Here is a 72,089-nt window from a genome sequence, read left to right as displayed (position 1 = left end):
GGAAAACAAAGTGCTTAGGGCCACGGCCAAGACTCATAAAGTAGCTGTGTTCAAGAATCAACATACTGAACTAGGAGAATCAATAACACTATCTAAATTTTGAGTTCTTATAGATGCCAATCAGTCTGAACTTCAATGGATTAAGTGAGATGCCAAAACTGTTCAGAGGCAAAAAGCTACTAGTCCCGCTCATTTAATTGGAGCTAAGCTTCATTGATATTTTAGAATTTATAGTATATTCTCTTCTTTTTATCCAATTTAATTTTCAGTTGCTTGGGGACAAGCAACAATTTAAGTTTGGTGTTGTGATGAGCGGATAATTTATACGCTTTTTGGCATTGTTTTTACATAGTTTTTAGTATGATTTGATTGGTTTTTAGTATATTTTTATTAGTTTTTAAATAAAAATTACATTTCTGAACTTTACTATGAGTTTGTTTGTTTTTCTGTGATTTCAAGTATTTTCTGGCTAAAATGAGGGACCTGAGCAAAAATTTGATTCAGAGGCTGAAAAAGGACTGCAGATGCTGTTGGATTCTGACCTTTCTGCACTCAAAGTGGATTTTCTCGAGCTATAGGAGTCCAAATGGTGCGCTCTCAATTACGTTGGAAAGTAGACATCCAGGTCTTTCCAGCAAAATATATAATAGTCCATACTTTGCTCGAGTTTAGATGACGCAAACTGGCGTTCAACGTCAGTTCTCTACCCTATTCTGGCGTTAAACGCCAGAAACAGGTTACAACCTGGCGTTTAACTCCAGAAACAGTCTAGGCACGTGTAAAGCTCAAGTCTCAGCCCTAGCACACACCAAGTGGACCCCGGAAGTGGATTTCTACATTATCTATCATAGTTTACTCATTTTCTGTAAACCTAGGTTACTAGTTTAGTATAAAAACAACTTTTAGATTGTATTTCTGACGGCATGAGTCTCTAAACCCCATGGTTAGGGGTGAGGAGCTCTGCTGTGTTTCGATGAATTAATGCAATCACTACAGTTTTCCATTCAATCACGCTTGTCTCTATTCTAAGATATTCACTCGCATTTCATCCTGATGAATGTGATGATCCATGACACTCATCACCATTCTCAACCTATGAACGCGTGCCTGCCAACCACTTCCGTTCTACCTTAGATTGAGTGTATATCTCTTAGCCTCTTGGTTCATGATCAGAGTCTTCGTAGTATAGGCTAGGATTATTGGTGGCCATTCTTGAGATCCGGAAAGTCTAAACCTTGTCTGTGGTATTCCGAGTAGGTTCTGGGAGGGGATGACTGTGACGAGCTTCAAACTCACGAGTGCTGGGCGTAGTGACAGACGCAAAAGGATCAATGGATCCTATTCCAACATGAGTGAGAACCGACAGATGATTAGCCGTGCGGTAACAGCGCATTTGGACCATTTTCACTAAGAGGACGGATGGTAGCCATTGACAACGGTGATCCACCAACATACAGTTTGCCATGGAAGGAGCCTTGCGTGCGTGAAGAAGAAGACAGTAGGAAAGCAGAGATTCGGAAGACAGATCATCTCCAAATCCTCAATCTGTTCTCCATTACTGCATAACAAGTATTATTTAATTTATGCTATTTACCCTTCATAAATATAATCACTCTTATCATTGATTTCCTGACTAAGAATTATAAAATAACCATAGCTTGCTTCAAGCCGACAATCTCTGTGGGATCGACCCTTACTCACGTAAGGTATTACTTGGACGACCCAGTGCACTTGCTGGTTTGTGGTACGAGTTGTGAAAAGTGTGATTTATAATTTGTGCACCATCACACGTACGCGTCGCTTGAGAAAAATCCTTGTCACGCGTACGCGTCAGTCACGCGTACGCGTCGCTTGTCTTCTGTGCTAGTCACGTGTACACATCATCCACGCGTACGCGTCACTGCCAGCTTCTCAAAACTTTATTTTCTTGCGTTCCTTCCACGTTTGCATGTTTTCTTTCCATCCTCTAAGTCATTCCTACCCTATAAAGCCTGAAAACACTTAACATACAGACCACGTCATCGAATGGTTAAAAAAGGGTAAATAAAATTGACAGTTTAAAGGCCCAGGAAACATGTTTTCAACTATATCACAGAATTAGGAAGGATTTGTAAAACCATGCAAATTATATGAATAAGTGTGCAAAGAATTGATAAAAACCACTCAATTTAGCACAAGATAAACCATAAAATAGGGGTTTATCAGAGGTTGTACACCCTCCTCAACATCAATATCAAGCTTCTTGGAAGAGAGCTCTATAATTATACACTCCCATGGACTTCCAACATCTCTTAGGTCTTCAACCACTTCTTCCAGCTCAATTGTCTCAACTTCCTCCCCTTGTTGCACTCTTTGCTTCAAGTCCTCTTCTCCACCTTGAAGCTCCAAATTCACTCCCTCATTATACTCCTTGATTGCTTCTCCACATTCAACAATGGGAGTGCCTTGATCGTGTAAACTTAGGCAGGAGGAGACTATGTTGCTAACGGTTTCCGCTATGGTAGCAATCACATCTTCCTGCTTCTTGAACTCCTTTTGTGTCTCTTCTTGCCTTTGGATGTAAGAGCTAATGTCTCTTTGTTGTTCTAGCATGAAGGCATGGAGAGATTCATTTATTGGAGGTGGTGTGAGAAGAGAGGGTTCATTGTTTGGGAGAAAGGTCTCATAATTGGAAGGTGGTTTATCTTGGTAAGGGTATCGATATGGTGTATATGGAGGTGGTTCTTGGGAGTAGTTGTGTTGGAATTACGGTGGCTCCATGTATAGTTCATATGGCTCATAAGGTGGTTAGTATGGTGGATAAGGATTAGGGTTATATGGAGGTGTTTGGTGGTATGGAGGTTGTGAGTATAGTGGTTCAAAATTATGGTGAGGAGGTGGTTCATAGGCATATGGTAGTGGTTGTTGACAACCACAATAAGGATCACCACATCCATTAGATTGATATGTATTAGGAGTGGAATTATACCTATAAGAGACCGGAGGAGGTTGTTGCCAAGAAGGTTGATCAATCCTTTGAGGCTCCTCCCATCTTTGATTGTTCCATCCTTGATGCATGTTGTCATTGTAGTTCCTATTTCCTACAACATAATTTGAGCCAAACTCATAGCCAAAGTGATGAGAATTCATAGTGACAAGAGAAAATAAAAACAAATACTAATAAGAACTAATAAAAACTAACTCCTAAAACAAGCAAAAACTAGCAAAGAAGCATATTCACAATATCAACATATATACAATAGCCAATAATATAACACCATTGCAATTCTCGGGCAACGGCACCAAAAATTTGATGAAGATTTTTGTCGGTAAAGAATTTCTCAATGAAATCTCGTTACAAGTATAGTTCTAAACCAACAAACAATCCTCAATCAAAATTTAATTTGTTTGTCACAAGTACAAACCCCAATGAAAATTAGCCAAAGTATTCAAACCTCGGGTCGTCTCATAAGGAATTGCAATGAAGTGATCAATCATTGGCTATGAAGAACAAGGGGGTTTGATTTGTAATTGGCAAGGAAATATAAAAGCAAGAAAGTAAATTACAAGAATTAATAAAAGAAAGGTAAAGAACTCTTGGCTAGGCACGGAAATTTGAGATCACCATCCTTGTCTCCAAATCATATATTGACAATTGTGAGGGACCAACCCATTTAGTCTAACTCTATTCTTGAAGTACGTAAAATGTCTACTTCAAGATTGAAGTACGTCAAATAGGCATGATCAACATCAATCCATAAGTCCTAACCTAGCTACTAATTGACTTAGTAGTAGGCTAGAGTCAATGGTTATCAAATTGACCACATCGGCTTCTCAAATTACTAATTCAATGAGACCCAATGACTCAAGGTCACCCAATTCCTTTAGCCTAGACCAAGAGTAAAGAAAACTACTCAATAACGGGAAAACATTTTATCAAACACCTAGAGTGCAAGAAAAGTAAACATCACCAAATGCAAGAATTAAAGAAACCCATAAGTAACATAAGTAAGAAATCAACAATAACAATGAAGATAAACATAAAAAGACATGGAAACATAAAATTGCATTAAAAGGAAATTAAAATCCAACAAGGGTTCATCAACATAGAAGAGAGAAAAATAAGAAAAATGAAAAATAAAACTAGAATAGTAGAGATATAACCACAAGAAATTAAAAGGGAAAACTAAATCAAAAAAAGAATTGAAAGTTGGATCGAAGGAAATTAAACCTAAACTACCCTAAATTCTAGAGAGAATGGAGAACTTCTCTCTCTAGATTTCTAACCTACAACATGATAAAAACTACACTATGAGTCTCCCTCCCTCCCCCCCCCCCCCAATTCCCTTGCCATCCTTGGGTTCAAAAGCATCAAAAATGAGTTGGATTTGGGTCTCCTTGAGCTTATAAATCACCCCTAGCGTATTGCCCTTAAGTTGGTCACGTGCTGCTTGTCACGCGTACGCATGGGTCACGCGTACGCGTCACTAGCAACTTTCCTGAGCACGCGTGTGCGTGGGGTGACGCGTGCGCGTCTTTGGCGAATTTTCATCTCATGCGTACGCGTGCGCGTGGCCTTCAGTTCAGCAAATCCTCATTTCTTCATGAATTCTCCATTTTTGCATGTTTTTTCTTCATTCCTTCAACAAACATATCAAGACATCGAATGGAATTAAAGTGAATTAAAATTAGCGATTTTTGGGCTTAAAAAGCATGTTTTTACTCTTAAACACAAATTAGGAGCAATTCACAAAATCATACTATTTCATTGAATAAATGTGAGAAAAGTTGATAAAATCACCTAAATTCAACACAAGATAAACCACAAAATTGGAATTTATCATGAGTCCACAATCATTCAATGAATTTTTTTATTCCATTAATATCATCGTACGTATAATAATCTTCATAAATCATAGTAGTTTCTTCATTTATATGTACATATATATTAATTGTGTAATTAATAGTTTCTTTATTCTTAGAACATATTTATTTTATTTAAATAAATCAAAATATTTTATTATTTATGTATACGTATCATATTAATTGTAGGTAAATATATTTAAGTACATATATTAATTATTTTTATTATAATTATTTTCTATAATTAATAATTTTCTTATTCTCAAAAAATATTTATTTTTTATTACAATTATTTCTTTATATATATATAAAATTAATTTTGAGTCTACAATCATTCAAGGATTTTTTAATTCCTTATTATTAATTTTAGTAATATTACGGTCATCTTCATTAATCATGGTAATCTTCATAAATTATGATTAAAGACATAAATTTATATGAAAATAGTGGTATAATAGAAATAATTAAATTATGAATAGCATTATGAATATGTAAAATAATGTTAATTATAATTGTGTATTTATTTATTAGTGATGATAATAGAATTGATCTGCTTTAAAATAAAAAAATAATTTTTAATTAATGCTAAATTAATTTGATATATATTAATTATAGTCATAAATTTTAGCTTTTAACACATTTTTTATACCCATAATTATTTCTTTATAAATCTTTATATACCATAATATACTATTGATTATAGGTTATCATAAGAGTATACGTGTAATTAATTATTCGTTAATATATATATATATATATATATATATATATGTTAATAAAATTTTAACTCAATGATTCTATTAATTATATATTAATAAAATTTTAATCCAACTAAATATATTATTGGACATCTAAAATTTTCAATAAATACTATTGTTAATAAAATTTTAATCCAACTATTAATTATTTTATTATTTGTTTACAATAATTTCACATAATTGATTAAAATAATTGTCATAGCTTTGATATTATTTATTATTAGTAGATTTTTTAACTTAATTATTTTATATTTTTTTAAGTTATACTGAGAGTGAATAAAAATTAAAATAAATTTCATATAATAAAATTTAAAAACACCATATCCAAAAAGAATAATAATAATATATAAATTGAGGGAATAATTTAATTTTTTATAAAATTAATTTAATCAAATGCTAATATTAGAACTAAATTATTTAAGTAATATTTAAACTAATCTAGTCATTAGACACATATAAATTAGAGTTATTCTTGTAATGATACCCAACTAAAAAAATGTCATCAGTTCGAACATTTAAAATTCGTGCAAATGTAGACCATTCTCTTGTTAAACAAGCTTCATCATCCGCTATGCATGTAATGCGGTAAGTTATAAAATAGTCGCACCGAAAAACTAAATTGACATTCATTCCCATCAATGGCATTGCGTTGATGCACCAAAGGGCCGGTAGTTTCTAAAAAAAATCATAATGTTATAAAATTATTTTTATTACGAAAAGTGCTAAAAAAGAAGAAAATTTAAATACACTACCAACCTTTGAAATTGTATCTCCAAACTTGATACAATTCTAGCAAAATTAAACCTAAATTGAGAAAATTCAATCTCACTATATGCTCCACTTCAAAGATTTCAGGTAGTCGTAGAAAGATAAAGGTGATCGAATTTGAACTTGGCCTATAAGACTCCCTGGAAGCAATTTCTCGATAGACGAAAAGAATAAGTTTAAATAAGAACAATTATCAAATTATCAAAAGAAGAATAATAGAATGAATACATAAGGGGGAAGGGTATCACGGGGGTATTTTGTTTGGGGAAGTGGTCCACGAATCACCACACTTTCATACAGCTGTATTAGCAAGTGCACTGGGTCGTCCAAGTAATACGTGAGCGAGTCAGGGTCGATCCCATGAGGATTGTGGTTTGAAGCAAGCTATGGTAATCTTGTAAGTCTTAGTCAGGCGGAATCAGAAGGTTGTTGTATTAAGTATATGGAGTTGGATGAAGTATCATGAAACTGTGAAAGGAATAAGTGATAGCATTAGAGTTGAGAGTCGGAGTTGCTTTGTCTTTCTGAATTAACTCTGATATTACTACTCTCTTTGCTTGTGAGTGATTTTTTCAGTGGCAGGCTGTATGTGATTGACACTGGCTTGAGCAGCTGCCAATACTCCTCCAGATCTGAACCCCAGGTTTAGTGCGGATCCATTCTGATTGAGGGTGAAGCTTCTGTAGTTCATTCTCCTTGATGATCCTACTCAAAACGTGATAAACCACTATTTTATGGTTTATCTTGTGCTAAATTGAGTGGCTTTTATCAAGTCTTTTCACACTTATTCATATAATTTGCATGATTTTAAAATTCCTTTCCAACTTTTTTCTATAATTGAAAACTTGCTTCCTAAGCCTTTAAATTGTATATTTTTAATTCTCCTTTTTACCATTTGATGCCATGATCTGTGTGTTAAGTGTTTTCAGGCTGTATAGGGCAGGAATGGCTTAAAGGATGAAAAGGAAGCTTGCAAAAATAGAAGGAACATAAGAAACAAAGGAGATGACCAGCGAGCAACGACGCGTACGCATACCTCACGCGTGCACGTGATTTGGAGATTTTCACAGTGACGCGTGCGTATACCTGACGCGTACGCGTGATAAGCGAGAGTGCACAGCGACGCGTGCGCGCACCTTACGTGTAAGCATGACATACGAAAAGGACCATCGACGCGTACACGTGAGTGACGCGTTCACGTGACATGCGCCACGTGCAGAAATCGCAGAAAACGCTGGGGGCGATTTTGGGCTGAGTTTGGACCTAGTTTTCGGCCCAGAAACACAGACTAGAGCCAGGGGACAAGCAGAGACTCAACACACATTGACACATTCACTTTTAAACAGTTTTTAGTTTTTAGTTTTGAATCTTAGAGAAAAAATACTACTTCCTCGAGGGTTCTTCATATTCATAGTTTTAGAGTTTTATGCTTTTGATTTGGATATTGAGAAGAGTTACTACATCCGTTGAAGTTTCCATTATTCTAGTTTGTTCCCTTATTCTCTTACTCTTTTAATCACCCATTAACCTTGTTCAGATATGGATGTTTATGGTTTTGGAATTTATTAATGCAAAGAATTATTTTTATCTTTAATTAATTTTCTGTTATTATTTTATTTGAATTTCCATGTCTTCTTTTCTTTCCCTTTCATCGTTTATGAAAATGGCATTCATGTTAATGGAGTAGACTCCCAACTTGACTAGGGAGTTGATTAAAGGGAGACCCTTGAGTTGGAATACTCAAGTGTTAATTGGAAATTGGAAGTTGTTGGCTGGCTCTCTAGTCACTAATGCTAATCCTTCCATAAGGAGAGGATTAGGACTTGTGAATTGGAGCTGGTTCAGTTACTTGACTTTCCTTTATTCGATAAGGGATAACTAAGTAGAAACAATAACCTCTTACCATTACACTTGGGAAAGTTCAACAAGGATAGAACTTCCAATTAATCTTCTCCCAGTCAAGGCTTTTTATTTTTAAATATATAAAACCTCTCATTAATTTTCATTGCTTTAATTAATAATTATTTTAAATTTCCCGTTCTCCAACTCTAAAAATTCTCAGAAAATTCCTAACCAATAAATTGCACCCTTTTGTCAACTCGTTGGGAGACGACCTGGGATTTCTACTCCCAGTATTTTATTCTCAATTTGTGACAATCCTTTCTAAATTGATAAGTAGAATTTTTGTCGGTTAAGAACTATACTTGCAATGCTGTTTTTATTATAAATTCTTAATCGGCAATTTTCTGCCACGTCAATTTTTGGCGCCGTTGCTGGGGAGTTGCAATAGTGTGCTAAACTATTGGTTGGTATAAATATTTTTAATTTTACATATTTGCATATTTTATTTTATTTTATTACCATGAGCTGTATGTTTCTTTCATTGAATGACGTGTTCACTACCTGATCCGAGCTTAGCCGTGTTTGATCCTAAAATTGAAAGAACTCTTTCACGTATTAGGTGAGCTCGGCGTCGGTTAGGCTCTGAGGGTGGTGAAGTGGTTACTACCAATTCACCGGTCTTATCTGAGAGCGAATCTGAAGCGCCATTTGAGGAAGAAACAAGCTCCTCTTCTACTAATTATGTTGATTTACGTGCAGGTAATATGGCAAAGCCCAGAAGGATTACTCTCCAAGAAGCAGGAGCTCCGGACTTTACACTGCAACCGTATCAAGCGTGTCACCCAAATCTGGCTGCAGATTTTGAACTGAAGCTGCATTAATCAACTTACTACCCAAGTTTCATGGTTTACCTACTCAAGAGCCTATCAAGCACCTCAGGGATTTTCAGACAGCCTGCTCAACTACTAGGCGTCATGGTGCAGATGAAACCATTATTTGGTTATATGCCTTCCCATTTTCTCTTGAGGGAAAGACAAAGGAGTGGTTTTACACTCAACCTGAAGCAGTTGTTACTAATTAGGATCTGCTCAGAAGGGAATTCCTAGACAAATACTTTCCAGCTGAAGTTATAGATAGACTGAGAAAAGAAATTTTCTGCATTATTCAAGGTGAATCAAAGACTCTTTATGAGTATTGGAACGCTTCAGGAATCTCCTAGACTTATGTCCCCACCACAAGATTGACTAGTTGATGTTGATTAGCTATTTCACACAAGGCATGAAGCCTCAAGACAAGACTACATTAGATGCTGCGAGTAATGGCTCTCTGAAGAAGTACAAGACGGTGACAGAAGCATGGTAGCTGATCGCTGATCTAGCTGAATCTACCCAGATTTCCAAGCATAGGAACAACCATCCCAAGGCCATTGCGGAGGTTTCCTCTAGTAGTGAGACTGCTGCTCTCACACAGACCTTGAGAGAAATGACCAACATACTGAAGCAGCTACAGCTAAATCAACAACAACCTCAGCCTCCCCCACAACAACAGTGTCAACAGTTGGTTCCTCAGAGAGTGTGCGAAATCTGTGCCTGCTATACTCATTACACTGATGAATGTCCGTAGCTACAACAAGAGGACAACACCTTGGCAGCTACCTATAATTTCTATGACCGCCCGAATCAAGGATACCATGAATAAGGCGGTAATTATAACCAAGGTGAGAACTACAATCAAGGTTGGCAAGATAACTCCAACCAAGGCTGGAGAGACAATTCCAACCAAGGGTGGAGAGATAATTCTAACCAAGGATGGAGGAACAACTATAACCGAGGAGGCAGAGATAATGGTGGAAATCAGAGGTGGAACAACAACAACAATCAGGGGAACCGGTACCAGCAGAATCTTCCTTACCAACAGCAGAACCAAAACCAGCCTTACCGAGCACCTCACCAAAGGCAATCCCAAGCGCCTCAAAACAACCAACAGCAGGACCCTCAAATCACTTACCCCCCCCCCCCTTCTTCCTCTAATGATGAGATGCTTCGCTCTATTGCGCAAGGACAACAAGACATTCAGAATACAATTAACTCTTACATAAATGGTCTTAGCTCCACTATACAAGCTCTCATCTCCCGGATGGAATTATTAACTACCCCCACAATTAACCTTCAAGCTCTAGTGCACTTCCTTCTCAACCCTTACCTAACCCAAAGGGTGGAATCAATGCCATTTCTTTGAGGTCTGAAACCACACTGCAAGAGAGGAGTCATGAGGAGCCAAGCTCAAAGGAAGACATTCAAGTTGAAGACATTATTGAGGTGGAGGATGTTGAAGAGGAAGATGAAGTACAAGACATGGTTGAAGAAGAAGCAGCTCAACTAGGGAATGGAGCACCAAAGGAAGATGAAGTTATAAGAGAAGCGATTCCCATTCCCTTCCCACACCTTGCTAGGAAACCCAGGAAGCAGATGGAGCTCGACTCCAAGATGGTGGAGATCTTCAAAAAGGTTGAGGTAAACATTTCCCTTTTTGATGCCATTCATCAGGTACCTAAGTATGCTAAGTTTCTAAAAGATTTATACATGAATAAAGATAAAATACATGATTTAGAAACTATTCCACTAGGTAGCTCTATTTCTGCTTTAATGGGTGTTGTACCGGAAAAATGTAGTGATCCGGGTCCATGCATGGTTACTATTACTATAGATAGTGTACAATTTTGTGACTGCATGTGTGATTTAAGTGCATGTGTGAGTATTATGCCATTATCTGTATATGATGCCTTGAGGCTCCCTCCCTTAAAAAGGTCGGCAGCACATTTTGTTTTGGCAGATAAAAGTATAATCTCTGTGGTTGGAGTTGCTGAGGACGTGCTGGTGAGCATTAAGGGGCTCACATTTCCGATTGACTTCTATATTTTGGAAATGCCCCCTAATGACTTAGGAAGACCATCATCCATTCTGCTTGGAAGGCCATTTCTGAAGACTTCAAGGTTCAAATTGGATGCCTTCTCAGGAACTTACTCTTTTGAGATAGATGGCAGAGCAGTGAGCTTCAACCTGGATGAAGCTATGAAGCACCCCCGGAAGATCATTCCATCTTCTAGTGCAACATCATTGATGAAACTGTAGCTGCAGTTCACCAAGAAGTAGAAGAGATGCACATGGAGCAAGGTGCAAGTGTGGGGAAAACCCTCTGAGCTTACTGAAGATACCTTGTCACCACCAATGGCTCCAGAAGATCAAGTGCCTAGCCATGAGCAGAAAATGGAGTTGAAACCCCTTCCACCCCACCTCAAGTATGCTTACCTTGAGGATAATCAGCAGCTCTCAGTTATTATTGCAAGGGAACTCACTTCCCAACAGGAGGAGCAGTTGCTTAGTGTGTTGAGAAGACACAAGAAGGCTATTGGGTGGAGCTTGGCGGATATAGTAGGCATCAGCCCTCAAGTTTGTGAGCACCGGATATTTTTAGAAGAGGAAGCAAGGCCTGTCCGTCAACCTCATAGGCGGCTGAACCCCACCATTCTAGAGGTTGTCAAGAAGGAAGTGACCAGACTGCTTGAAGCTGACATCATCTACCCCATCTCAGATAGCGAATGGGTCAGCCCAGTACAAGTGGTGCCCAAAAAGTCCGGAGTCACAACAGTGAAAAATGAGCATAGAGAGCTCCTGGAAACTAGAGTGCAGAATTTCTGGAGGGTATGCATTGATTATAGGCGTCTCAACCAGGCTACTTGCAAGGATCACTACCCCCTGCCCTTCATCGATCAGATGCTTGATCGTTTGTCAGGTAAACCACACTACTGCTTTCTAGATGGTTACACTGGCTATTTTCAAATTCATATAGCTCCTGAATATTAGGAGAAAACTACTTTTAGATGTCCCTTTGGAACGTATTCATACAAAAGGATGCCTTTTGGCTTATGTAATGCACCGGTTACGTTTCAAAGCTGCATGATGAGTATTTTCTCAGATTTTCTTGAGAACTGTATGGAAGTTTTCATTGATGACTTTAGTGTGTATGGTGATTCTTTCAACCTTTGCTTGGATAGTTTAGCTAGAGTATTAGAAAGGTGTGTTAGTTCAAACCTTGTATTAAATTTTGAAAAATGTCACTTTATGGTAAAACAAGGTATTGTTCTAGGACATGTTGTTTCTAATACTGGTATTTCTGTAGATCAGCAAAGGTTGATGTCATTTCTAGTTTACCTTACCCCTTCTCCGTGAGGGAAGTCCGTTCGTTCCTTGGTCATGCAGGTTTCTACCGGAGATTTATCAAGGACTTCAGTAAGGTAGCATTGCCTTTATACAGACTGCTGTAGAAGGATGTTGAGTTCGGGCTAAGTGAGGACTGCATGGAAGCGTTTGATAAGCTGAAGATTACCTTGACTCAAGCTCCGATTGTGAGAGGACTAGATTAGAGCCAGCCTTTTGAGATTATGTGTGACGCCTCCAATCATGCAGTCGGAGCGGCGCTGGCCCAGCGCGAAGGTAAGGACCCTTTTATAATTGCTTATGCTTCTAAGACCTTAGATGTTGCTCAATCTAATTATACTACCACTGAAAAAGAAATTCTGGCTATTGTTTTTGCTCTGGATAAATTCCGAGCCTACTTACTTGGTACTAAGGTGGTAGTATACTCAGACCATGCAGCTCTAAAATATTTATTAGCTAAAAAAGAGTCCAAACCAAGGTTAATACGTTGGATATTATTGCTGCAAGAATTTGATTTAGAAATCAAAGATAGGAGTGGTTTCCAGAATTTAGTGGCGGACCACTTGAGTCACCTAGAGCACATTAACAGTGACTCCACTCCTATCAATGATGCTTTTCCATTTGATAGCTTGCATGCAATATCTGAGGTAGTTCCATGGTACGCACCTATAGCTAATTATCTAGTTAGTCATACCTTCCCTCCTAATTTTACTAAGCATCAAAAGGACAAGCTGAAAAGCGAGTCCAAATATTATATATGGGATGACCCATATTTATGGAGGTATGGTGCTGACCAGATAATTAGAAGCTGTGTGCCTCAATCAGAATTCCAGTCAATTTTATAGGCCTGCCACTCCTCTAAGAGTGGTGGACATTTTGGTCCTCAAAGAATAGCTAAAAAAATTTTAGACTATGGATTCTAGTGGCCCACTCTTTTTAAGGATGCCACTGCCTTCTGTAAATCTTGCCCCCATGCCAAAGGTTTGGAAATATATCCAAGAGGGATGAGATGTCCCCCAACAACTTATGTTGTTCTGTGAAGTTTTTTATATTTGGGGCATTGACTTCATGGGTCCATTTCCAAACTCTAGTGGTTTCTTATACATATTGTTAGCTGTTGATTATGTTTCTAAATGGGTGAAAGCAATTCCTACCCGTACTGATGATGCTAACGTTGTTGTCTTTTTTGTTAGAAATCATATTATCTGTCGCTTTGGATCACCATGAGCAATCGTGAGTGATCAAGGTACTCATTTCTGTAACAGGAGATTGACAGGTCTACTAAAGAAACATGGCATTGTGCACAAGGTAGCAACAACTTACCATCCCCAGACCAATGGGCAAGCAGAGGTGTCTAACAGAGAGATAGAGTGCATTCTGGAGAAGATTGTCAAGCCTCATAGGAAGGACTGGAGCACCAGGCTTGTAGACACGCTTTGGGCTTATTGGACAGCGTACAAGACACCCATCGGGATGAGTCCCTTCTGCCTAGTATACGGAAAGGCTTGTCACCTTCCAATGGAGGTAGAACACAAGGCTTTCTGGGCTGTAAGAGAATGCAACATGGGATTTGAGAAAGCTGGTGCTGAAAGGAAGCTGCAACTAGCAGAACTGCAGAACCTTCGACTCGAAGAATATGATAACTCCAGGCTATACAAAGAGAAGGTGAAGGTTGTGCATGACAAGCATATCAAGAGAAGAGAGTTCAAACCTGGGGAGCTGGTTCTCCTTTACAACTCAAGATTGAGGCTCATGCCAGGCAAGCTGAGATTAAGGTGGGAAGGCCCCTATGAAGTAGAGAAGGCAGAGCCATACGGAGTCTTTCACCTGAGTCATCCTTCAAGTTCCAAATTTATCAAGGTTAATGGACATCGCTTAAAGCTGTATCATGGTGAGAAGATGAAGCACAACAAGGAGCTGGTGATCTTCCTCTTGGAAGATCCACCAACAGAAGAAGACTGAGCTTGTGGACCGTCCAACTTAAGAACGTAAAAGCAAAGTGCTAGGTGAGAGACAACCCACCATGGTATGATCGTTCCTTTTCATTCCTAGTTTTATTTTATTTTGTTTTTCACAAGTATTCATTCATAATTTCTGCATAATCATCTGCATTCTGTATTCTGCATTCTGCATAAAAAAAGGGGTGTTCGACGCGCAATCGTCCTTGACGCGTGCGCGTCATGCATGAATTCGCAACACAAAGGAATTCACCCTAGAGTTGCGTGGGAGTGGTGAAGGAAGCGTGCTTTGCGCACAAGCAAGCCCACGCGTACGCGTACCTCACGCGTGTGCGTCGTTGCGCTTTGAGCAACCCACGCGTAAGCGTCCCTGACGCGTATGCGTGACCCTGGAGATCGGCGTATAGCGTGCTGAGCAGAGAGTTGTGATGGCTTGGGGCTGGAACTGTGCTAGAAGCACAAACCCCATCACGCGCACGCATCCCTGACGCGTGCGCGTCATTTTCACTTAATGGCCATCCACGCGTGCGCGTGCCTGACGCGCACACGTCATGTGCAATTTTGGCCCCCAGGCCATACTGAACAGAGAGTTGTGCGTGCGCAGGCTACCTTCGCGCGACTGGCACAACCCGTGTCACGCGTACGCATCCCAAACGCTTACGCGTCGCTTCAATTTTACACGACCCACGCGTACGCATGCTGTACGGGAATGCGTCGCATGCGACGCACAATTAAACCAGTACGCCGCCAGATTTCAATTATCACCTCCCCCAATCCTAATTCTTTTTCAATCCTTATTCTTCCTTCTTTCTTCTTTCTTCTTTCTTCTTTATTCCTTCTTACTATCTACTACTTTCTTCTTCCCTTTTTCATCTTCTACCTTAGGTTCTTTTCTTCCTCCCTTCTACTCTTTTCTTCTTCTTTTATTTATTGCATTTAATTACTTTGTTCCTTTCTTCTTAATTTTCTTTTTCCTTAGTTATTTATGATTTCTTTTTCATACATTTTTATGTTGGTGTTGGAGCTTTATTTGGGTACTACTTTATTATTTTGAATTTGTGGATATTATGAGGAGTGATTTGACAATTGACATTTAATTTTGGATCTCATATACACTTGGATTGATTATTTTTAATTCCTATTTTCACATTGCATACCAAGTGTTTGTGAAAACGCTCTTATGGCATTTTGAATCCTATTTTATTTTACTCTCACACTTTAACGCCTCTTTTTCACAACACTGGTTATCCACATATATTTGGGATTATCATTCACAATTGTCATCATACAAGTGCTATTTGATTTGACACATTTACTAATTGATGCTTGAGTTATGCTTCTCATGCCTATTACTTGCATGCCATAAACCCTCTCGCATCTAATTATTATGAATTGCCTTTTTGCTCTTAATTGAGGTCTTACCTGCATGTTATAGCTACCATGTATTTAAGCTATTATCTTTTCTTTGGCATTCATTATCACTTGAAATTTCTTCCTTCCGGTTCTTTAGTTATCTATCTTTAACATTCTTCCTCTTTCCTTCTTCCTTAGGCATGGGTACCAAGAAAGGAAAAGAGAAGGCCACTGACAGGACACCAGCAAGGAGAGGAACCAAGAGAGCACCGGCTAAGGCGCCACCATCTACCAGCGTCAAGCCGCAAACAAAGCGGGTAAAGAGGATCATTAAAGTTGATAAAGCAGAGAAAGCCTTTCCCGCACGGGACTCCACCCGGTTCACTAACCGTTACTATGAGCAGATATTCCCCATCTTAGCTGAGAGGAACTACAATAATGAGCATCTATTCATTGTCCCAACACACTTTGTTGATTTTGTGGAGCCCCGCATCGAGAGACGATAGTGGGGATTTTTGAAGAGGCAGCCGCGGGAGGCCAACTTATCATGGGTAGTTGAATTCTACTCTAACTTCCACTCGCCTACTCTGCAGTCTATCTATGTTCATTAGAAGCAAGTCCCTGTCTCCGAGAGTGCCATACAGCGAGCCCTAGATCTTCCACCTAGCCCAGAGGGATTGGATGCTTATCAAGAAGCCTCTCTTAAGTGCCAGATGTATCAGTTCGACTGGGCTAGTGTCCTTGGAGTTATAGCCCGACCTGGCAGCACCTGGATCTAGGGGCAGCATCGGTCAAAACCCAAGAGCATCTCAGCCCAATCACTTACCTTGGAGGCTCGCGTGTGGGCACAGATTATGTCTCACTATATCTTTCCGAGCACTCACGAGTCCACCTTCACTGCGAACATGGCTATTCTCATCTGGTGCATCCTGACAGAGCATCCTCTTAACCTGCCCCGACACATCCGGCAGGCCATGGGACACGTGAAGATAGTGAGTAACCTACCTTTTCCTGCATTAGTTTCAGATTTAGTCTCTGTAGCAGGTGTTTCCTATCGGGCAGGAGACACGAAGGTCATGATCCCTAGGGCCGACCAGTATGTCACAAAGGGGAAGTACATCAGGCCACCAGTTCCCTCTATGAGCTGGCCTGCAGGCCCATTTTTGGATACTCCTCCTTTTTCTAATCCACCAGCATCCACACCACAAGCACCATCCACCCATCAGATGTTTCTTCAGATCCTTGAGCGGTTCGACCGACAAGACCGGCAGATGGAGCAAATGGAGTGCCGTAACAAGCGCCGATACAACTATCTGAAAGACCTCATAGTTGGTACCCACCCACCTCCAAAACAGAAGGACACCTCGGACTCTCCCTCATCTAGTAGCGCAAGGAGCCATGGCGAGCCAGACAGCGGAAGCGATGCTTCCAGCCCTACCTTGCTCCTTACTGATGGCACGGAGGACTGTGCCAAGCCTTAAGTGTGGGGAGGTCAGTCCTTGACTTCCGGAGGTAACCTCTCTCTTAACACCAATATTATATTTTATTTTATTTTATTTTGTTAGATAGGATATATTGCATGATAATAATTGTTTGTATGTATGTTTTGCTTGGTTAAAGTAATGAGTTTCTTTTCAAGACCCTAGTTTATAGTATTTCACTAATTTAAATTGAAAATTTGTGTTAAACTTGTTTGAAAATTTTAATTTGGAACATGAATTATAGCTAAGAACACACAACCTGTGAGATTTTGAGCTTAATTATATGGTTACATTATTTAACCATAATATTTTATTCTTATGTGTTTTCTTCCCTATGATTGCAATCTATAGTTTGTTCCATTCTATATGTCCATTGTTTAGTGTATTTGCATGCATACATATGATTGAGGCCATTATTTGTTATTAGCTCACTTATCCCAAATAGCCCACCACTTTAATTACCTTTGTCTGCCACTTTGAGCCTTTTAATCCCCATTTGTTCTATATTTTACCACATCACTAGCTTTAAGAGGAAAAACAATTAATTACCTGAATTGAATCTTTGGTTAGCTTAAGATAGAGATTGTGTATCAATTAAGTGTGGGGAATTGTGGGAACTTGGGTTGATGAGAAAATGTTGAGTTTTATTGACAAGATATTGGAAATTTGGGTGCTTACTCATGTGAAATCAGAAAAATCATATGCATTGAAATGTTATGTTTGCTTTCATGTTCAAAAAAAAATAAAAATAAAAAAATAAAAAATGATTTTAATAAATAAATAGGGGACAAAATTACCCCAATGCTAAGTTTAATAAAAGATCAATGCATATATGGTGAAATTAAAGAAAATTTGATACATGAGTATGTGAAATACACAAAAGTGAGATTATGGGTAGCTAGGAATAATTTCATATATATAGAGTGTGTACATGTTAGGTGAGAGCTTAGGTTAGTCAAAGATTCATATTATAGCTCACTTGGCCATACATATATCCTCGCCCTTACCTTATCCCCATTACAACCTTGAAAAGGCCTCATGATGTTTGCATGTGTACACTAAATATTTATTGATTGGTTAGATGAAGAACAAAGTTTTAGAAAGCATGACTAGAGAAGAGTAGAGTGATTGACCCTAGACACCTGAGAGATTATAGTGCATATACACTTCCAGTGAGGGTTCAATGCTTGATTTTATGTTCTCTGCTTTCATTAGCTATCTTCTTACAAGTTTACTTGTCTTTTATTGTGTAATTTGAATTAGTTGAATTTGATTTATGTTTGTCTTGGAGAACTTGTTCACTTTTAACCAAGTAGATAGAAACATCTTAGCATATAGTTGCAATCATATATAGATTGCATTTCATGAGTCTTGCTTTCCCCCATTCATTTTTCTATCTCTTTGAGCTTAGCATGAGTACATGCTAACGTTTAAGTGTGGGGAGATTGATAAATCACTATTTTATGGTTTATCTTGTGCTAAATTGAGTGGCTTTTATCAAGTCTTTACACACTTATTCATATAATTTGCATGATTTTACAATTCCTTCCCAACTTTGTTCTATAATTGAAAACTTGCTTCCTAAGCCTTTAAATTGTATATTTTTAATTCCCCTTTTTACCATTCGATGCCGTGATCCATGCGTTAAGTGTTTTCAGGATGTATAGGGCAGGAATGGCTTAAAGGATGAAGAGGAAGCTTGCAAAAATGGAAGGAACACAAGAAACAAAGGAGATGACCAGCGAGCATCGATGCGTACGCATACCTCACGCATGCGCGTGATTTGGAGTTTTTCACAGCGATGCGTGCGTGTACCTGACGCGTACGTGTGATAAGCGAGATTGCACAGTGATGCGTGCGCGTACCTGACGCGTACGCGTGACATACAAAAAGGACCATCAACGCGTACGCGTGAGTGACGCGTACGCGTGACATGCGCCACGTGCAAAAATCGTAGAAAATGTTGGGGGCAATTTTAGGCTGAGTTTGGACCCAGTTTTCGTCCCAGAAACACAGACTAGAGCCAGGGGACAAGCAGAAACTCAACAAACATTGACACATTCACTTTTACACAGTTTTTAGTTTTTAGTTTTGAATCTTAGAGAGAAAATACTACTTTCTCGAGGGTTCTTCATATTCATAGTTTTAGAATTTTATGCTTTTGATTTGGATATTGAGAAGAGTTACTACCTTCGTTGAAGTTTCCATTATTCTATTTTGTTCCCTTATTCTCTTACTCTTTTAATCACCCATTAACCCTGTTCAGATATGGATGTTTATGGTTTTGGAATTTATTAATGCAAAGAATTATTTTTATCTTTAATTAATTTTCTGTTATTATTTTTTTTGAATTTCCATGTCTTCTTTTCTTCCCCTTTTATCGTTTATGAAAATGACATTCATGTTAATGAAGTAGACTCCCAACTTGACTTGGGAGTTGATTAAAAAGAGACCCTTGAGTTGGAATACTCAAGTGTTAATTGGAAATTGGAAGTTGTTTGCTGGCTCTCTAGTCACTAACGCTAATCCTTCCATAAGGAGAGGATTAGGACTTGTGAATTGGAGCTGGTTCAGTTACTTGACTTTCCTTTATTCGATAAGGGATAACTAAGTAGAAACAATAAACTCTTACCATTACACTTGGAAAAGTTCAACAAGGATAAAACTTCCAAATAATGTTCTCCCAGTCAAGGCTTTTTATTTTTAAATATATAAAATCTCTCATTAATTTTCATTGCTTTAATTAATAATTATTTTAAATTTCCCATTCTCCAACTCTAAAAATTCTCAGAAAATTCCTGACCAATAAATTGCACCCTTTTGTCAACTCGTTGGGAGACGACCTGGGATTTCTACTTCCAGTATTTTATTCTCAATTTGTGACAATCCTTTCTAAATTGATAAGCAGAATTTTCGTCGGTTAAGAACTGTACTTGCAACGCTGTTCTTATTATAAATTCTTAATCGACAATTTTCCGCCACGTCAAAACGCCACAAACAAGGTTGAATCTTCCAGATCGGAGGAGTGCTGCGCCTTTGGTTCTAGCCTCTACCACATAGACCCTAATCTCCCCGGAAATCGGTTGAACTGATGTCTCGAGAAGTCTCCAACGAAATCGTGGATTAGCCGTCTGAGAGACGTATATTCAAGCTGGTGGTTCATCATTCTCCGATGAAAGACGCACTCTAAACCCATGTAGAATGTGATAACCTTATGCCAGTTCAACGCATTCATATTGATGAAGAACGAATAGACATCTTTGAATTAATCAAACACGGATCGAAGAGAATCAGTAGTACTTTTATTAATTCATAGGACTCAGCAAGGCTCCTCCCCTTAACCTAAGAGGTTTAGAAACTCATACTGAAAGTAAAACAAAGTGTAAAACGTGTGTGGTGTATGATATGTTCTGAAAATCATGTAAAATACACTTTAAATACTAAATAGATGACTAGTAAGGGTAAAATAGTCTATTTAGTGCTAAAATCCACTTTTGGAGCTCACTTGGTGAGTGTTTGGGCTGAACTTTGATGAGATCTACTTGCTATGAGGCTCCTTGGGTGTGGAACGCCAGCTAGGGGGTCCTCTTTGGGTGTTGGACGCTGGGCTCTACTCTTTGGGCGTTGGACGCCTGGAAGGAGGCAGGAAGCTGGTGTTGGACGCCAGTTTTGGGCCTTCTAATCCGAAGCAAAGTATGGACTATTATATATTGCTAGAAAGCTCTGAAAGTCAGCTTTCCATACCCGTTAAGAACGCTCGATTTGGAGTTCTGTAGATCCATAAAATCTCTTCTGAATGCAAGCAGGTCAGATCTGGATAGCTTGCAGTGCTTTCTCTGTCTTTGAATCAGACTTCTTCTCCAACTCCTCAATTTCAGCCAGAAAATACCTGAAATTATCCAAAAACATAAAAACTCATAGTAGCCAAAAATGTGAATTTAACACTAAAACCTACAAAAACTAAATAAAAACTACTAAAAACTATATGAAAATGATGTCAAAAAGCGTATAAAATATCCGCTCATCAAGAAGAAAAGGGAGAAGGGGGAAGAGGGAAGATGAAGGGCTACCGCTACTGCTCCACACCGCCGCCGTTCCTGCTCTTCGTCATTCGCCATTTCTGCTCCTCCTCCTCACCCTCGACGTCGTCGTCGCCTCACCGTCGCCCTCGTCTCGTCGCACCTCAACCTGGCAGTGCTGCGCCCTCGTCTGGCCCTCGCCCTCGTCAGCGCCTGCACCCTCGTGTTCGTCGTTGTCGAAGAGGTGGTGGTGGTGGTGGTGGTTGTGTGCGAAATCTGAGTTTTGAGTTATGAGTTCTGTATCTGGGTTCTCGTTTTTCTGGGTTCTTGACGATGATGATGATGATTTTCTAATGTTTCTTCTTAATATTTCCATTATTCATTATTGTTGTTGTTCTTCTGCTTGTAGTTGCTTTTGTTGTTGTTGTTGTTCTGATGTCATTATTCATTATTGTTGTTGTTGTGCTTCTGGTTGTTGTTGGTTCATTGGTGTTTCTTCTGTTTCTACTTCTGCTTCAACTTCTGGGTTCGCTTCAGCTTCTGGTTCTACTTCTGTTGATTTTGGGGAAGAAGGGGAGGGTATTTTCGTTCGAAGGACGATTTTGAAACTAAGTTGAACTTTAGGGACTATTTTGTAGGCAAAAAAAGGCCGGAGACGAAAAAAATTTTCAACCCCTTCCTTAAAGACCAAAATCGTACTTAACCCTAATTAGTTCAATTATGCATTAAATGCTAATTTTTATATATAATTATAAAAAAAGATACTTTCTTAAAAAAAATTGAGAAAACCGAGGTATATATACTGACACCAAAATGCGTCGCGTTAATATTTTTGGCGTTAAAATACTTTCTGTTGTATAATAATATAATGATAATTACTTTGTTATTAATAATTATTATAGAATATTTAACAAAACAATATTAAACTTTCAAATATATAGGGACTATATTTCCAATTCACCATACTTCTTGGGAAAATTTTTTAAGGATTTAGATCTTCTAAATTTTGAATTTCACTTTAGAGAGTAAAGTGTGATCTCTCACAATTTATTTCATAGGTGAGACTAAGAAAAAATATGAGAAAAAAACTATTCAAAGATAAGAGATCATACTTTACCTTTTAAAATAAAAATTCAACAAATTCAACTTTCAAATACTATAAATAATGATATGGCGTCATTCTCCACCACTAACATGAAATCTCAGAGCTTGCTTCTTAAAGGTCCGGTCTTTGATCCAACTAATTTACTCATTGACTCAACGCAGTTTTATTTAAGCTTAGAGATTATGACATCGTTGAGGAGAAAAATCATAAGTCACCAAATAGAATAGACTTGTCTCAAAGATCCCTAACAAAACCACAATGTGACATCAAAAAGCATTTTTGCTGAAAAGCTTCCTCAGGATTCTTGGCATCAATGTCGGAGTGATTAGGGAAGTCGAATGGCATGTTATCAGCAGAAAGCCCTGCTTCATTGAAAACCTTTATCACTTCTTGGTACACTATAGCGTTCCCTTCCATTGTCAGGTGCAACCCATCACTGTAAAAGTAAAACATCAATGTTAGATAAAACATGATTATTAATAGGTAGCCATAAATTTCAGAAACTCATGCATAATCGAATAGTGCCAGTGATGCCTATAATCGTATAATGTGGTGTATAACTACGAGGTTCAGGCTGTAACAAACATCAAAAATTTGTTTTGCCAGTCATCTGTTTCTTGCATCTTGGACCATAGATCAACAGACATCACGCCCATTTCCTTGGCTGTCTCAATACAAGCCCTTGCATATTGACCAGTAACTTCGTTTGTTCTTTCTGACAACTTCGGTGCATTCTCACCAAGTAAAGATCTGCAGAATCCAACAAAATAATATCTCAAAAAATGAAACTAACAACTGTTTTGCTTGAAATGGAAGGAAGCGAAATGAAGGGTTTGAAGGTTCAAAACTTGCAAAACAGTGTCTCAACGGACTCAAAGTTAGAACTCTAAAAACAACCAGAGAATACAGTAGCAATGATGTTATACCATATAATGTGGAGTGGGACAAGGTTTAAATACTGCTGAAGTGCTTATTTAATCACTGGTAATAATCACACATCAATAGAGGATTAATCGCAGAAGATTTTGTCTTTGACTATATACTTACAATAACAGAAGATTAATCGTATGGTGTGTTGTCTGATCTATCTGAATCCACACAGTGGGACAAGGCCTAATTGTTGTTGTAGATACTTGCAGATGCAGTAACGACTAAGTGAACTAACAACAACTCAATATGATGGCATGAAGTGTAGCAACTAGCAAGAGAGAACAAGATAGACTTGTAGATGGACATGGCTGGAGGAGAACAGTCAAATTGAGGTTTGGAAAAGATGGATACTAGTGGTGATAATAACTGCAATTATACTGGTTGTACCAATAGTTGAATGAATGCACATTATGAATGTTGACTGTAAAAATAAGGAAGGAAAGGATTTATTATCGTACTTTAGATATTCATGGCGCCGTTCCCCATAAAATGGAGGTGGAGTAATGAGCACAATAAGCATGGTTGGAGAACATTCCTGGAACCAAACTATGACCTATAGTTAATAAACATAATATAACTGGTACTTAATGGCATAAGGGTTTGTTCTTGGCTTGTTGCCATGCCCAAGTATTGCTAATTAATTCAATGCAGCAGCTACATAGAAGAGACAGCAAAGGTTCAAAGAAAAACAGTGTGACTTTAAAAACTTTTTAACATTCCAGAAAATCAAGACAATGTCATACAGAAGAATATAGTGTCTCCAGAGTTACATTATAGTTACCAGAATGAAAGTGCACCCTTAAATTTAAGGAGAAAAAAAGATTTAACCTTTAAGTGCAGAACAATTTTTCTGAGATTTTGTTTGTAGTCTTCAATGGGTACATGGAACCTTTCATTGGTTCTTCCTGACAAGGCTGCATCATTAGCACCAAAGAAAATTGTGGTAGCAATTCGAGCTTTAGATGAGTCCTGAAAAAGGAAACCAGCCACACAAATAAACACACTTGGAGCTCAACATTAACTAAGCAATTTACCAAAATTAAGTAAAGAACCTCTATTTAGTTAATGAAGAAAAGATGGGGGTAACAGAGGCTCGGAGCTGTTGATAAACTATGATGTAAGAGTGTCAAAATATTTTAGTTTAATCACAAAAATATATAAGCTTCATATTCAAAATTTTCCGACTAAATACATTTCAAATTCCTATCCATACCAGTTTTCTCTTCCTATCATTCTATTTTAAGGCAAGTTGGCAACACCAGGTTGACACAAACAAAATTAAGGACCTAGATTTAAGGACTTAGCAAACAGATTTTGTAGATCGGAAGCAACACCATATTAAGAAACTTGTCTTGTGAGGATTTTAATGCACCTCAAACGGGTGTGAATGCTTGAAAATCCTGAAACGATAGATTAGAAGATAACTATCGTGGAGAAGAACATTGTGTGTTTTGTGTTATCTTTTACTTTACTTATTAAAATATTTTTATTAGATATTAATTGTGTCTAGAAAATATAACAAGTTTTTTATTTAAAAGGAATTTTAATTTAATAAGATCTCGTTAAAATTCTTAAAATTCTTATAAGAGATCGAAACATGACATATATATATATATAATATAAAATAATTTTTAGATAAATTATAATGATATTTTGGTATTTTATTAATATTAAAATATAAATTAATTTTTTAATTATTTTTAATATTTTTTTTTTATTTATATAAAATATTTAAAATATATTTTGTTTTAATAATTAATAATATATACTATTTCTAAACTCATTTTAAAGAATACATGTTAAGAATAAAATTGATATACTGATATATAATAGTATTTAAGTGTGTCTAAATATACTTAAAAGAAATTTTATATTTTATTAAAATGCGCTTGGACACAAAAGATACGTATTGGACGAGTGTCAATAAGTGAGTGTGTCTAAAATTGACAAATTAAAGAAGTGTTCCTGCTGGATAAGGTTGTTTAAAACATTCAACATGTTTAAAATAAAAGAATCATCTCTATTTTTTTTCTTAATGTTCATACCTGGGCCAACTAATAAAGCCCAGCCCACGTCCTTGTTAGCAGATAAGCTACCTTTGAAATTAGGCCACCGAAACTGGCTCAACAATAGCAAAACCAATCCATGTGCCAACTTGACTTCAGAAGTAAGCTAGATATTTTTTCTATTACTTCTATTATGAATTTATGACTATTAGGGAGATAACCAACTTAAACATGGGGTAACTCCTCATTGTGAGGGAATAACCATCCATCTTCAAAAACCATCTCCAGTAAATAACTATATTCTACCTTATTACTTTATAAATATCCCAACACGTAACACTTCAGAGTACTTAACAATTTTTTTCTAAAGTTATATCTTAATACCGTTAAACTTATATAAGAAAATATTTTTCCCCCCTAAAAATGCCAATCCATACTAAATCTTGTGACCGAGAAAGAGACGAAAAACACTAACAAAAACGCTAATCCTTTCAAATTCTATACCCAAAAGCCAATAAAATACAGACATGTAAGAGAGAATTGGAGTATAATTCACTTTAATATTATTTATATTTTACTTAATTAATTAATTTTATTTGCCCCTGTAATGATTGTTCCCGGATCTACAAATTGGGGAATGAAGAACATGATGAGTTGCATTGAGTAGTGCATAGTAGCGTACCAGCGGGAAGATGTGATTGAGCAAGAACAAAGCCCACTTAGTGTTGTAACCCGCATAACCACGAAGGACTACATCCGCCTGAACAATATAGATTTTCACTTGGTTTGAGAAAAAAGAAAGAAAGAAAGAGTGATATAAAATTAATTTACTAATTTATTTTCTCTTATTCATCAAGTCAGGAGTATAATACTTTATTTTTCTAAAAAAAAACACATTTACTTAATAGACACTTATTTGTGAATTTTCTTTTAACAATTAACATAGATACTTATCTGACTATCTGAGAGTAGAGAAAATTAGTGTAACTGAAAGTTAATTGAAAATAAAGTGTGACCTGGCGACAATAGGCGTTGGCAAGAGCAGCTCCCCAACCACCTGGCCGGAAGGATTGTTCAGTTATGGAATCACCAAACAGCATGATTTGCCCCCTCATTTTTTTACCCGACGATTCTTTCAAAAGAATAACGTGGATGTGTTTTCAGTTGATGGATGATTATTAACGGGATAAATGGACTGAAAGGAAATGAAATTTAATTCAGCATTAATGTGATTCGAACCAAAATTACGATAGCATTTATTAACGAGATTGAGAAAAATCCAATTTCTTACATTTTACTTAGTTGCCCGTTATATCATTTTCTTTTTTAGTTTGCTTCAAAATATCTATTATTCTCCTTTTTGTAGTTAATATATTAAATTATAATTTATTTTTTAGTAAGTGTACACTGAATAATAGTACCACCGAAGGCAAAAGAGAATGGAGGAAGGCCAATTCTATGGTGCCTTTTGTTTAGTGTCTAACTTTTGTCTAAATTACTTTTTATAGTAACTTTAAAATATTTTAAATTTTTTAACTTTTATACTTTTAAATTTAGAATTAATTATTTTACCCATTTTAATAATTAGGCAATACTTTTTAGACATCATAGACTATGGAGGAAAATAATGCAAAAGTATAAAGAATTTATCTGTCTTGTCATATATGATCTTATACATCTATTTCAGAGTTGAGGAGAAAAATAATAGGTCGCCAAATAGAATAGATTTAGATCGAAGATCCCTACCAAAACCACAATGTGACATCAAAAACATTTCTGCTGAAAAGCTCCCTCGGGATTTTTGGCATCAATTTCTGAGTGATGAGGAAAATCAAGTGGCATATTATCAGCAGAAAGCCCTGCTTCATTGAAAATCTTTATCACTTCTTGGTACACTATTGCATTCCCATCCGGTGTCAGGTGCAACCCATCACTGTAATAGTAACACATCACTGTTAGCATAATATAACTCTTAAATAGGTGGCCATATATTTCAGAAAAGACAATAGTTCTTATCTTACTATACACTAAACCAATGCATAAAAAACCTACAAACACATAAGCATGACGGTTTTACCAATAGAACTATATCATCTACCGTATATAAAGGGAATAATTGATAGGAATTTGGTTATTTGGTATCAAGCTTTTTCTTTCCTAATACTCTTTTTATATATTCATTAAAACACAAGAACTCTTAATAAAAGGTTTACTTACCATCTTGACTATCTTATATTAGAGAAAAGGTGGATTAGTAGGCATCCACTAATAGTATATAACTACAAAGTCCAGGTTGTAACGAACCTCAAAAATTTCTTTTGCCAGCCATCTGTTTCTTGCATCTTGGACCACAGATCAACAGAAAACACACCTATTTCCTTGGCTGTTTCAACACAAGCACTCGCATATTGACCAGTTACTTCATTTGTTCTTTCTGGAAATTTCATTGCATTTTCACCATACAAGGATCTGCAGGATCAGCGTGAAATTAACAATGGCTGAGTTATTGGAAGCTAATGTAAGCAAACATTCTTTCTACGCCAGATCATGAAACTTAAAGAGCGTGTGTGCGAACTTTTATTTTGGCCAGAAAGGCAGGGAAACGAAGGGACTCAAGTGTAAACCTCAGTCCACTTTACAGTTCAAATCATTCCATTCCTTCTCTTTCCCACCAAAATAAAACTCGCAAAACATAGTTCTTAATGGACTCCAAGTGAGCAACAATAAACCAGAGAATGCACTAGCAATTTGGAGTGGGATGAGATGTTTTTGAGGTCTAAATACAGCAGATTTTTTTAATAACTTGGTAATAATCACACATCAATAGAGGATTATCTGCAGAATATTTTTTCTTGAGTATATATACTTACAGGTACATGACACGACAATATAGTGCTGTCTGATCTATCCAATCCACATAGTGGGACAGGGCCAAATTGTTCTTGTAGACATTTGCAGTAACAACTAAGTGAACAAACAATAGATCACCATGATGGCAAGAAGTGTAACGACTAGCACGAGTACAAGATAGACTTATAGATGGACATAATTGAAGGAGAAATAGTTAAATAGAGGTTTGGAAAAGATGGATAGGACAGTGGGGATAATAATTGTAATCATAATGGTTGTACCATATGTAGCAATAGTTGAGTAAAAAATAAGAGTACATTACAAGTCAGACAACAATGAACGGTTTCATTTGATATTGTTCATTAGATTTAGCCAAATGCTTAATGGAGACCAAGTGAAAAATGAATGCACATTATAAATGTTGATTGTAACAATAGGATACAAAAGGATTTACTGTACTTTGCATATGCATGGCGCCCTTCTTCACATACTGGAGGTGGAGTAATAAGCACAATTTGCATGGTTGGAGAACATTCCTGGAACCAAATTATGACAAATTAATAACAGATAGTATAACTGGTACTTTATCAACACAGGCATCAAAAAACAACAATGGGCTACTTATAACTCAATACAGCAGCTACATAGAAGAAACAGCATTAAACAGCAACGGTCCAAAGAAAAACAGCATGCCTTTGAAAGCGCTCGGAACATGATATAAAATCATCAGATTCATAGAAAAGTAATAGCACAAAGCATTTCAAATTACTTATAAAAGGAGACAAGTTTCTAGAGTTACATTATAGATACAATAATGAAATTACTTATAAAAAAAATTGCAGAGCTAGTGAACCGAAATTAATACTCTCAATCTTCACTTTTATTAAGTATCTCACCTAGCCATTAGCTCGGAATCTAAAAGGATATATGGGATGGGTAGATAAGAAAATTTTCAAATGCAGACACATCCGACAGGACTCAATCCAGTAGCAGCAGATAAAAGGGTAGTCAGGCGCACAAGCATCCTGCGTTAACGCAGGAAGCCTAACCTGATAATTACATCCGTGGCTGATTCCACGATTTGAACCCGTAACCTTGGAATCACATGGAACCATTGCTCCAAGGCTCTCCTTCCTAGCTTAAATTAAAGGTTGAACAAGTATTTAAAAGGGGATCAAATTTCAGGAGGAAAACTATTTAACCTTTAAATGTAGAACAATTTTTCTGAGATTTTGCTTGTAGTCTTCAATAGGTACATGCTGCCTTTCACTGGTTCTCCCTGACAAGGCTGCATCATTAGCACCAAAGAAAATTGTCGTAGCAATTGGAGGTCTAGCTGAGTCCTGAAAAGGAAACCAGCAAAAAAAATAAACGCTTGAATGTAACAGAGGCTCTGAATTACTGCTAAACTTTAACGTAAGTCACAAAGTTTTTTTAGTTTAATCACATTTGGTTTCCTCAGGCTTCTTTGACCATGTCACTCTTATTTGACATAGACAAAGCTTACTGTAAGCTCTAAATATTCAAAATTTTCTGAGTAAATGCATATGAAAATCTCTAACATCCTTCTATTTTATTGCAGCACCAGGTTGACATAGACAAAAAGTGGTACGTTTGTGCATATAGTATGTTAAGTAGAATAAGCTTCTGAACAATTTTAGATCTAGATTTAAGGACTTCGAAAACAGTTATTGTAGATCAGAAGCAACACTATATTAAGAAACTTGTGAGCCTTTTGGACCACCTCAAATGAATGTGATTACTTGAAAATCCGGAAACATAGACAGATGACTAACTAAACGAGAAAAATAAACAAACAAGATCAGCCCTCTAAGATGCGTGAATTAAAATGAAAAGGTAGAAGATACTTATGGCACTTTGTGGATTCACCCGAAGAAGATAAGATTAGTGAAGAAAGGCACAATTAACATTATTTTAAACTACATTTATACTTAATTAAGTAATTAATTATATTTGGCCCTGTAGAATTGATCCCCGGATCTATACATTGAAAAATTGAGAACATGATGAGCCGAATTAAGCAAAGAATGGTAGCGTACCGGAGGGAAAATGTGATGGAGCAAGAACAAAGCCCACTTAGTGTTGTAACCGCCATAACCGCGAAGAACTACATCGGCCTGGAGAGGAGAATATAGATCAAGAAACAGTTACATGAAACCAGCTAACTAATTAACTAACTAACAAACTAACTCTAACAGAAAGTTAGCTGAGAGTAGAGTGTGACCTTGCGAGAATAGGCATTGGCAAGAGCAGCGCCCCAACCACCTTGTCGGAAGGATTGTTCCGTTATGGAATCACCAAACAGGACCACTTGCCTCCTCATTCTTCCTTCCACGATTCCCCGTTAATATAACACTGAAATGATGAATGGTTAAAGGTGAATTATACCATACAGAGGTCTGGCCATACAGAGTTACAGATAGTGGTGTCAATATTGGCTTTGGCCCTACTTTATAGGGCCAGAAGAATAAAAAGCCCTTTAACTAATAGGGTCAAATTTTTAAAAAGCTCTCAGGGCCAAAAATTCTCATGGGCCAAAAGCTCTAGGGCCAATTCATGGGTTACCTAATTCTCTTTTTTTTTTTTTTTTTTTTTACATTCTCTATTTCAACAACACACATAAAATTTATTAAAAGTCATTAATTTGTTTTATCCCTTTATTTTTATGCTTGAAAAATAAATGTTAATAATGTACATTGATCATATTAAATCCAACTTTTAACTATATATATCAAGAAATCAAACATGACATTTACTATCTCATCACCCTTTTTCTTACTCTCTAGAATTTACCATCAAGAATGTCTCTAAAAAATTAAAATAAAATTTATACAAAAATTCATCATCTAAAATCATGAATGTTGAGGGGAATGCATCGTTGCTGTTGACACTTCTTCTTCTTCATGAATTTCACCAATTTCATCATCTAAAATCAACCAATTAAAAAACAGTTAGAAATTCAATTTAAAATATTATTTGAAGAAAATAGTATAAATATTTACCATCATGATTTGGAACAAATCCACGTAACCAACTCCTTGTGCAAATAAGCATTTGGACATGCTCATGAAGAGTGGAACTTCGATATTTTGTTAAAACACGTCCACCAATACTGAATGCAGACTCAGATGCTACCGTAGTGATGGGAATACTTAAAACATCTCTGGCCATAACTGACAGAGTGGGAAACCTATCCTCATTAATCTTCCAAAAATTCAGCACATCATACTTCAAATCATCTTCATTGGTGTGAATCAAACCTTCTTTTAGATAAATCTCTAATTCATCTTTATCCTTGGAAGTTTGGGTTTCACAGTCAAATTCTCTGAACTCCTAAAAGATATAATATAAAGATTATTTAAGTAACGAATAAACATAATAGGAGAAAAATAATACTATATTAAAATTAAATACCTTCATCACCATTTTGCTCTTCTTTGTAAGCCTTCCTTCTTCAGGTGACATAGGAGATTGATTACTACTTTGAGAAATTGTTGAACCACCAAAAGTATTTATGTACTCTCCATACAACCTTTTAAATTTCTCCAATACTTCATTTGCCTTCAATTCAAAGGTTGAAGGATCTAGTTTTTTGTAACAAAACCTCAAGAACTTTAACTTTAATCGAGGATCAAGAATTGCCCCAAAAGCTAAGACAGTGCTATAATCCTTCCAATATTTATCAAACTTCATCTTCATTCTGAAAGCCATGTTCATAATAACAACATCATCACAATTTTGATTATTTTCCAAAAGACATTCAATTTTTCAAACTTGCATAAAATACAAATTTGATGTTGGATATGATGAACCCGAAATGAGGTTTGTAGTTTCATAAAATGGCTCTAAAAATTCACACATTTTTTTTGCTAAGCTCCATTCTTCATTTGTCGGACAATCTTTATAAGCTCCATCTACAACACTAAGGATGTCAAACGCTTTTTCAAATTTAATTGCACTTTCCAACATCATATATGTAGAATTCCATCGAGTTGGAACGTCTGATTTTAGACCAACACCTTCTTCAATTTCTGCTTGCTGCACACAATCTTTAAATTTCATCATTCTCCCATCAGAAGCTTTCACATACTTCACACTCTCTCTGATTTTAAATAAAGCTCCAGCAGCCACTTTTAACCCTTCTTGCACAATCAAATTTAAAATGTGAGCGGAGCAACGCACATGAAAATATTCTCCATCGCAAAGCAAACTATTCTGCTTACGTAGATGAGTTTTAAGATGTTTTGCATGTTGTCATTTGCAGAAGCATTATCTAAAGTAATAGAGAATACTTTCTTATCAATACCCCATTGCTTCAAAGAGTTAAATAAGACTGCTTCCATATCGGTTCCAGTATGGGGAGGAATCATTCGACAAAAATTCAAAATCTTACTCACTAGTCGCCAATTCTCATCAACAAAATGAGCTGTCAGACAAATATATCCTTCAGTGGTAGATGCTGTCCACACATCAGATGTCAAACAAATTCTATTAGGTATCCTAGACATCTTCTGCCTCAATTTCTCTTTCTCTGTTGAATAAATCATTTGAAGATCTGAAACTAAAGTGTTTCTAGAAGGCATTATAATCGTTGGACTAATGTAATTAATCCAATCTCTAATACCCTCATACTCAACAAAGCTGAACGCAAGATCATGTTTTGCTATAGCTTGAGCGAGTTTTTTTCTATGAACATGCTGATCAATTTTGGTTGGCAGACTCTCTATATCATCATCAAATCTAATATTGAGAGGTATAGATTTACAAGAAACTATGTGACGACTTAGATGAGAAGTCCCGTAACCATTCTTAGTTTTTGGATTTTTTCCAATTTTGTATTCACGATGACAAAAATTGCATTCAGCCTTTTCAATACCATCTATGTCTTTTCCAATCTTCTTAAAAAATCTCCAAACATTAGATTTTTTACCAGAATTAACACTACCAGAAGCTTGAACAGGAGTCTCAGAAACAATCTCATCATCCATGTTTATAAATTTCCTAATCATATCCAAATAATGTATATTAAAATTCTATAGCAACAACAACAACATTCATGAATTCATATTAATTATTCATCTCTGAAGTTTCAATAAGAAGTAATTGAAGAGAAAACAGTAACAATCAATCAAACAAGCAAAGCATGTATTAGGATTTAAGAATGGAAAAGCAAGAGAAGCTGAAACATAGGCCGAAAAAAGTATCATCCCACCAGCAGACACAAGTATCAAGTCAATTAATTAAATTAGCCTCCTAGGACTAATCTATAACATATAGTCAAATCTCCTAACTATATTATTATACTAAAACTCATAGGAAAACTCATGGCAGAGAACTTCTAACTATATTATTATACTAAAACTACTAAGTTATGCTATAAATTTTTATTGCAGTACCCACTTATGTAACCCTCAATTACTTGAGATGGTTGAGTCCAAATAGTTACCCTCCCATGAAAACAAAAGACCAGAAAAAGCAAGAGACATTATAGAAGATTATCAGTTATCCAAACTAATAGACATGTTGGCAGCAGAACATTTAGTACATAATCAAAGATAATGCGAGAAACACAGGCACTGGATAACAAGTGTACACTAACCTGGGAATTCTAGCACATGTTTCAGAGGCACAAGCTATAGCATTCAGTTTTTCACACGAAAAAACTGCACTGCGAAAAAGACACGCAATCAATAAGTTCTTTCACATACAGTTATGAAATAAACACAACTAAATTCACTCTACACATAGTGGTGTCAATATGTTTGGCCCTATAGGGCTTTGGCCCTACTTTATAGGGCCAGAAGAATAAAAAGCCCTTTAACTAATAGGGTCAAATTTTTAAAAAGCTCTCAGGGCCAAAAATTCTCATGGGCCAAAAGCTCTAGGGCCAACCCATGGGTTACCTAATTCTCTTTTTTTTTTTTTTTTTTACATTCTCTATTTCAACAACACACATAAAACTTATTAAAAGTCATTAATTTGTTTTATCCCTTTATTTTTATGCTTGAAAAATAAATGTTAATAATGTACATTGATCATATTAAATCCAACTTTTAACTATATATATCAAGAAATCAAACATGACATTTACTATCTCATCACCCTTTTTCTTACTCTCTAGAATTTACCATCAAGAATGTCTCTAAAAAATTAAAATAAAATTTATACAAAAATTCATCATCTAAAATCATGAATGTTGAGGAGGATGCATCGTTGCTGTTGACACTTCTTCTTCTTCATGAATTTCACCAATTTCATCATCTAAAATCAACCAATTAAAAAACAGTTAGAAATTCAATTTAAAATATTATTTAAAAAAAATAGTATAAATATTTACCATCATGATTTGGAACAAATCCACGTAACCAACTCCTTGTGCAAATAAGCATTTGGACATGCTCATGAAGAGTGGAACTTCGATATTTTGTTAAAACACGTCCACCAATACTGAATGCAGACTCAGATGCTACCGTAGTGATGGGAATACTTAAAACATCTCTGGCTATAACTGACAGAGTGGGAAACCTATCCTCATTAATCTTCCAAAAATTCAGCACATCATACTTCAAATCATCTTCATTGGTGTGAATCAAACCTTCTTTTAGATAAATCTCTAATTCATCTTTATCCTTGGAAGTTTGGGTTTCACAGTCAAATTCTCTGAACTCCTAAAAGATATAATATAAAGATTATTTAAGTAACGAATAAACATAATAGGAGAAAAATAATACTATATTAAAATTAAATACCTTCATCACCATTTTGCTCTTCTTTGTAAGCCTTCCTTCTTCAGGTGACATAGGAGATTGATTACTACTTTGAGAAATTGTTGAACCACCAAAAGTATTTATGTACTCTCCATACAACCTTTTAAATTTCTCCAATACTTCATTTGCCTTCAATTCAAAGGTTGAAGGATCTAGTTTTTTGTAACAAAACCTCAAGAACTTTAACTTTAATCGAGGATCAAGAATTGCCCCAAAAGCTAAGACAGTGCTATAATCCTTCCAATATTTATCAAACTTCATCTTCATTCTGAAAGCCATGTTCATAATAACAACATCATCACAATTTTGATTATTTTCCAAAAGACATTCAATTTTCCAAACTTGCATAAAATACAAATTTGATGTTGGATATGATGAACCCGAAATGAGGTTTGTAGTTTCATAAAATGGCTCTAAAAATTCACACATTTTTTTTGCTAAGCTCCATTCTTCATTTGTCGGACAATCTTTATAAGCTCCATCTACAACACTAAGGATGTCAAACGCTTTTTCAAATTTAATTGCACTTTCCAACATCATATATGTAGAATTCCATCGAGTTGGAACGTCTGATTTTAGACCAACACCTTCTTCAATTTCTGCTTGCTGCACACAATCTTTAAATTTCATCATTCTCCCATCAGAAGCTTTCACATACTTCACACTCTCTCTGATTTTAAATAAAGCTCCAGCAGCCACCTTTAACCCTTCTTGCACAATCAAATTTAAAATGTGAGCGGAGCAACGCACATGAAAATATTCTCCATCGCAAAGCAAACTATTCTGCTTACGTAGATGAGTTTTTAAGATGTTTTGCATGTTGTCATTTGTAGAAGCATTATCTAAAGTAATAGAGAATACTTTCTTATCAATACCACATTGCTTCAAAGAGTTAAATAAGACTGCTTCCATATCGGTTCCAGTATGGGGAGGAATCATTCGACAAAAATTCAAAATCTTACTCACTAGTCGCCAATTCTCATCAACAAAATGAGCTGTCAGACAAATATATCCTTCAGTGGTAGATGCTGTCCACACATCAGATGTCAAACAAATTCTATTAGGTATCCTAGACATCTTCTGCCTCAATTTCTCTTTCTCTGTTGAATAAATCATTTGAAGATCTGAAACTAAAGTGTTTCTAGAAGGCATTATAATCGTTGGACTAATGTAATTAATCCAATCTCTAATACCCTCATACTCAACAAAGCTGAACGCAAGATCATGTTTTGCTATAGCTTGAGCGAGTTTTTTTCTATGAACATGCTGATCAATTTTGGTTGGCAGACTCTCTATATCATCATCAATTCTAATATTGAGAGGTATAGATTTACAAGAAACTATGTGACGACTTAGATGAGAAGTCCCGTAACCATTCTTAGTTTTTGGATTTTTTCCAATTTTGTATTCACGATGACAAAAATTGCATTCAGCCTTTTCAATACCATCTATGTCTTTTCCAATCTTCTTAAAAAATCTCCAAACATTAGATTTTTTACTAGAATCAACACTACCAGAAGCTTGAACAGGAGTCTCAGAAACAATCTCATCATCATTGTTTATAAATTTCCTAATCATATCCAAATAATGTATATTAAAATTCTATAGCAACAACAACAACATTCATTAATTCATATTAATTATTCATCTCTGAAGTTTCAATAAGAAGTAATTGAAGAGAAAACAGTAACAATCAATCAAACAAGCAAAGCATGTATTAGGATTTAGGAATGGAAAAGCAAGAGAAGCTGAAACATAGGCCGAAAAAAGTATCATCCCACCAGCAGACACAAGTATCAAGTCAATTAATTAAATTAGCCTCCTAGGACTAATCTATAACATATAGTCAAATCTCCTAACTATATTATTATACTAAAACTCATAGGAAAACTCATGGCAGAGAACTTCTAACTATATTATTATACTAAAACTACTAAGTTATGCTATAAATTTTTATTGCAGTACCCACTTATGTAACCCTCAATTACTTGAGATGGTTGAGTCCAAATAGTTACCCTCCCATGAAAACAAAAGACCAGAAAAAGCAAGAGACATTATAGAAGATTATCAGTTATCCAAACTAATAGACATGTTGGCAGCAGAACATTTAGTACATAATCAAAGATAATGCGAGAAACACAGGCACTGGATAACAAGTGTACACTAACCTGGGAATTCTAGCACATGTTTCAGAGGCACAAGCTATAGCATTCAGTTTTTCACACGAAAAAACTGCACTGCGAAAAAGACACGCAATCAATAAGTTCTTTCACATACAGTTCTGAAATAAACACAACTAAATTCGCTCTACACAAGGTCCTTAGGAGATCAAAAGCATAATCTCAATTTCACACCAACAAAATTATAGACTGCAAAATCAGTCTACACTACATAAGCATCAAATCACAAATTTCTTATAATTTAAAATCAAAAGATGTCATAATAGAAAACTTCGGAATCCTTTAACAATATAACTTTGTGATCAGCTGCCCTTTTATTTTTTTGTTAAAAAGATAAAGTTATTTCTTAAATTTAGACCAAGAAGCCTTTAATTAAATAAATGAAGATAGAATCTTAAAGAAAGTCACATATGGAACAAGTGGTGGAAAATAGACAATAAGAATCTTAAAGAAAGTCACATATGGAACAAGTGGTGGAAATTAGACAATAAGAATCTTAAAGAAAGTCACATATGGAAAGGGAGGCCAAAAGACAAAACAATGTTACGTTACTGTAATTTAAAACCAAGAAAGTGCATTGAATAGTCAACAAGAAACCAGTGTTTTCCAAATATTAAAACCTCAGACCTTTTGGCTTATTAGTTCAAGCCCTGAAGCAAAATTCTCCAACCTAGCAAGATCATGTTACCACTAAATCAAACTGAGTGCCTTTTACAAATCCCAAAAAAATTATAACAGTGAACTTTATCTGCCGGATTGAAAGCTTTTAATAGTATGAAATTGATAAATCGTGTTTAGCATTGTAATTTTTCTTGGACCTATAAATTTATTATTTCAATTCTTAAAGAATTAAAGCACCAAAAAAATCTGAACTCTCTTCTTATATAAGCCAAAGTAAGTTTACTTGATGGAGTCAATGATATGAAACAAATTAAAGAGAGAAGACTAAGTATAACTATAGAATGCAAGTTAGCAAACTAAAATATTAGAGACAAAGATGTCAAAACCTTGAGTGTGACAGAGAGAGTTAAGTTTGTGGAGGATAACCAAGCACAGAGATTTGTAGATGCAGCAGTTACATTCAATAGCATCATTTTAGAAGCTAAGTATGGAAAAATTACTTGAATATCTCAGACTTCCTGCATGTGCTTTGAACTTTGAAAGGGTCTGCAGAAGCCGCCACAAGCCCACAATCAATAGTTTTCTTGTCTTCCCCTAAATGAACGGCAATTCAATATCACACTCTCATGAGTATGATTTATCATCACTATTAGAATTAGGAATAATACATACATGTCACTTATGCAACTGATTTACTTAGAAAACTAAAAACAAGAAAGTTTGTGGTGGTAATGAAAGATAAAAGATAACGAGAAAATTAAGCATGAAAGACATCAATGCAAGTTCTTAACAAAGTCAATTAGTAATGACAAAAATATACTATCAACAATCAAGGAACTTCACTGTGAAGTAGTAACAACTAACAAGAGACAAAATAGTTCAGTTTGTGGAATTTATGTAATGAAGCAGAGAGGCTACTCTGCATAACAAAGTGCACAGAAATCAATATATGCTCGGTTGAAGTTGCAATTTGCAAATACTTATTTTTCAAAACAATACCAGTTCTACAATTTAAAAATTTCTAATTAGTTATCAACAATCCAAGTAATTAGTTATCAACAATTTAAAAATTTCGTTTGATTTATTATGCCATTACCCATTCTCATGAAACTCATCCAAATATGAAGATAATGAATCAAAAACATCATAGAAAGAAAATATGGAATAGACAGAAGCTAAACAATCCAACAGTTAATCATGCTAAGCAACAATACCAAAATCACATTAAACAAGTTTAAAATCAGAATAATTGCTTATGTAGGAATCAAATAGCAGATTATTGAAAAATGGTAACTAAAACTCAACTTTGATTCTCAATTCCATAATCTCCTTTTGGGAAAAAATTAAAAACAAGTTCATAGTTCACAGTCTATAATTCATAGTTCAACTATTTTGAAATCAATTAACAACAGTCAACAGAATTAAAATGGGTGATGCAATTGCAAACAAACAAAGAAGAAACTCAGAGAGGGATAGAAAACAAAGAAACCCACCTCTGAATCTCTGATTCCGCGTGAGCGAGGAGAAGTAGCCACGTATTTCGTAGGTAGAAGTGTAGAACGCAGATCCTTTCACAGTTCACCGTTTCAACGCAAATCCTTTCACAATTTCACCCTTTCAACGCGTTCTCTGGTCAGGGTCTCAGCCTCTCAGGGAGGAGAAGGTTAGATTTAGGGCTTGGAGGGCTTATAGGGCCAGCCCTGTTTTGCTTTTTTGTTGGCAGGGCTTAATTAAGGTTGGGCTTACAAAATATCATTTTATAATTTTTAGGGCTGTGGGCTAAAATGTTTTTGGAGGGTTGAGGGCCAGCCCTAAGGTTTGGGCTAAATTGACACTTCTAGTTACAGATATTCCAAGGGTGGGGAGCAGCGTCGCAGACGTTTTCAGAGCTTGTTACAGTAGCATGTAAAAAGAGTAGTGGGAGCCCTTGAACCTGTCTTTTTTTTATTGGTCAAGTAGATCTCAATCCTAGATATCACAACACACTTACACTACCACTCACTTATATAATACTAAATGGTTCTTTTTCAATACTTGGTGTATTCACTAAGGTTTGAACCTAAATACAGTATATTAAGAGGCACATGAATTATCATCTGACCTAAGCCTTAGGTCCCTGTGAAGTATGAATTGAGTGAGCCCATGGGCTTCTGCAGTATGAAAGTAAAGTTTGGACATTGGGCATTTTAATGGAAGTATGAACAAGTGAATAGATATTTATTTTTTTTTAACAAAGATAGTTACTTTATTGATTTGTAATAAAACAATCTATTGCCCATGAGGCCATGACCAATTAAAGTATAAACTAAGGAAAAAGCTAATCTCAATAAGAAAATAATAATAATAATAACAGTGCATAGTCCTTCTTTAGCGATAAAATTCCTCCGAGAACTTTCTTGCAGCGGCAATGATTTCAAGGCTATTAGTAGGCTTTTACTCAAACACCAGTGCCTTTCAAGCTAGCCAAATCTTTAATACACTTGTGGCAATGAGGCTTCCGCGATGCTTATTATGGGTGTTACCTCCATGCTTGCACACTACTTCCTTCCACCATTTCCAAAGAACGAGTTTATTCCAACTATGTCCATAATATTAATTTCCTTCCATACTTGAACTGATTGAGGGCATTGGATTAAACAATGGAATACTGATTCGGCTTCTTTTCCACACCTAGGAAACTGAAAGTCAACATTAGGGATTCGAGCTTAGAGCTTCAATTTGATCGGGAGACTATTAAACCACTCTTCCACCTTAACCCATGACAACAATAAAGACGTCTCACGGCCCACAAATTCAGCCCAACAGAATACACAAATTAAATTATAATTTAGTCTTTATCTTATCTCATAGTTATCTTTATCTTTATCTCTATCTTATCTTTATCTTTATCTCTATCTTATCTTTATCTACTTTTATCTTTCATAGGCCAATACTCTATATATACTTAGTTTTACCTTCATAGTTTACAATTCAATCAATCAACAATCAATAAAATTTCTTCATCTTTTTCTTTCACAAATTCTTTTATTTTCCTATTCTTTCAAAATTTTATTATGGTATCAGAGCTCCTCTTGAGCTCTGCTGACATCCATGGATCAAGAAGAAAGGGCACACCAGCAACTTCATCCGGAGCCTCTTTTCGACCTTTCGTCAGCCCAACACTTTTCTTTCATGGCACTTTCTTTCAATGAAGAAGCTCGTCCTTCAAACCAACTTGAGCTTTTGCCAAGTCCAAATACTCATTATCTTTGTTCTTTCAATACCTTTTCTACTGTTAACAATTCTTCAAATCGAGATTCATTCTTAAATACTTGGATCATTGATTTTGGTGCCACAGATCATATTGCATCAAATTTATCTTGGTTTATTTCTTACACACAAATTTCTCCTATTATTGTTCATTTACCAAATGGTTCTCGAACTACTGTTTCTTATAAAGGCATCGTTCAATTTTCACCATCCTTGGTTCTTCATGATGTTCTTTATTTGCCTCACTTCAACTTTAATATTATCTCTGTTTCAAAAATTACTTCACCACTCATATGTGAACTCACTTTTTCATCTTCTTCTTGCACTCTACAGAGCAACAATTTGGGGACGATTGATTTGGCCAGAATGAGAGAGGGATTATATGTCTTTGAACCCAATTTCGGTAAAAATTCATCCACTACACACTCCATAAATTCCATCCAATCACCACCCATTACACCTTCCAATATATGGCATTTTCGTTTAGGACACCTTTCTGGGCAAAGACTTAATCATTTACATAAACAATTTCCTTTTATCTCTATGCATCATGACGAGGCTTGTGACATTTGTCATCTTTCTAACAAAAGAAACTTTCTTTTTCTCAAAGTTTTAACAAAGCCAATGCAAGTTTTGATTTATTACACTTTGATATTTGGGGTCCGTTTCGACAAAATTCTATTCATAATCATAAATATTTTTTTACTATTGTTGATGATTTTAGCCGCTTTACATGGGTTACTTTATTAAAATCAAAAGGAGAAGTGCAAAATCAAATAAAAAATTTTATTACTTTAATTGAAACACAATTCAACTCCAAAGTCAAAACTATTCGTTCTGATAATGGACCAGAATTTATTTTACCTGGTTTTTATGCTTCAAAGGGCATTATTCATCAACGTAGTTATGTTGAAACTCCTCAACAAAATGGAAGGGTAGAACGCAAGCATCAACATATTTTGAATATAGCTCGTGCTCTTATGTTTCAATCTAATTTACCATCATCTTTTTGGTCTTATGCTGTTAGACATGCTGTTTATTTACTTAATAGAGTTCCATCATCCGCAATTAATTTTAAAACACCATTTGAGATTTTATTCAATCATCCACCAAATTATCATGACCTTAAAGTTTTTGGATGCTTATGTTTTGTTTCTACCCAAATGGCAAACAGATCAAAATTTGATCCAAGAGCCAAAAAAGGCTGTATTTATTGGCTTTCAACCTGGTTTTAAAGGGTATATTGTTTATGATTTAGAAGATAAAAGAATTGAGATTTCTAGAAACGTAATTTTTTATGAAATGATCTTGCCCTTAGTCACAAAAAATGTCCAATTCCAGACACTCAGCCCAACATTGCCAAACACACCTTCTCAAAAACAAGATTCAATTAGTCTTCCAGTTGAACCCTCACCTATACCCATTGACCCAACTCCACCTAGTTCTTTATTTTCTCCAACAACCTCTCCTTCTTCCTCACTATCATTTCCTAACCAAGTTGAACCCATGACCACCGAATCACTTTCAACACTAGACACCAGTCCACCATCACCTTCTCATCCCCCGTCACCTTCTTCACCACCTGAGCAACCCCATCCTCGTCATTCCGACCAGCCTCACCGACCTCCAGCATATCTCTCTAATTACTTGTGTAACTCCTCTCTCATCTCTACAAATCAATCTCCCTCAAAGTGCAAGTATCCTTTATCTTCAGTCATGTCTTTTTCTTCTCTTTCACCTTCACATAAAAAGTTTATTTTATCTCTACATTCTGACGTTGAGCCAAAGTCTTTTAAGAACGCCAATCAACACTCTAATTGGCGTAGTGCTATGAAAGATGAGTTGGATGCTCTTGAGATGAACAAAACTTGGCGTCTTGTTGATTGCCCTGCAGGGGTTAAACCGGTTGGCTGTAAATGGGTCTATCGCATCAAACGCAAGCCTGATGGTTCAGTTGATCGATATAAAGTACGCCTTGTGGCTAAAGGGTTCACTCAAACTGAAGGTGTTGATTTCTTGGAAACTTTCTCCCCTGTTGTCAAGCCTGCCACCATCAGATTAGTTTTGGCACAGGCCTCTATGAAGCATTGGCCTATACATCAGTTGAATGTCAATAATGCTTTCTTACATGGGGATCTTTCTGAGGATGTTTATATGACTCTGCCACCTGGATTTATATCTCCTCAACCGAATCAATGCTGTAAGCTACTAAAGTCACTGTATGGTTTACGACAATCTAGTCGTATGTGGTATGACAAACTTTCTCATCTTTTGCTATCTCATGGATATCAGCAGACCTCATCTGATGATAGTTTATTTGTCAAATTCATTGGTGATCAAATTTATATCCTTTTAGTCTATGTTGACGACATTGTTCTCACGGGTAATTCCATTTCTGAACTTGCTGCCATTAAGTCTATTTTGCACCAACACTTCCGAATTAAAGACTTGGGCCCATTAAAATATTTTTTGGGTATTGAGGTTGCTCAATCAGAGAAGGGAATTTGCTTATCTCAGAAAAAATATTGTCTTGATCTTTTGGAAGATTCTGGTTTATTAGGTGCTAAACATGCCTCTGTTCCAATGGATAGTACCACAAGACTATATCAAGACAAAAGTCCCCTGCTATCCGACCCTTTTGTATATCGTCGTTTGGTTGGCCGTCTTATCTATCTCACCACTACTCGACCGGACATCATGTATGCCACTCAACAATTAAGTCAATTCATGGCATCTCCTACTGAATCTCATCTTCAAGCTGCCAAGCATGTGTTACGATATCTGAAAACTAGTCCCGGCAAAGGACTTTTCTTTCCAAGGGAATCAAAAATTCAGCTTCTCGGCTTCAGTGACTCTGATTGGGCCGGATGTCCTGACACTCGGCGATCTTTAACAGGTTATTGTTTCTTCTTAGGCAGTTCTTTAATCTCTTGGAAGACCAAGAAACAAACCACCGTTGCCCGCTCATCCACAGAAGCAGAATATCGTGCACTTGCCAACACAACTTGTGAACTTCAATGGATACTAAATGTGTTACAATTTTTATGCATCTCTCCTATCCGCCCACCAGTTTTATATTGTGATAATCAGAGTGCTCTTCATATTGCTGCTAACCCGGTTTTTCATGAACGGACCAAACATTTAGAGGTTGATTGTCACTTGGTTCGACAAAAAGCTCAAGCTGGAGTGATGAAACTTCTCCCAATTCCCTCCTCTACGCAACTAGCTGACATCTTCACTAAGCCTTTGTCTCCTCAACCCTTCCATCTTAATCTGAATAAGCTTAGTGTTCTTGACATCTTTCATCCTCCAGCTTGCGGGGGCGTATTAAACCACTCTTCCACCTTAGCCCATGACAACAATAAAGACGTCTCACGGCCCACAAATTCAACCCAACAGAATACACAAATTAAATTATAATTTAGTCTTTATCTTATCTCATAGTTATCTTTATCTTTATCTTTATCTCTATCTTATCTTTATCTTTATCTCTATCTTATCTTTATCTACTTTTATCTTTCATAGGCCAATACTCTATATATACTTAGTTTTACCTTCATAGTTTACAATTCAATCAATCAACAATCAATAAAATTTCTTCATCTTTTTTTTTCACAAATTCTTTTATTTTCCTATTCTTTCAAAATTTTATTAGAGACCTTCATGCATCATCTTCCAAATAAACACCTTTACCTTCACCGGAGCACGAAGCGACCCAATTGATCTCCACACTTCCTTCTGCTTGAACACTTCCGGCTAGAACTCATATGGAGAATGAAAAGAATGAAAAGCAACTTTGTAACCAGAGTTTACTGTGTATGTTCCTTTTTTTTTCTCAAATGATCATATGTTGATTCTGCGTTCTTTGAGTCTGCATTATTCTCTGAGCTGTGTCCGTAAAAAAGGTATCATTGATTAATTGAGAATTTCTGTTACCATTAGGTAGTAGGAGTTGGTTGACACAGTGAAGATTGTTAACCTCATTGAACATCTTATGTCTGTACATCACCTCCTTATTAGCGCCCTATAACTTTCCCAAAAATAGGCACCATATTCCCACCACCCACCTGTCACTTGACCCCTTCTAATATACTTGTCTAGCCCAATGAAGGGTTGTTATGAAGCTTCGCCATCATAAAATTGGAGAAAGAGAAGTATTTGCTCTTCATCACCTTGTATAGCAGTGAATTAGTTTTGGAGATTAGTCGCCAACCTTGTTTTTTTAGCATAGCCAAATTAAATGCTTTCAGGTCTTTAAAATCAAGTCCTCCCTAGTCTTTGTCTCTGCATAATGTGTCCCGTTTAATCTACTGCATCTTTCTTTCATTACCTTTTTGTCCTCATCAAAATAATATCATATTTTTCTTAATGCTTTCAATCAGTCTCTTTGAAAGTTTAAAGCAACTCAGTATATAAATTGGAACTGTTGTGCTAACTGTTTTAATAAGTACTTCTCGATCACTTGCTAAAAGTAAGGATCTTTTCCACAAGTTTAGCTTTTTGATAGTCTTGTCTTCGATATATCTGAATGTTTCTTGCTTTGATGCAGTGACAATTGCAGGAGATCCAAGTATTTATCCTGAGAACCAACGTGTGGAGCCTGGAACAGCTGGGCAAGTTTAACTCTGAGGTGTTGAGGAGTGTTCTGACGAAAGAAGACTGAAGATTTAGTCAGATTAACCACTTGACCACTTACTTGACTATATTCTTGTAGAATTTGAAGTAGGGTTTGGCATGTTTGTGTGTTTGCTTTGCTGAATAAGATAGAGTCATCTGTGAAGAATAAATGATTGATCATAGGGCATCTTCTATTTAATCATAAACCACTATACTGCTGCCTCTATTTTTCTCTGTGGAATAGATGGGATAATCCCTCTACGCAGGCAAGGAATTGATAGGAAAAAGGGGATCTCTTTGTCGGAGTCCCCTTGATGGTTTAAAAAAACCATATGAATGACCTTCCATGGCAATAGAATACGACACTGTAGTTACACACTCCTTCAAGCAATCTATTAATTTATCACAGAAACCCAATCTCTTCAAAATTTCCTACACAAAACTCCATTCTACCCCAACAGCATAGGCTTTACTCATGTCTAACTTGAGTGCAAAGTCATAGTCTTTATTTTTCTTATTTTTCAAGTAGTGCATAAACTCGTGAGTTATAAGGATACTATCAATAATTAGACGACCCTTAATAAAAGCATTTTAGTTCCCACTGATGATTTTGTCCATTACTCTTTGCATCCTGTTGACCAAAATTTTTGAGATGATTTTGTGAAAAATCGTGTTTAAACTGATTGGTCTAATTTGACTCATTGAATCTTCCCCTTGAATCTTAAGAATCAAACAAATCTGGGTATGATTTAGAAATCTTAGCATTTTTTTCTCTGAATAGAAACTCCTAACAGCCGCATTTACATCCTGCTTGATGATATCCCAATAGACCTGGAAGAACTTAGTTGTGAAACCATCATCCTTGAGAGTCGAGTATGGATTAATAGAAAACACAATAAGATTGAATAACTTAAGGATGAAAATGGACAACTTCACTTTAAAGTGGAGGGCATTAAAAAAGTGATTGTGGAGTTTTTTGAGACCTTATTTACTATATTCATATCTATTGATCCTACAGAGGCCTTGGAGGGTATGACACAAAGATAGACAATAGTGATAATAAGGTGTTAACAAAACCAATCTGTAATACAGAAATTAAAAGTGAATGGATATTTATAATGGGTGAAGTGGTGGACTCTTGAATTAAAAATGTTTGAATTTGGATCCCTTAAAGTGAAGAAGTTGGTAAAGTGGTAAAATAAGGAGTTACTTACCATTGATTTTATAATTTTTATGAAATGTGTATCCCACTATCTTAATTTAAGAGAGATTAACTCCCCATTTTACTACTTTACCAACTTTCTTACTTTAGAGAATTTTAATCCAAAATATTTTACATGATGAAATTATATTTCCAACAATGACACTACAGGAAAATAGAACATTTGTAACAAAAAAACTTGTAACAAATTTGAAATTATTATAAATTATAGTTTTTTTTGTAACAATAATTAGTCATTGTTAAAGAATAAAAATATTTTGTAACAAGAAAATTTGTTACAAAATATTTTAGTATTTTATAATAACATGATTTCTTTTGCTACAAATTGTATTGGCTTTCGTATCGAATTGTTGTTTTGTTGTAAAATATTATAATATTATGTAACAAAACTTACAAAAGATTATATTATTTTAAAAATTCAAAATATTTTTAAAAAATATCTATTTATTTTAAAAGCTCTAAATATTTTGTAACAAAAAATTAATTTATGATCAAATATAATATTTTTGTAATAAGTTATTTATTCATCACAAAAATTCAAAGATTTTTTGTAACTAATAATAAATTTTGTTTCAAGATGTTAAATGTAAAATCCAAATTTTTAAAAATTAAAATAATAAGTTACAAAATAAAATATTTTGATAGTATTACAGTTACGCCATATCAGTTATCCAATTCAAATTTAGGTTATTATTATACCATAATTTATTGCTTGTTTTATAGTGAAAAAAAATGAAAGAATAATTTTTTTTGCCAAATTTTATTTAACAAAATTAAACGAATCTACATTAATTGAATGAAGATTATTTAGCCATTAGTCTTTTATTATAAATAATAATACATTAAAAAAATTTTCATTATAAATAATAATACATCAAATTGAAATCTGTACTGGATGCCTCCGGTACGGGTTGAGAGATAGATCGGAAACTTACGGGTCGAGGTGGATGCCGGATTATTTGACTGGAACAATGGGGGGAGGTATCTGCAAAGACACTCTGACGCTCAAGTCAGAATGGATCTAAGAGGTATAAGGTATGAGGAATGAATGAATACCTGGAGGGACTTGGGTCCTCTATTTATAGGTGATGGTGGCTATCTTATCTTATCTTGTTTGGCTAAGATAAGGAAGACGTTCGAATTCAAAAGTCGGTTGGGAGTTCTAGAGGGCCGGTTTTGGGCCTTCTAGAAGAGTGAGGTGAGGCAGACCCGGGAAGCCGGGTTTGGGTTCGATCTCGAGTCCGGGATCTGTGGGCCGGATCCGTAACAGTTGCCCCGCAGTGGGAGAGCGAGTGAGGTCGGTGTGTCGCTGAGAGATGTGGTTTCGACCGTGAGCCAGGTCGGTTTGTTGCTGGAAGATGTAACTTCGACCGCGAGTTAGGTCGGTTTGATTCTCTTGGGGTGAGGTCGGCGTGTCGGCCCGATTTTTAAGGTCGTGGCGAAGTTTCGCCTGGCCGTTTTACGCGACTCTTCTGTATCCAATGTTCCTGTTGCGTTTTTCGAGGCGTACTTTATTGGTTTCCTTTTCCAAGGGGGTATTTAATGTGAGGGGACGTTTTTGGGTGTCTTTCCGGAATTGCCCCTGTGCGTCATTTTATCGCTCAGGGCTATTTGCGTCTTTCTGCTCACTTTTGAAACCGTTTTTGGCTTTCCACTTCACTTCCCTCGTTCATTTCATTTTCTTTTCGTTCTCTTTACAAAGAAAAATTTCTTCTTCTCTCTGTGGTGCTCTTTGGTGTTTCTTCGAGCTGCTGTTTTCTGCTTCTCAAGCTTTTTTCCAGGCTCTTTTTCTGCATTACCAGGTTGGCATGCTTCGCTCTTTCTTGTTTTTGTTTTGTGGTGTATCTGTTGTTCTGTATTTGCCATGCGTTATTCTACCATTTTTTCCTTTCATGCTGCATCCGTGTTTTTTGGGAGGTGGTTTTCGTGTTTGAAGGGGCTGAGCACCGCCGTGTTGATTCGATAGTGGGTAGTAGGTTTTTGTCTTCCATGCTTCTGCGTAGGGTTAGTAGGCTGATGGTGGTGCTCATCCCTATTTTAGGTATGCATCGGCGGAGGAGTGAGGGTGTGGGTACTCCGATAGCCCCTTCCAAGGGTGTCCCCACTCGCTACACTTGGGTGACTAGCGATGTGTGGGGCGTTCCGTTGCGGATGATGGAGGCCGATCTTCAGAGGCTCCGTGATCAGGGGGCGATTTGTGGTGGTGGCGACGCGGAGCGGCAGTACGAGCTTTTCCTCCTGGATGCCGATGAGCGTGTTTGCTATTTGAATCTCGACTCGCCCACTGTGCCAGACTGGATGTGGGTTTATGAGTCGATGTTCACTCGGCTCGGCATGCAATTTCCTTTTTCGCCGTTTGTTCAGGACTTGCTGAGTCGGTGTTCCATGGCGCCGTCTCAGCTCCATCCGAATAGCTAGGCCGCCATCCGGTCTTTTGAGCTGGTGTGTCAGTATCTCGATCTTCCGGCCTCCGTTTCTGTGTTTCTCTTTCTTTTCTTATGCACTCTTCCCACTAAGGAGGGGAAGCATAAGAAAGGGTATATGTCGTTCCGGGCTCAACCTCATCGCCGTATTTTCGGTTTGTTTGAGGATTCTTTTCATGGTTTCAAGAGGGAATATTTTAAAGTGCGCCCTGTCCAGGGGCATCATCCATTTTGGCTGACGCTAGAGGGCGAGCGTCGGTTTCTGACCTATTGGAATTTCGGTGCCGGGCCGTCGGTTTTGACTAAGGTTACTTATGATGGTTTGTCTCCTGAGGATAAGGACATTGCTAGTGTCTTGTGGCATTTGTTTGGCGAGCGCCCGTTAAATCCTCGAGACGTCATGGGGGATCCTGAGGCTTGTCGGACGTATATTGGTGTGTGGCTGTCTCTTTCTTGGTTTTCATGCTTGTTCTCCCAATTTTGTAACTTGATTTTTCTTTGGTTTCTTTCAGTTGAGATGGCTGGCGGTTTGACTTCTCTGGCACGGCTGAAGGCAGCGATGGGTCGGGTGGAGGGAACGTCGTCTCCTGCTACCCCTGTCTCTAATCCGCTGTGGATTCTCAGGCTGTTTCTCAGGAGGTGGTTTCGTCGGGGGTGAGGGCCGATGCTCGGGCTTCGCCTGGTCCCATGAACTCACCTGAAGTCGTCGTGGTCACGGCCGCCGAGGCTTCTCGGAAGAGAAATAGGCCTGAGGAACCTAGCAGCGAGACTTTTGAGGAGGAGGGTGCTGTGCCCAGTGTGATGGATCGACGTTTTGATGCTTCGGGGTTCATAGATCAACACTTGATGTCTGGCACAGAGCCGTTCTTTGATGATTGTGATGTTTCATTCCAGGCTAAGTCGGTGTATCGTGCCCTCCTCCGATCTGCTGTTGTTGTTCAGAAGGCCGAGCCCGTGATGGCTCAGGTCGGTTTGTTGGACAAGAAACTCCATCATTCGCAAGCTGAGGTGGCCAAGTTAAAAAAGCAGCTTGAGGCTGCCGAGGTTGTGAGGGAGAAGGCAGTAAAGTCTTCTGAGGAAGCTGGGGTGGAGATCCTCCGTCTTTCCGAGGTTGAGACTTTGCTTCTTTCCCAACTGGGCGCGGAGCGGTAACGGGCTTCCGACGCGGGTTCTCAAGCTACCGTGCTTCTTGGCGAGCTGGAAGTTTTGAAGGCCGAAGTTGCTGCCCTGAAAAAGGAGAAGACGGAGTTGTTGGCTGATGCTAAGGGTGCGATCGTTGCCACCGAGGAGACGATGAGGGCTCAGGCTTTGGTGTTGGCTCCAGGTGTGGACGTGTCTATGATGGGGGCTTTCAAGACCGTCCGTGATGGCCAAATTGTTGACCTTGAGTAGTTTTATATCTTGTAATTTTGAATTTGCTTTGAACTTAGTCTTTGTTTTGGATATTTGGTTGGTCGTGGGCCGTGTAACCGTGAATTCGTAGTTTTGGACTTCGTTTAATGGCTTTTGGGCCGTTCGGGCCTCTTTTTATATTCCGTTTTAAGCTGTTCTATTTTTTGTTTATTTGTTCCCTTTGTTTGGGATGAGCGAACCGTCTTGAGGTCGGTTTTTCGTGGATATCCGTATTTTGGGCATGGGGGGTGATCGGTTCCCCAGTCGTGGCCGTGTTTTTGTTCCGTATTTGGGACACTTAAAAAGGAAAAAGAAGATAAAAATAGCTTAATGGAATTTTATTGATGGTTGGGCCTCGTTAAAACCCTCCGTCTATGGCGGGAAAGAGTACCCGAGACTGACACTTAAGCGAAATTTTAAAATTGTAAAAGGGGAAGATAAGTAAAGAAAAGACATAAAATAAAAAAGGGGTGACCTAGGGAGGTCGGTCTAAGTATAGTATCGTCGTAAGTTGGTGGCGTTCCATGTCCTCGGGACTTCGTCGCTGTTAAGCCATTCGAGCTTGTATGCTCCCTTTCCGATTGCAGCCTTGATTCTGTATGGTCCTTCCCAGTTGGGGGTGACTTTCCTCTCTCCGGGGGTTGGGGGACCGATGTCATTTCATCATAGGACGAGGTCGTTAGTTGCGAATTCTCGTCGGATGACTTCGTTGTTGTATCTTAGGCTGATTCTCTATTTTAGGGCCAGCTTTCTGAGATAGGCTATGCTTCTTACTTCGTCAGTGAGGTCTCGTTCTGCTTCTTCGTCGTTACCCCTGATCGTTCTTCGTGGGCTGGGGTCTCCTATTTCCACTGGGATAACAGCCTCCGTGCCGTATGTTAATCGGAAGGGGGTTTCCCCGGTGGCAGTCTGGGGGGTCGTTCGGTACGACCATAAGACCGATCCGAGTTCGTCTGCCCATAGTCCTTTGGCTTTGTTGAGCCGTTTTTTGAGTCCTTTGATGATTATTTTGTTTGCAGATTCCACCTGTCCATTTGTTTGGGGTGTTCTACCGAGCTAAAACGGTGGGATATGCGTAGTCCTTTTAGGAATTCTCTGAAGTTTTTGTCAGCGAATTGGGTTCCGTTGTCCGAGATGACGATCTCAGGGATCCCGAATCGGGTGATGATTTGTCACCAGAGGAATTTTCGACATTGGGTTGCCGTGATAGAGGCCAGGGGCTCGGCCTCGATCCATTTAGTGTAGTAGTCTATGGCGACGATGAGGTATCGGAGTTGGCCGGGTGCCGTGGGAAAAGGTCTGACAAGGTCGATCCCCCAGGTACCGAATGGCCGCTCTGCCAATATGATGCTGAGCTGGTGTGGGGCGGCTTGGTGGATATTGGCGTGCCTTTGGCATTTGTCGCAATTCTTTACTAGCTGCACGGAGTCCCGGATGACCGTGGGCCAGAAGTAGCCGGCCCGGATGACTTTTTGGGCAAGGGTTTTACCTCCGACATGGTGGCCGCAACAACCTTCATGGATTTCGCGGAGTATGTACTCTGTGTCCCCGGGTTCGACGCATTTGAGCAGGGGTTGCGAGAATCTGCGTTTGTATAGTTGTCCTTCGACAACTGTGTAGTTGGCGGCTTCCCTTTTTGTCCGTTTTTCCTCTTTGGGGTCTTCAGGCAATGTTCCTTTGAGGAGATATTGTAGGATGGGGTAGGTCCATGATCCTCGGTGGGAGAGTGTCAGATAGGCGTTAGCCGTCGTGGATATGGACGGTGATTTGACGACTTCCTGTATTAGCGATTTGTTGCCGTGTCCTGGTTTAGTGCTGGCTAGTTTAGAGAGAAGGTCAGCCCTGGCATTACATTCCCTGGGGACGTGCCGTATGGTTACGTGATTGAATTCTTCCTTTAGTTTGTTAACCTCGGCAAGGTATTGTTGTAGCCGAGGATCTCGTGTTTGGTAGTCTCCGTTAATTTGGGAACTGACTACTTGCGAATCCGTATTTATTTCCAGGACCTTTGCTCCGACTTCCTTGGCTAGGGCTAAGCCTGCCAGGAGGGCCTCATATTCTGCTTGGTTATTTGAGATTGGGAATTCGTATCGTACTGACTGTTCGATCACGACTCCGTTTTGACTTTCGAGAATGACTCCGGCACCTCCGGAAGTGACGTTCGATGAGCCGTCAACGTGTAGTTTCCATGGTTCGGGGGTGGAGTTTCCCAGCGTCATCTCGACGATGAAGTCGGCCATGGCCTGTGCTTTGATTGTGTATCGGGGTTCGAACTTGATATCGAACTGGGACAGTTCGATGGACCAGGCTAGCATTCTGCCCGCTAGATCAGGTTTTTGTAGTACCTGTTTAACTGCTTGGTCGGTTCGAACTGTCACGGGGTGGGCCTGAAAATATTGCCGCAGACGTCGGGAGGCCGTGAGGAGGGCGAAGGCTAGCTTTTCCAGGCGCGAGTAGCGAGTTTCCGTGTCTTGTAGGACTTTGCTTATGAAGTATATGGGTTTTTGTTCTTTCTTCTCGTTTTCGTGGATGAGTGCCGCCGCGAGTGCTTCTTCCGTTATGGAGAGGTATAAGTAGAGAGTCTCCCCTGTTTGGGGTTTGGCGAGGTCTGGTGGTTCCGCTAGGGCTTTCTTGAAATGTTGGAATGCTTCTTCGCATTCTGCTTCCCATTTGAAGGGGGCTCCTTTTTTCATCAGTCTGAAGAAGGGGATTGCCTTTTGAGCCGATGCTCCGAGAAAGCGGAATACCACTGTTAGTCGGCCGGTGAGCTTTTGGATGTCGTTTATGTTTTTGGGCTTGTCATCTCAAGGACGGTGTGACATTTCTCTTGGTTGGCTTCAACTCCGCGGTGTGTGATCATAAAGCCGAGGAACTTCCCTGCCTCCATTCCGAAGGCGCATTTTCGTCGGGTTGAGTCGCTGATGAGTTGTTCGCCGCAGTCGGTCTTGGCGAGCATGTCGTCTATGTAGACTTCTAGTTTGGTTCCGGATAGGTTCTGGAATATTTTGTTAACGAGCCGTTGGTAGGTGGCTCCGGCGTTCTATTTTGTTAACGAGCCGTTGGTAGGTGGCTCCGGCGTTCTTCAAGCCGAAGGGCATGACTGTGTAGCAGTACGTTCCATCGGGGGTGATGAATGCTATTTTTTCCTCGTCAGGTCGATGCATGGGTATTTGATTATAGCCGGAGTATGCGTCAATGAAGCTGAGGTACCGATGTCCGGATGCAGCGTCTACCAGTCCGTCGATGTTTGGCAGGGGAAAGGCGTCTTTTGGACAGGATTTGTTGAGGTCCGTGTAGTTGATGCACATTCGCCACTTCCCGTTGGACTTTTTTACCAGTACGATGTTTGCTAACCACGTCGTGTAGGGCAGTTCTCGGATGAAGTTTGCCTCGAGTAGGGCTTGTACTTGTCATTTGACCTCGGCCGCTTGGTCTGACGACATTTTTCGTCTCCTTTGTGCCACGGGTTTGGCTTTGGGGTCTACGGCTAGCCGGTGGGACATGAGGTCGAGGTCTATCCCAGGCATGTCGGCTGGCGTGAAAGCGAATAAGTCTTTGTTTTGTTTCAAAAATTGGGAAAGGTCTTCTTTGAGGTTGTATGGGAGGTTCCTGTTGATGAAGGTGTATTCGTCTTTGGTTTGCCCTACTTGTAGTTTTTCCATGTCGCCTTCCGGTTCTGGCCTAGGTTGGCCATCTTGTCGGGCATCCAGGTCGGCTAGGAATATGCCAGCTGCGTCACGAGACTTTTTCTGTAAAGCCAGGCTGGTGTTGTCGCATTCTGCTGCGACTTCCCGGTCTCCGTGGATAGTCCCGATGGAGCCGTCTTCCGTTATGAATTTCATAAGGAGGTATTTGGTAAAGATGATGGCCGAGAGGTCATTGATTGTTTTTCTCCCGAGGATGATGTTGTAAGTGGTGGAGTCTTTTAGGACCACGAATTCAGATAGAATTTTCATTCTTTGGTTACCTGTTCCTATGGTGAGGGGGAGGGTGATGGAACCTTCTGGTTTGAGAAAGTTGTCCCCGAGTCCCGTGACGCTATTGCGGTGCGTTTGGAGATTTTCGTTGCGGAGCCCGAGCTTGTCGAAGGCTCCTCGGAAGAGGATGTTGGAGTCTGCGCCGGTGTCCACCAGTATTCTCCGGACTAGTCCCGTTCCGATTCTTGCCGAGATGACGAAAGGTGCATCTTCAGCCGAGGTACCGTGTTGGCAGTCCTCGGTAGGAAAGTTATCGTTTTGCCGGTGGTGGTGGTTGGAGCTTGGTCTCTGACGACCAGGACTTTGAGGTCCTTTTTCAGTGTTGTTTTCGATTTTCTTGACACGTCCTTGCCTGTGATAACGTTTACTATTATGGTTAGGTCGTGTTCTGGACTTTCTCTGGGGGGTTGTTTTTGCGTTCTTGGGTTGCGCCCTTCTCTTTCTGGCGACCTGTCTTTTTCCGCACGCTTTGGTTCTCAAATGATTTTGGTGAATTCTGGGAGTTTGCCGTCCCTTATGGCTTGTTCGAGGGTGTCCTTGAGGTCAAAGCAGTCTTGTGTCCTGTGCCTGTAACCTCGGTGGTAGTCGCAATAAAAGGTTTTGCTGCCGCCCGTTCTTTCTTTGAGTTGCTGGGCCTTTGGGATGATACCTCGGTCCGCTATTTGGTGGTATATCTCGGTGATTGGAGCTGTTAGGGGTGTGTAATTAAAGAACTTGCCGATTCTGGGTGGTCGGTTTGCATTTGTCGGCTTTGGGTGGTCCCTCTGATTTTCTCTGGGTGGTGGGTTATGCCGGGAGGCCGAGTTGCCATGTTGGGCGTTGCCGTGTTGCCGTTTATTGGCGGCGACGACCTGGCTGACTTCCTCGTTATTGATGTAATCTCTGGCGACGTTCTGGATCTCGTGCATGGTCCATACTGGTTTGGTGGTAAGGTGTTTGCGAAAATCTTCGTTCATGAGCCCGTTGGTTAGACAGAGGCTTGGGACGGAATCCATGAGTCCGTCGACCGTTAGGCATTCATCATTGAAGCGGTCGAGGTATTTCCTTGTGGATTCGTCTTGTTTCTGTGTGACCCCTAGTAGACTGATGGGGTGTTTGGCTTTAGTGATTCGAGTTGTGAATTGGGCCATGAACTTTCGCGAGATGTCGTGGAAGCTAGCTATAGATCCGTTTGGGAGGGCGTTGAACCATTTGATTGCTGGCCCCGCTAGGGTTACCGGGAAAGCTCTGCATCGGACTGCGTCGGCTGCTCCTTCTAGGTTCATTCTGGCCTCGAAGGCCGTTAGATGTTCCTGGGGATCCTTGGTTCCGTCATACTTCATATCCGTGGGTTTATCGAAACCTTTGGGGAGTTTTGCTTTTAAGATCCTTTCTGTGAAGGGGGTAGCTCCCATTATCATGTGGTCGTTCCACGTGCGCTTGGTTTCTCGGTGTCGTCGGTCATCTTCCGCGTGAGCGGGGTCGCGGGAGATACTACGGTCGTATCTTTTGTTGTGTCGCCATTCTGGTTATCTGTCGCGTCTTTGACCGCATGAGGTGCTTCTATCATGCCTCTTGGCGTGTCGCCGTTCTGGCGATCTGCCATGGCGGGATCTGGATCTAGAAGTCGCGTGACTTTCGTTTGGTGATATGCTTTTCTTTCGTGGCAATCCGGCCTTCGAGTTCTTGTACTCAGAGGCAGAGCTCCTGGATTATTTGGGCTGACTTTTCTTCCAGGTTCTCGGGATGCCGGGTTTTTGTGATGATAGTAGCGTCTTCTTTGTTATGGATGGCGCTTGCAATCCTTCTGTGGAGTATGACTTCTTGGTGTTCAGGGGTAGGGTTCTGCGTTCTGGAGTCGTCTTGATGGCTGATGGAATGTTCCTCAAATTCGTTCGCCATTCCGACTCAACCGGCATAGTTTTTCCCACAGACGGCGCCAATGTACTGGATGCCTCCGGTACGGGTTGAGAGATGGATCGGGAACTTACGGGTCGAGGCGGATGCATGATTATTTGACTAGAACAATGGGGGGAGGTACCTGCAAAGACACTCCGACGCTCAAGTCAGAATGGATCTAAGAGGTATAAGGTGTGAGGAATGAATGAATACTTGGAGAGACTTGGGTCCTCTATTTATAGGTGATGGTGGCTATCTTATCTTATCTTGTTTGGCTAAGATAAGGAAGACGTTCGAATTCGAAAGTCAGTTGGGTGTTCTAGAGGGCCGGTTTTGGGCCTTCTAGAAGAGTGAGGTGGGGCGGACCCGAGTTCGATCTCGGGTCCGGGATCCGTGGGCCGGATCCGTAACAAAATCAAAATATCAATTGAACGTAAATCAATAATAATTAAATTAAAAATTAAATAACAATACTTAGCAGTTTAAAAATGTCTTACAAAACAAAAATAAAATACATAAAATTATAAAACACTTGCTAAAGTATATTAGTCAGCAAAATTCTTTGATTACTTAAAAATCAATCTTTGTAATTTATATAATGTTTGAATTTTTAAATTTGAAACTCCTTTAAGTAACATATAACTTGGATTACACCGATAAAACTCTACTCACAATATTATATTAAAGATAAAGTATTATTTTAGTTTTTAATTATTCTCTATATACAAGTAATTTTTTTATACAAATTCTTACAAGTCTTTTAAACTTAATTCACCTCACGAGCCAACTAATTTAACCAATTTTTCAATCAACACGCGAATATATAACTGCCTTTTTCGAATGAATTTCCTTTCCTTTTTCGAATTTTTTCACCGTTTTCGATCTTCTATCTCTGCGTTTTTCTTTATTGGTTCTCTGCATTCTCCTTCTTCCTTTTTCACGATTCTATTTTCAGCATTTTCGATCTTCCATCTCTGCATTTTTCTTCCTTCGTTCTCTGCGTTCTCTTTCTTCTTTTTTCATGTTTTTGTTCACTCTCTATGTTTTTAAAATCAAGCTCTGAAATTAATTTTTGAAATCGTAATTTCTCGTTGTCGGAGATAATGAATGCTTTAATTTCAGATTGTCTATTCAACCAGATCAAAGTGGGTTATTGTTAATGAAACGGCTGAGGTGTGGATTGATTCTAGTTAATATTTCCGTTAGTAATTTATGATTCTGTAGGTGAATAATGTTGTTTTTGTTTGTGAAAATTATTGTTCATCATTGATGGGTTGAGTTGAATGTAATGTAGGAGTTATGATAAATCTGTTGTATTTCTAGTTTCGGTGTATATCAATACAATTTTGGTGTATATCAGAACTATTTACAACTTTATACTTTTCAATTGAACGAGGGTTATTGCATTATTGTTTTGAATCGAATCAAGTAGTGAGGTGTGGTTTGAATCTAGATAATGTAGTTTGTGGGTAGTTTATGATTCTATAGTTGAATCATTTAGGTTTTGTTTGAGGAGGACTTCTGAATCTGACTTTTATTATATTTTATGATAAGCTTCTGTGTATGCTAACTTTTAATATGGTGTATTGTGGACTATTTTTTGGTATTTTTTGTAGTCTGTGCGATGTTGATGAGTAGTTTATTCCAAAGGTTGGAATGACTTTTAACGTGCTTGAAGATGCTGTAAAATTCTACAAAGATTATTCGAAAGTTGTAGGTTTTTCTATAAGAATTCAGAGCACAAACAAGAAAGAAAATGAAATTAAGAACCAATTGATTATATGTAGTAAAGAGGGAAAATAGAAATCGAAAATATCTCCAACTGAGAAGACAAATCCCTCAACTGGATTAAATTGTCCTGCAAGAATTTATATACACATATTGAAGGACAATGGTGTTTGGATGATTTCAAAGGTTATGTTGCATCATTCACATCCTTGTTGTGCAAATCAAGCAGAGATGATTAAACAGCATAGAAAACTAAGCATGTCGGTATGACGTACAATAGAGAATAATGAGGAAGCCAGAAGCAGACTAATCAAAACATACCAATCATTTGTCACAGCAGCAGGGGGTCATCGTGAGTTAATTTTTATTGAAAAAGATGTGAGAAATTACATCATGAGAGAAGTGCAGAATATTTCTAAACTAGAGGATGCAAAAAAAAAATGGCAAATACTTATTAAAAATGAAAGAGAAGAATCAGAATTTCTTCTTCGAGCTTGAACTTGAGGTTAATTAGTCGATTAAGATTGCTTTTTGGACCGACGCAAGAAGCAGGGCTGCCTGTGAGTATTTTGGAGATGTTATTTTATTTGATACCACTTACAATACAAATAGGTAATATGTTGTTCTGGTTTATATGTATTTGGTACCATTTTTGATGTAAAAAGATACTATTTTGGTGGATTAACGATGTTATTTTTGTGTTGTGGTATTTAGATATAATATGGTTTTTGGTTCTTTTATCAAGGTAAATCACCACCGTTAGTCAACAATTCTGAAATGTGCTTTGATGAAAAACGAGGATATTCATCGTGAGTTAATTTTTATTGAAAAAGATGTGAGAAATAACATCACGATAGAAGTGCATAATATTTCTAAACTAGAGGATGCAAAAGAATTTGGCAAATACTTATTAAGAATGAAAGAGAAGAATCAAAATTTCTTCTTCGAGCTTGAACTTGAGGTTAATCAGTCGATTAAGATTGCTTTTTGGGCCAACGCAAGAAGCAGGGCTGCCTGTGAGTATTTTAGAGATGTTATTTTATTTGATACCACTTACAATACAAACAGGTAATATGTTGTTCTGGTTTATGTGTATTTGGTACCATTTTCGATGTAAAAAGATACTATTTCGGTGGATTAACGATGTTATTTCTGTGTCGTGGTATTCAGATATAATCTGGTTTTTGGTTCTTTTATCGAGGTAAATCACCACCGTCAGTCAACACTTCTGGGATGTGCTTTAATGAAAAACGAGGATATTCAATTATTCAAATGGTTATTTGAATGTTGGCTTCATTACGTGGAAGAAAATACTCTAAAAGATATTCTTACCGATCAATGTGCATCAATGAAAGGACCATTGAGGTTTGTATGCCCAGAACAATTCACCAGTGGTGTATTTGGCATATCATGAAAAAGATTCCAAGTAAATTAAATGGTTACAAGCGACACAAAGAAATCGAACACGAGATGAGTCATGTTGTTTGGAATTCTCTTACAAAAGAATTATTTGATAGGAATCGGAATGATTTTCTAATGAAGTATGGTCTTTGAGACAACAAGTGGCTTTCAGGTAATCTTGTCTTTTATTAGGATTAAGTGATGTTAATTTCAGTATGTGTTTTTGCCTGTGCAGCAGAGGTGTAAATTGCATGTATTTTGGTGTATGCTAGTTCTGGTTTAGGTATATTTGCAAAGCTTTTCGAAAATTGTCATTTATGGATTCCAGTTGAGAAGCACATAAAGAACGAGAGCATGCATGCTTTTTTTAACAAGTTCATTACGCGGAACATCTCACTTATCCAACTTGTCAAACAGTACGATAATTGCCTAGGAAGTAGAGAGCAGAGAGAGAGAGAGAGAGAGAGAGAGAGAGAGAGAGAGAGAGAGAGAGAGAGAGAATCGGATGTTACAAATTTTCATATCATGATACTGTATACAACAAAATCCTCAATAGAAGCCCAGTTTCAACAGGTGTATACTCACGAGAAGTTCAGGGAAGTTTAAGCACAATTCAAAGGAAAGGTGAATTGCATCACAAGATCAATGCATTCTGTTCTAGGCTATATGGTATATGAAGTTGTAGAGCAAGTTTTTAACTCAACATTCAACAATTTTGCGATTACATATCACAGGGTATCAGTTGAAGTTAAATGCCAATGCTTATTATTCGAGTCAAGAGGGATATAGTGCCATCACTCTCTAAACGCATTAAGCTTTGAGCGAGTAAATAAAGTGTCACCGAGATATATATTGAAATTATGGAGTAAGAACGTAAAGACGAGGCACACACATCAAAAGCAGTCACGACGAGCCTCTGTTGGACCAAGAAGCAAGAGATTTGACAATTTGGTATTTTGGTCACAAAATATATGCGAATTTGCATCAGAATCTGAGGAGCTGGTTGCGATTCTGCAACGCGCTTACGATAATGCTATGGTTGAGATGCAACAATACAAAGCCAAAAGCAAGGAGAAATGTTCGTTATCTCACGAAGATGCTTCCTTCGAAGATATTAACGAGCTTCAAAACCACCACACGTGAGAACAAGAGGACATCCGAAAAATAGACTAGGTTCAAAGACAGAAAAATAGATTGCAAATGCTTCAAAAAAAAAAAAAACAAAAGCTCTAAGTGAGGTAAAAGTGATGTTCTTTAAATAGAGGGTAATTGAGTTTATTTTTGTTAATAGTTTTGCTAATATGTAATTTTATTTTTTATAGTTGAACCTTTTTTTGGTGGTTCAGTGGTGCAATCAAATTCCAGCCAATATTATGGACATGTTATGAATTATCAGTTCAGAGATTCAGTAGCATAGGATAGCTTTTTAGGTGTAGCGTGACACTATTTCGGATACCAATAAACATTTTTGGGTGTATTCTGCATGCTCTGCTTATTGATATTTTCTTTGTTTTTTTATATTTTGAGATGTTGCTGTTTTTGTTCAGAAATTAGTGTTTTGAATTATCTGAATGGATTTGTTTGTTTTAAATATACAATGCATATACAATTCAATACTTAAAGAGGGTAACAATTCAAATTTCTGAATGCTCATAACTCCAGGTTAAATTTTAGAGAAAATATGTATGCACGCATTTCTGGTGTATTCCGGTTATTTTTCGGTGTATTATAAAAGGAATTCTGCATATTTGTTTATTTAATCTTGTTTTCCTAGATTTTTTGAACTTGTAATTAACAGTATTTGAACACAGCATAGACAGCTTTATAGAAATTTATTTTTGCAAAAAAAATTTATAAAAAGTTTGGATTAAATATTCAAAAATATACAATTTGTAGAAAATATGTGTTCAAACTATACAATTTAGTACACAATGTTTAAAGTCTACAACATTCAAACTATTCACTGTCAATATCTTATAAATCCAATTGACAATAAGGACTCAATAATGCTGCAGACGGCTTGGACAATCTGATGGCTTTACTTTCTTGAATGGCTCTATCTCTGAGTCGATTCATTTCATCAAATAAAATCAGCGAAGCATATTCAACTCTGAAATGATCCACTTCCACCTATAATTTAAAAAATTTCTTTTATTAAACTCCATTAATTTAGTAAAGTAATATAGAGTTATCTATTTTTAAACATAGTTACTTGTGTCTAATTGTCCCATTCATATTTACCCTTGATGATGTTTTGTGGTTCAATTATCTCGAGCTATTTCATCATATAAATAGCACAATCGTAGATAAAAACAAAAATAAATTAGGAAAATAAAATAGAACAGTAAGAGAAAACACAAAATTTCTGAGAGAGAATTTATACCTAGTTTGTTGGCCGCCAATGCTAACATATGGTGGTTCAATTTTATCATCCTTTTTTCTCAGAGGTTGTCCTTCAACAAATATCCTCATCCTCAAAATTACGTAGCCCTAAAAATAAAAAAAAAGCAAAATTTAAGAAAGATAACGTTTAAAACCAGATTACACTAAAATGATCCAACAGTATACCTTATTTCAAACAGAACTATACCGAATTTTTATATTGCTAACAACAGACAGAAAGCAAAGAATTTATAGAGAAAACAAAAGCAACTTACAACAAATTTATTAAGTTTCATTCTTTTTTTCAAAGGACACTATTTGTTATATGGGTCAAGGACATGAAATTTTTTGTTTTTAACATTGGCCATCCATATCCACCAATGATCCGCATAACAAATAGGGGCAAATATCTAAGTTTGGCTAAAGAGAACAATTTTTTTAGTTTAATTGGCATGTAACAAAAAATTGTGTTAAGAAGCTTTATAAACGAAAACTTACAAATGGATAGGATGCCAACTTTTTCATGTTCAGATATGGGATGTGTGAGAAATCTCAAATTTCTTACCACTTTTTTGGATGAATTTGAAGAGATCGGTAAGATGGTCGCGTGACCGCAAACGGTACTGCGATCGGAGCTCCGAATTGAAAGTTACAAGGATTTGAAATTGGAAGTGGAAGAGTTAGGTTCTTGGTGTGATTCTCTTTCCTAAAGCATGTTTCATGGAATGAAGGGGTAAAAGAGCTGATTTTAGTATTTTATGTTAGGTCTTGGGCCCAATACGGGTCCGGTTCAACCAGTTCGACCCGTTGGTGTAAGATCCGGTTAATTAACGGCTAATTAACCCATAAATGAGAATTTATTCTAGAAAGACAAAAATGTTATTTTTATGGCTTAATATGATAGAGGAAATTGAGACGAGAATTTCGGTACCAATTTTATAGAAATCGGACCAAGATTGGACCGAACGGGCCAAACCGGGCCAACCGGACCCAAAGTGGGCCCTTGGCCCAACTAAACTAAACCAAAACCCTAGTTTTCAGCACTCTCTCTCCTCATTTGAGACACTAAACACGCTGAAATGGAGGCCATGGAGGGGAGAACACTCTCTCAAGTTCTCTCCCTTGGTTGATCTTCAAACCACCATAACTTTTGATCTAGAGCTCCGATTGCCGCACCGTTTGCGGCCACGCGTTCACCGCGGAGAGCTCTACAAAACCCATACAATTAATCTTGAGGTAAGCCACGTTTTACTGTTCGAAATTCCAGCCCTTGATTTCGAGTTTCATGAGTAAAAATGTTGAGATTTTGGGTTCTTTGATGTTATAGGACCCAACTCTCTTGAAGAAGAAGGTTAATCTTGTCTCTTTGGACCTTGGGTGTGGTAAGATTCTCAACCCTAGTATAATTTGTTGTTCTATGATGTTTGGGTATTGAGATGTTGTGTATGGGTATGATGATTGTGGCTTAGGTTGTGTATATGTGAATATTGGAGCTTGATTGGTGATTTTGGAAAGTTTGGAAGAGGGTTTTGTGTGATAAAATCTGTTCTTGGAGGTGTTGAGACCTTGAGAGCTTGAGGAAAAGTGGTTTGGAAGTGCTCCGGTTGAGCTTGGGAAATCGGCTAAGGTATGGTTTTAGTTTCCCGTATCTAATATGTAATGTGGTAGGAAATACTTAGGCTAGAGGCCCTAAGATAGGCATTGAATTGTTGGTGTTGTTGAATGGTTGAAATATATGATGTGTTCATACATGTGATTATGAATATTGATGCCTTGATTGTGTGAAATATGAGAAATGCATGTTGTGATATATGCTTGATGGATGATTGAGGTTGAATTGATGGGTGGTACCATGTTGATGGTGAGTATGATGTTGATTATGTATAATGATGGTTAATTGGAAATGGTATTATTGGAAATTGGGATGAGGAAGGATGTATGACATGATATTGTGTTTGTCCTTTAGCCATTTGATTGAGAAGTGTTAAAATGGTTGGATGTGGTTTTGGAAACCTTGGTAAAGTGTCAATGTGTGAGTTGAGGATGGCTTGTTGTTGATTTTGGTACATTTTGAATGATTTCAAAGAGAAGGATTGAAATTGGCATGTTTGATTAATTTTGAAAAGAGTTGAAAGTGGCTTGTTTTGAAAATGGCACCTTGTGGTTTTGTATGAAAACATGGTTTTTGGGCATACTTTGACGGGACATAACTTGGACTACGGATCTCTGATTTGTGCCAAATCTGTTTAGAAATGAAATTGGATCCAGGATGTCCATGCCGTTCGAAGAACGAGTGAAAAACGATTTAAAATGAGGAAGTTATGTCCGTCGGAAGATTGGGGTTTGAATCTGTAAATTCTGCAGCTTTTAACTTAGAAAATTTTTAGCAGAATGACCCCTCGCGCATAGGCGCACTTGGTGCGTACGCGCCGTTCTTTGAGAAAGCGCCATCCACGCGTGCGCGTGGAGTGCGCGTACGCGTGGACCTGTTTTCATCCCAAAGTTGATTTTTGAGTTTTAAAAGCCAAATTTCATACTTCTAAGCCTCCGATCTCACCACTTATGTCTTAAATCATTATGATATGCCTAGCATGAGAAAAAGGGCTAGTGAATGTGGTAACTTGCGAGTGAAGCAAGGGAAAAATGAATGATCATTGAGGATCAAAGATGATTATGTGAGATGCGGAGAATGGCGGTGGAAGTGCTTGTTGTGCCATGGGCCGAAGGGCCGTAATTGTTAATGAATTGGCTGGTTATGGATTTAACCGTGAGCCGGATGGCTAGATTATTGCCGTGTTACGGCGGAGCCATGTTTATGGCCAAGTATAAATGCATATATGATGTTGATTGAATTGTGAAGGTTTGCACTTCCACCATTGGAGATGAGGGTTTCCCTGGGTAGTAGCAATGGCTAGCCACCATGTGCTCCAGGTTGAGACTCGAAGCTCTTTTGACCCTATGTCGTAAGTGTGGCCGGGCACTGTGAAAGGCCCGGATGAGCTCGCCCCCATAAATATTCACCAGTGATGGTGATGGATAAATATTCACCAGTGAGGGTGATGGATATGGATCATGATTATGATCAAGTTTATGATGAGTATAACTCGAGTTGGGGATGCACGACAGAGGGACAGTCCAATGGCTAGCTACCAGGACTTGTCGGGTTGGCTCTATAACCGACAGATGATATCATCAGCCACTAGGGACAGGCATGCATCATAAGCATACTACATGAATTGTTTGAGATTGCCTATTTGACTGCATATTACTTGCTAATTGCCTAAATGCCTTATCTGTTCCTATTTGTAAATCTCTTGTCTGATATAACTGTGTTTGCTATATTATACTCCTGCTGGTGGTTGGGAGGTCTGAAGGAATTGGAAAGGGAAGTATTAGTTAGACTGAAGAATCTTTAGTCAGTTGCCACTTACGGTTTAGCTTGTTTATAAGCTTTGATATTATCTGAAGGAAGTTCTAGGATTGCCTTCGGCTTTCCTCTATTATTATGTATTATATATGTGGAAGCTGTTACCGTACTGGGGACCTCTGGTTCTCACCCATGCGGATTTTGTGGTTTTCAGATGCAGGATGCGAGGCTTCTCGTTGAGGCATGCTGGAGACTTCTGGATTAGCGAAGATCCTTTGTTCTCGGGACTCTGTTTTGGGATATATATTTTGTTTAGATACTTTTATCTCCATTAAATAATACAAACTGTGATGACTCCTTCTAGAGGGGATTTTGGAGATTAGGTTTTCGGTATTTGTGTCCCTTTGGGTTTCCTTTGGGGTTTTCCTTATTTTATCATATGTATATATTGCTATGCTCGGACCGGTTCTCTTCGCAGCCGGGTTTTGAGTCTTGATATTCTTGTTTTTGACACTCTTTATATATATGATCTCGCGTTAGCTTATCCCGGTTCGTTACGTTGTCGATCGGAGTGTTGCCCGTTCGAGTTACGGTTTTTGTTTACCCCCTTTTTCTACAAAGGCTCCTAGTTATAATCAATTATTCATACTACTATACGTACTAAATTTTTGTTTTAGAGGTCGTAATACCTTGCCATCTCTGAATTATGACTTAAGCATAAGACTTTGTATGGTAGGGTGTTACATTATGGTATCAGAGCAGTTCGTTCCTGTAGAGCCTGAGGAATGGACTGACTATGCTTCTGTGCATTCTCTGTGTGTGTGTTATGTGCTACTAGTATATCTGCTTGATATAATTGGCATAAACGTTCATGAGCATGCATTTGGGACTTTGAAGCACTGAACTTCCGATATTGAGACTGATCAACTTAATATCGATTGTTTGGTGTGTATAGGAACCAAATGGCGCCTCGTGGACGCGGTAGAGGTCGTGAGAGAGGTCGTACTAATACTCGTGTGTCGGAGACTAACCCTAATGATCCGGTGAACTTTATGACTGCGTTAGAGAACATGGCTGCTGCTATGCAAGCCACTGCTGAGGCTCTTGGTCAACAGATGAACAACCATGGTAATGACGGAGGTGGAGTTTAGGGTCCGATGACACTGGCGAACTTTTTGAAGGTTAATCCACCGAAGTTCAAGGGAACTACTAGCCCGACTGAAGCCGATACGTGGTTTCAGGCTATGGAATGAGCACTGCAAGCGCAGGTGGTACCTGAAGGGCAGCGTGTGGAGTTCGCTACCTATTTGCTCACTGGTGGAGCGTCGCATTGGTGGCAAGGAATCCGACGCCTCTTACAGCAGGGTGATGATTATATCATCTGGGATGTCTTCCAAGAGGAGTTCTATAAGAAGTACTTTCTGACTTCTGCTAGGACGGCCAAGGAGCTTGAATTATTGTAGCTGAAGCAGGGTACTATGTCCGTATCTGAGTATACTGACAAGTTTGAGGAGCTGTTCAGATTCTCTCGTATGTGTCAAGGGACTCCGGTGGAATATGAGGAATGGAAGTGTGTTAAGTACGAAGGAGGACTCCGGAGTGATATTTTCGGTTCGGTGGGGTCAATGGAGATTAGGACTTTCTCCGAGTTGGTGAACAAGTGTAGGGTTGCTGAAGAGTGTGTGAAGAGGGCAGCCACTGAGAAAGGGAGTCACAAAGGATCATTTTCACAAAATCGAGGGAAGAGCTTTGCACCTAGAGGTCCGCCCTTCAAGAGGGGAGGTTCTTTTAGGAGGCCCAACAACAACAACTCCCAATGGAAAAGGTTTGGGAAGCAGCCTCAGAATGATCAAGCTTGTACTAGGTGTGGAAGTCACCATCCGGGAGCACCATGCAAAGCCGGATGGGGTTTGTGCTACAATTGTGGAAAGGCGGGGCATAAAGCCGCAAGTTATCCAGAGAAGCAAAAGCAAGGTGCTGGGAAAGCACAACAGACTGGTCGTGTGTTCACCACCTCAGTTGTGGGTGCAGAGGGATCCGAGACACTCATTCGAGGTAACTGTGAAATGGCTGGTCAAACTTTAAATGCTTTATTTGATTCGGGAGCATCGCATTCATTTATTGCATTTGAGAAAGCCCATGAGTTAGGATTGAAGATCGTAACCTTAGGTTATGACCTAAAGGTACATAATGCTACCCATGAAGCCATGGTAACTAGGCTAGGATGCCCGAAAGTTTCGTTCAGGTTCAAGGAGCGTGATTTTGTCCATAATTTAATCTGCTTACCGATGATCGGTCTTGATCTTATCTTGGGATTGGACTGGTTATCTGAGAACCATGTCCTGCTTGATTGTTCTACAAAGTCGGTGTACTTTATGCCGGAAGATACAGAAGGGCCGGTCGTGGTGAATAATTATTACTTGAATTCGATGATGGTGAACTGTTCTGGAATCGAATGTCAGGGTATCCTGTTGTTAACCGCTGGTGTTTCGGGTGATAATCAAAAGTTGGATCAGATTCCGGTAGTGTGTGATTTTTCGGAAGTGTTTCCCGATGATATTGAGGAATTTCCACCTAACCGAGAGGTCGAGTTTGCTATTGAATTGGTGCATGGGGCGGGACCAATCTCAAGTGCTCCTTATAGAATGTCACCATTAGAGATGGCCGAGCTAAAGTCTCAGTTAGAGGAATTGTTGGGTAAGAACTTTATCCGACCAAGTGTTTCCCCGTGGGGTGCTCCAGTATTACTGGTAAAGAAGAAAGATGAAAGTATGCGGCTCTATGTGGATTACAGGCAGCTGAACAAGGTCACCATAAAGAATAAATACCCGTTGCCGAGAATTGATGATCTCATGGATCAGTTACAAGGAGCTGGGGTTTTCTCTAAGATCGATTTGCGATCCGGTTATCACCAGATAAGGGTGAGGGGTGAGGATATCCCTAAGACCGCTTTTAGGACTCGTTATGGTCATTACGAGTACACTGTGATGTCTTTTGGGTTGACGAACGCTCCTGCAGTATTCATGGATTACATGAATAGAGTGTTCCGTCCGTTTCTGGATAAATTCGTGGTTGTCTTCATTGACGATATACTAATTTACTCCAAGACTGAAGAAGAGCATGCGGAGCACTTGCGGACCGTGTTGCAGATTTTAAAGGAGAAGAAACTCTATGCGAAACTGTCTAAGTGTGAGTTCTGGAAGAGTGAGGTGAAGTTTTTGGGTCACGTGGTGAGTAAGAAGGGAATAGCCGTAGATCCAACTAAGGTAGAAGCTGTGATGGATTGGAAGCAACCAACCACAGTAACTGAGATAAGGAGTTTTCTGGGTTTAGCTGGCTACTATCGAAGGTTCATCAAAGGCTTTTCGCAATTAGCTTTGCCGTTGACAAAGTTAACTCGCAAAGACACTCCGTTTGTTTAGACTCCTGAGTGCGAGGAGAGCTTTCAGACATTGAAGAAAAAGTTGACCACTGCACCTGTGTTAGTGTTACCTGAGCCGAACGAGCCTTTTGAGGTGTACTGTGATGCATCGTTAAAGGGCCTAAGGTGCGTGCTGATGCAGCATCATAATGTGGTGGCGTATGCCTCACGACAGTTGAGACCTCACGAAGTTAGTTACCCTATGCACGATTTGGAACTCGCTGCGGTCGTGTTTGCCTTGAAGGTGTGGAGGCATTATCTCTATGGGGTTAAGTTCCAAGTCTTCTCTGATCACAAGAGCTTGAAATATCTCTTTGATCAAAAAGAGCTTAACATGAGGCAAAGGAGATGGATGGAATTGTTGAAGGACTACGACTTTGAGTTAAATTACCATCCTGGAAAGGCGAATATAGTGGCGGATGCGTTAAGTCGGAAGTCGTTATATGCGTCTTGGATGATGCTTCAAGAGGAGAAGTTGCTCAAGGGATTCGAGAGTCTAAAAATTGGTGCTCGAGAAGTATCTGGAACGGTGTGTTTGGGCCGATTAAAAATCTCGAGTGACTTTAAGTCCGAACTCTTAAAGGCTCATTAAAATGATGAAGCATTATGGAAGGTGTTACCGGCTATCGAACAAGGAAAACAGTGGAGAGTGTCGGAAGAAAAAGATGGGTTATGGAGATTCAAGGGTAGGATCATTGTGCTGGATGTTGGTACTTTGAGGCAAGATATCTTAAAGGAGGCACACAAAAGCGGATTCTCCATTCACCCGGGAAGTACTAAGATGTACCATGATTTAAAGGCGATGTTTTGGTGGCCGGGTATGAAGAATGATGTGGCGGAATATGTTTCAAAGTGCTTAACTTGTCAAAAGGTAAAGATTGAACATCAAAGACCTTCTGGGATGTTGCAACCCTTAGAGGTTCCGCAATGGAAGTGGGAAAGTATTGCAATGGACTTTGTGTCGGGATTGCCAAGGACTAGGACTGGTTTTGATGCTATCTGGGTGATCGTGGACCGACTGACAAAGTCAGCTCACTTTTTACCCGTTCGGATGACTTACACCCTTGAGGAGCTAGCTCGGTTACACATAAAGGAGATTGTGAGACTCCATGGTGTACCTGCTACTATAATCTCTGATAGAGATCCTCGTTTCACTTCGAGATTCTGGGGTGCATTTCAGAAAGCTTTTGGAACTCGATTAAGCTTGAGTACAGCGTACCATCCTCAAACAGATGGTCAATCCGAGAGGACGATCCAAACACTAGAGGATATGTTGAGAGCTTGTGTTTTGGACCAACCGGCGAGTTGGGATCGGTATATGCCGTTAGTAGAGTTTGCATACAATAATAGTTACCATGCGAGCATCGGAATGGCTCCGTATGAGGCTTTGTATGGGAGAAAATGTCAATCTCCACTATGTTGGTATGAAGCTGGAGAGAAAGGCTTGTTGGGGCCGGAAATGATAGTTGAGACCACTGAACAAGTCAAGAAAATCCGAGATAGGATGCTTACGGCGCAGAGTCGTCAAAAGAGTTACGCCGATCAAAGGCGGAAGCCCTTAGAATTTGAGGCAGGAGATCATGTTTTCCTGAAAGTTACTCCGACCACAGGAGTAGGTAGAGCGATTAAAGCAAAGAAGTTGAATCCTCGATACATTGGTCCATTTCAGATCTTGGAGAGGATTGGGCCGGTGGCGTATCGGGTGGCTCTACCACCCCATCTTTCAAACCTGCACGACGTATTTCACGTGTCGCAGCTTCGAAAGTACACTCCTGATGCTAGCCATGTGTTAGAACCCGAATCGGTTCAGTTAAAAGAAGATTTGACGCTTCCAGTGGCTCCAGTCAGAATTGATGATACTAGTATCAAACGGTTGCGTGGAAAAGAGGTTTCATTAGTCAAAGTGGCTTGGAGTCGAGGCGGTGTTGAGGAACACACTTGGAAACTTGAGTCGGAGATGCGAACGGATTATCCGCACTTATTCTCAGGTAATTGAATTTGAATTTGAATTTTGTGGGCAAAATTCCCAATTAGGTGGGTAGAATGTAAGATCCGGTTAATTAACGGCTAATTAACCCATAAATGAGAATTTATTCTAGAAAGACAAAAATGTTATTTTTATGGCTTAATATGATAGAGGAAATTGAGACGAGAATTTCGGTACCAATTTTATAGAAATCGGACCAAGATTGGACCGAACGGGCCAAACCGGGCCAACCGGACCCAAAGTGGGCCCTTGGCCCAACTAAACTAAACCAAAACCCTAGTTTTCAGCACTCTCTCTCCTCATTTGAGACACTAAACACGCTGAAATGGAGGCCATGGAGGGGAGAACACTCTCTCAAGTTCTCTCCCTTGGTTGATCTTCAAACCACCATAACTTTTGATCTAGAGCTCCGATTGCCGCACCATTTGCGGCCACGCGTTCACCGCGGAGAGCTCTACAAAACCCATACAATTAATCTTGAGGTAAGCCACGTTTTACTGTTCGAAATTCCAGCCCTTGATTTCGAGTTTCATGAGTAAAAATGTTGAGATTTTGGGTTCTTTGATGTTATAGGACCCAACTCTCTTGAAGAAGAAGGTTAATCTTGTCTCTTTGGACCTTGGGTGTGGTAAGATTCTCAACCCTAGTATAATTTGTTGTTCTATGATGTTTGGGTATTGAGATGTTGTGTATGGGTATGATGATTGTGGCTTAGGTTGTGTATATGTGAATATTGGAGCTTGATTGGTGATTTTGGAAAGTTTGGAAGAGGGTTTTGTGTGATAAAATCTGTTCTTGGAGGTGTTGAGACCTTGAGAGCTTGAGGAAAAGTGGTTTGGAAGTGCTCCGGTTGAGCTTGGGAAATCGGCTAAGGTATGGTTTTAGTTTCCCGTATCTAATATGTAATGTGGTAGGAAATACTTAGGCTAGAGGCCCTAAGATAGGCATTGAATTGTTGGTGTTGTTGAATGGTTGAAATATATGATGTGTTCATACATGTGATTATGAATATTGATGCCTTGATTGTGTGAAATATGAGAAATGCATGTTGTGATATATGCTTGATGGATGATTGAGGTTGAATTGATGGGTGGTACCATGTTGATGGTGAGTATGATGTTGATTATGTATAATGATGGTTAATTGGAAATGGTATTATTGGAAATTGGGATGAGGAAGGATGTATGACATGATATTGTGTTTGTCCTTTAGCCATTTGATTGAGAAGTGTTAAAATGGTTGGATGTGGTTTTGGAAACCTTGGTAAAGTGTCAATGTGTGAGTTGAGGATGGCTTGTTGTTGATTTTGGTACATTTTGAATGATTT

At 38.3% G+C, this 72,089-nt stretch overlaps 4 protein-coding genes and 1 pseudogene across 4 annotated transcripts; all 5 read right to left on the bottom strand.

Moving 5' to 3' along the window:
* Positions 1–22,327: 22,327 nt before the first annotated feature.
* Positions 22,328–26,428, bottom strand: LOC107632180 (GDSL esterase/lipase At5g62930). The gene is made up of 6 exons (XM_016335861.3): positions 26,296–26,428; positions 25,962–26,039; positions 24,102–24,242; positions 23,732–23,808; positions 22,929–23,093; positions 22,328–22,779 (listed from the first exon to the last, which is right to left on the bottom strand). The coding sequence occupies exons 1-6, from the start codon at positions 26,392–26,394 to the stop codon at positions 22,578–22,580; spliced, it is 762 nt and encodes a 253-aa protein (XP_016191347.1). The 5' UTR covers positions 26,395–26,428; the 3' UTR covers positions 22,328–22,577.
* Positions 26,429–26,904: 476 nt separating this feature from the next.
* LOC107632193 (GDSL esterase/lipase At5g62930) lies at positions 26,905–30,565 on the bottom strand. The gene is made up of 6 exons (XM_021122765.2): positions 30,375–30,565; positions 30,190–30,267; positions 29,332–29,472; positions 28,589–28,665; positions 27,584–27,748; positions 26,905–27,212 (listed from the first exon to the last, which is right to left on the bottom strand). The coding sequence occupies exons 1-6, from the start codon at positions 30,471–30,473 to the stop codon at positions 27,044–27,046; spliced, it is 729 nt and encodes a 242-aa protein (XP_020978424.1). The 5' UTR covers positions 30,474–30,565; the 3' UTR covers positions 26,905–27,043.
* A 3,772-nt stretch (positions 30,566–34,337) lies between these two features.
* LOC107609428 (zinc finger BED domain-containing protein RICESLEEPER 2-like) lies at positions 34,338–42,600 on the bottom strand. Its single transcript, XM_088502921.1, has 6 exons — positions 42,462–42,600; positions 38,219–38,312; positions 37,086–37,154; positions 34,900–36,487; positions 34,488–34,815; positions 34,338–34,411 (listed from the first exon to the last, which is right to left on the bottom strand). Exons 1-6 carry the CDS (start codon positions 42,598–42,600, stop codon positions 34,338–34,340), a joined length of 2,292 nt encoding a protein of 763 aa, XP_088359047.1.
* A 9,193-nt stretch (positions 42,601–51,793) lies between these two features.
* LOC148577885 (uncharacterized) lies at positions 51,794–53,314 on the bottom strand. The gene has a single exon (XM_088502920.1). It carries the CDS (start codon positions 53,312–53,314, stop codon positions 51,794–51,796), a length of 1,521 nt encoding a protein of 506 aa, XP_088359046.1.
* Positions 53,315–54,765: 1,451 nt separating this feature from the next.
* LOC148577884 (uncharacterized) lies at positions 54,766–56,479 on the bottom strand (annotated as a pseudogene).
* Between the last annotated feature and the right edge of the window lie 15,610 nt (positions 56,480–72,089).

This window comes from Arachis ipaensis, chromosome B1 (genome assembly GCF_059453495.1).
Source record: "Arachis ipaensis isolate K30076 ecotype BB chromosome B1, ASM5945349v1, whole genome shotgun sequence".
NCBI lineage: Eukaryota > Viridiplantae > Streptophyta > Magnoliopsida > Fabales > Fabaceae > Arachis > Arachis ipaensis.
Note: the sequence above shows the minus strand (reverse complement) of the source record. Positions and strands in the feature narration are given on the sequence as shown.

Coding starts and splice junctions, on each gene's coding strand:
- LOC107632180 (XM_016335861.3), bottom strand. CDS start 26,394: ATGAGGGGGCAAATCATGCTGTTTGGTGATTCCATAACTGAACAATCC. Junction 23,094..23,731: donor CGGCGCCATGAATATCTAAA/GTACGATAATAA, acceptor TGGATTCTGCAG/ATCTTTACTTGGTGAGAATG. Junction 22,780..22,928: donor TGGCAAAACAAATTTTTGAT/GTTTGTTACAGC, acceptor TTACTTTTACAG/TGATGGGTTGCACCTGACAA.
- LOC107632193 (XM_021122765.2), bottom strand. CDS start 30,473: ATGAGGAGGCAAGTGGTCCTGTTTGGTGATTCCATAACGGAACAATCC. Junction 30,268..30,374: donor CCAATGCCTATTCTCGCAAG/GTCACACTCTAC, acceptor TCTCCTCTCCAG/GCCGATGTAGTTCTTCGCGG. Junction 29,473..30,189: donor TCCATCACATTTTCCCTCCG/GTACGCTACCAT, acceptor TTTCCTTTTCAG/GACTCAGCTAGACCTCCAAT.
- LOC107609428 (XM_088502921.1), bottom strand. CDS start 42,600: ATGCTGGAGGTCGGTGAGGCTGGTCGGAATGACGAGGATGGGGTTGCT. Junction 37,155..38,218: donor AGGAAGTCTGAGATATTCAA/GTAATTTTTCCA, acceptor TCTTTTTCGCAG/TGCAGTTTTTTCGTGTGAAA. Junction 34,816..34,899: donor AGAGCAAAATGGTGATGAAG/GTATTTAATTTT, acceptor ATCTTTTAGGAG/TTCAGAGAATTTGACTGTGA.
- LOC148577885 (XM_088502920.1), bottom strand. CDS start 53,314: ATGAAAAAAGGAGCCCCCTTCAAATGGGAAGCAGAATGCGAAGAAGCA.